Raw genomic sequence first — 72,089 nt, 5'->3', positions numbered from 1 at the left:
ATGCACACTTCCGCCGTCCAAGTGTTCACATAGGGAGGGGGAAGTAAAAGGGAGCCTGACTTCTTTCGCCGCCCACTATGAACACTGGTGGGGGGCGGCGGAAGAAAGAGTAAACACCATACCAAAAACCATAGAACAAAGCTATATTATGTCCACAAAGCATAGTGTAACTACATAAAATAAAGAAGCCACACTACAAACCACAATAAGCCAGACAAAAGACTTGTATTACAAAGGCTTAATCGGAGTTGGTAGGTGAGTCCAGCTCCTCTAAAGCTGCCCTTCCAAAAACTTGTAGGACATTCATCCTTGCTTGCTCTCTATACATTGTTCGGGCAAGACTATCTCGCCGCTCCGAGCCAACTCCAAGGTCACTCGCACACCCTTCATTGCCTCCTTGAGCGCGCTCCATTGCATCCTCTATGTCAACTTCACGTATTGCTTGAAGCTCCCTCATGGAGGTAGCTATTGCTCTTCGATCCTCTTCTACACATCCAGAGCATGCTGACAATTCTGCTTCCGCCTCACGTACCCACTCCATATCAAAAGACTCTCCATGTTGGATACAAATGTTGTGTAGCACAAGACAAGCCGCAACAAGATCTGGGACATGACGTAGATTCATGTCACATCTTTTTAGCAAGATGCGAAACCTTGCCTTGAGCATACCAAACGCTCTCTCAACTGGCATCCTTGTGCTCGATTGAATGAAATTCCAATGGTACTTTAGACGTGTCAAACCTTCCTTGCATCCTTTGAAAGGCACTAACATGTATGGCCGTGCGGGGTAAGCACAGTCGCCAACCAAACAATAGTTACCCAGCTCGCCCCTTGCACATGCTTGCCCTATATCACTTCTGGAGAAGTTCAAGGAGTCATGCGCTGATCCGGCCCAACCGACATCATAATTCCATACTGAGCAATTGGCGGCTACTGTTAGTTGTAGCAAAATAGAGTGGAACCCTTTCCGATTGAAGTAGTCAACATGGTTGTCTCGGGGTGCAATGATGGGGATGTGAGAACCATCTATCGCACCAACGACCTAGGGAATTCCCCTAAGTGCCTCAAACTCTCGTGCTAAAGTTGCAAGCCGAGATCTTGAAGGCCATCTTATGTACATATTCCGGAGACCCGATTTCACAATTGCCTTGGAAAATTCAAGGATTATTTCACAACATGTGCTCTTAGCGCAACCATAGGTGTCACCAAGGCCCAGTAGTCCATCTCCTGTAGCAAGTCTGCTTAGAGCAATGGCTACCCTATCTTGAATAGACACAGGCACACGGAAGTTTGTGGTTTTCTTTTGCATGAATGGTGCTAGACTCCCACAAAGGTAATGAAAGGTTTCTTTGCTAACCCTAAGACGCCGCATGAACATGGTAGCACTATAAGCACTTAGGAGATAGCATTTTACAAAGCCTTGAGGCCGTGGATATGCCCACGCTTGTCTGTGTTCATGACCCCTCCTACGGTTCGCAATCTTCCTCAACCTCACAGATCGTGCCATGCATTCGGTAACATGCAACCAAGTCTGCACTATGCACTCATCATTGTGCATGCTTGGTTCTTTAAGCAATTCATAGATCGCTATAGAACACAACCACGCACAATAGAGTGCAATGTCTTTGGACATGCCCATTGTCACCTGCAAATCCAAAACAAGTTGATACATATTAAATTCTCAACTTATATGGCTTCTTAGGAGCTTAGAAACATTCATAAATCCATACAACGCATAGGAACAAAGCAACGTTGAGATCCCAAACTTTATAAACTCATACAAGAATAATAACAAGAATTTCCTCCGCCAAGGCCACTTGTTGCCCCCCCTTCCTTCCTTAAGGAATTCACTCATTGTGGCATGCAATCCTGCCAATATCTTCAGTCGCTCCCTCTCCAAGGCAACATTTTGGCTAGAGGTCTCCTTGAGATGGTCCAATAGATGTTTCCCAGTATCGGCCATTGTGGCCAAAGATTCCTCATACTTGGGAGTCACTTGACGACTTGAGGACATGGGTGCATGTGGCTTCTCGTCATCTAGTGCTATAGTTACTTCATCCTTGTCACCGCTGGGGAAAGTAGCATCATCCATTGTTGATGAAGAAGCGTGGCTAAGAGGAGTGACCATGGCTCTATCGTGGTAATACTCATCCACCACATCGAACCATTTACATGTGTGCCTCCTGTCATTGCCAGATACCGAGTTGTGAGCTTTGTCCACTCTATATTTTGCTAGCACCGCTTGCCACTTCTTGCGACAACTTTCACTATCCTTATCGAAATCAGGGTAAATGCCGGCTAGCTTTGTGGCCACCTTTGCCCACAAGTTGACCCCTTGTTTCCCAGGATTGTTGAACTCCTCACTCATGCCCCCCCTGACATGAATGAGTTGGTCAACCCAAAAGTCTTGCCACTTGCTTTTCTTATTGTCGTTGTCGTCATCTTCCCCCAAGTCCACCACCACCTTCTTTTTGGAGTTCTTGGGTTTCTTTGGCGCAGGTTGGGTCTCTGACACAATCTCCTCATCGCTAGGCTCCTTCCTCATGCCACGAACTCGCTTTGGTTGAGAAGATAAAGGGGGGTTATTGAGCGAGTTGGGTGATGGTTGGCTTCCTGGGGAATTGGGAATGGAACCCATGTTTGGGATACCTAGGGGGGATGATCGATTAGGAGGTTGCGCTACCATAGGTGAATGGGGGGGGCGAAACATGAAGGGAGAGTTTGGAGAAAAGGAAGGAGAATTGAGCATGGCTTGGAAGCCATGAGGTGGCACATGAAAAGGAGGATGGGGAAATGAATAGAAATTAGAGTGCGGGAGAGAAGTTTGGGAGAAAATAGGATCATCGTCGCCTCGTTGTTGCGATGAATCAAATTCATGGCTCGTGTTGGAATCCATAGTACCTACATCAAACACGAAGAGAATATTAGCACCACATAAATTAAAAACACATAGATAAGTCATGATAATGGAAATGCGGTTTGTGAGGGGTCACCTTATGCGCTCGCTTCACGTTGCCTCCCGCGCTTTTTGCACACCCCTAAAAGAAAACCATAAGCACACAATGTCAAAGGCATGGCAAGTGTACCACAAAAACATTAAAAGAAAGGTAAATGCGTGGATAAAAAGAAAGCATGATTGAAGTGCATGTAAAAGCACCTTGGAGAATGGAACTTGTGAAGCTTATTATGTTCTCTAGAAATTCTAGAGGGTACAAAATCTCACCCTAAACCCTTTAATTTATAGGAAATTGAAGGGTGTGAGGGGGGGAGGGGGGGTTTGTACGTTGGAAAATGAACGTTGAGAAAATGGAACGTTGGGAAAAATGGAACGTTGAGAATTTCAGGTGGGCTCCTCCTGCAAAAAAATCGACGTGGAGGGTGGAATACGTTTTGGGCGAGGGGGGGGTCGGCACAACATCAACGCCCTTCTTCCATCACGTGGCAAGGGGGGGTGGATTTCCACCGCCCAGTGTGAATGAAAGGTGCCATGGGGCACTCTGCGATTGCAGCGCAGGCTGGCGGCAGCTTGGCTGTCGCCTTATCTGAACCCGCCCTTATATATGCTCCAATTTCTTTATAGCTATAATTGGATGCACAGTCCTAAAAAAACCTCAATGAAACAACTTAGACAAGGGGGCATTAAGCAACCACAGTCAAAACAACATTTTCTTTTGCCAGTTTTAAGAAAAAATAAGTTTAGTTTTTTTCTCTTTTAATTTATAATTAGCACTTAAATTATACATCACAATTGGCTCTATTTGTCAAATCTAGTTAGAAGACATTTACTAGCCCCAATTCTTCAATTACCTCTTCTAATGTTTGCAATGTACTACTTACTCTTGATTGAGCTACTATACTATGGCCTTTAAAAACATTTCTCCACCATGAGGTGCGACAAGCATAACATTGATTGATACACACACACACACACACACACACACACACACACACACAAAAAATATAATTTAATAGTTAAGCATCTATCACATAGTTTATTAGCTAAATTAATAGTGGAAATTTTGTACATAAATTTGACAAATAATGCTTTCTAACTTGGTTCAATTAAAATTTCATAGAAGTTAAATAGATCAATAAAACTTGAAATATACATTTTAATAAATATTATTTTTTGAGTTTATAGTATATTGAACTTCTCATTTTTTGAAAAATTCAATATAAATGTTGTTTTTTGAGTTTACAATATATTGAATTTCTCTTTTTTTCATGCCTTTTTTTGAAGAGTGAATAGCAATCACTCATCACAAGCATATAGCGGCGCACGAAGGCAAAATAGGGTTCCAACAAAAACGTCTCTCCCGCAAGGGGAGCATTCATGACTCTCGAAGCTTGACCGCCCGGAAGTCGATCTGCAGGACCTCCAACAGCCTCTGTCGCGAGATGAGGCCCTCCTTGTAGTTTTCGCAGGCCTTTCTGACGGAGAAGCCCGCCAGAAAGTCGCGCAGGAAGAGCTTGCAAGCTTCGCAGCCCCGCAGACCCTCCGCCGGCTCTCTGTCGTTGGCGTACGAGAGCCGTGTGGTGGCGTCCAGCTTCACCACGTACGCCTTGTGGCACGAGGCGGACAGCCGGGATCCCAGTGTGTCCAGGACGTACAAGGGCCCGCCGCCCTTCGCAGCAACGGATCGGGCGATGTGCAGAACAAAATAGTGGGAATTCCACCCCACGACGTAAGTGCTACTGCCCTTCTTCTGTGATGCGGCCGCCACTAGCGACGCCCAGATGCTGTCGAAGCCTACGCTTCCGTCCACCTCTACAGCCGCAAGATCGCGATCCGGGGGCTGAAAGAAGGCCGTGAAGCTGCTGCCTTCATCAGGGGCTACGCTCATGTTGTCGAAAGAGCTGCCGTACTGGAACGCTGTGTCCATCTCCTGAAGCCCGTCGGCTTGGCACCGGGCCTGCACCTCCGGCAGCTCCAGCATCTGCTGCCACCGACGGGATCCCTTAAGTAGAAGGCTGTCCAGCGTGGGAGGGGAAGGCATGAGGACGGAGGTACCGGCCTTACCACTATTCTGCTGCGATGTGGAAGGATTCCGATGCTGCCCAACAAGCCAGTCGGCAAGGGTGAGGGCCAGCATGGAGCACGCCGTGTCGGCCCTCAAGGTAGGCCACCGCTGGTCCATGGTGGCGGCCAGGTAGCCCGGCGTGCTGATGAAGACCTCTTTGTCTCGCCTCCACGCTTCCAAGCGCTGCCAGCCCCAGCTTCCGACCATCGTCGTGCTCGTCGTCGTCTTCTTCTTCTTATCCCGGAGATTGAACTGCTCTTCGATTGATGATGCAGAGAGTTCTGCCTTACCGCAAAGCTGTTGCAGGGCCGCATCACTATTGCGCTTGCGGGGCGGCTTCTTACATACGAGCTTGTTCTTGGAGAGGAGACAGGTGGGCGCAAGGGCCATGACTGCTTGCTACGATAGGGAGGAATACGATTACGCTCAAATTTATACAGGCCCTTTGCTTTTCCCATCGCTTTTCCATATGTAACTTCCTAGAAGTTGAATAGCCATTTCCTCCCAAAACGTAAATTATATAAACATATAGCCCTCCAAAATAATAAGTAAATAGTCTATTACAACCAATAAATGCAAAAAAAACTTAAGCACATGAACACATCCATTCAAAACACAAAGTTTTATTAAACTTCAAAAAGACAGAAATTGCACCATATAAGAGTCCTTTTTACATCATCACAAAAAGAGGGAATAAGGGCCCAGATCATACATGTTGCAAATCAATAATTTGCACAGCAACTCCCATCTTTCATCCTCCCAAACAAATGAGAATTGGCTCCACGATACATGGTACCCAAGTTGCATACAAGCTATCATCATGGGTTCAGTAGTGAATCCCTTGGGGGGGAGTCTCTCTAACACATATTTACATATCCACACTTTTACCAATGGTCTAGTCCCTATTGGGTTCTCCACAAAAGCCATAAAAGTGTCTATAGGATGCTTATCCTTGAGGTACCATCTCTTGGTTTTAGGTCCAAATTTAGGAAGTTTAATCTTCATATTATCTACTGGAGCCACGCACCTGCAATCATCCAAGTGTTAGAGGAGCCTAGTAGGCACCACTATTATCAGCCCTGCACATTAGATGATCCCATTCTGAATGGATTGAATGGCTTGAAGAATATTAATGTCATTCATTTGGTTAACAAAATATACAGATCTACACACATACACACATTTATGCATTATCTCAATAGCATCCAAACCAGATTCCCCCCCTCTTTGAAATACTAAAGTGTTCCTAGAAGTCCAAATTTCCCATAAGCATACATATCTAATGATGTTAAATAACCAATTAGATTCTTCCTCTTAGTCAACCCCCCTTTCCAACACCCAGTTCCCCCAAAATCCCACAATTTCCAATGACCTAGCCACCCATCTCCCCAACCTAAACCAAAAACTTTTAATAGCAGGGCAAGCCCAGAAAATATGTTTCCCATCCTCCACAGCAAATCTACACCTTGGGCAACATCCTTAGGTAAAGTTTCTTTGCAGTAGTTTGGAGCCAATTGGAAGGGCAGTTAGCAAACTCTCCATGATAAAAAAACCTAAAACTTCAAAGGCAGGTTAGATTCCCAAGTAAGGTTCCATCTCTTCCTCCAAGTGCCACCCTTCCGACTTACCTTCTAGGCTTTGTTGCAGTAATCAATGTTTATATCTGATTTCCTTACCTCTGTGTATAGGATTTTAGCTGAGCCCTTATTCAGTTTAACTCCATTAAACCATTTCCAATCTTTAGCCCAACAAGAATCATCAAATGTTGTTGATACTCCGACTAGTCAAGGTGATATGGATAATAAATAGGCTCTTTCCTCTATCTTATTGGTGTTGTGCTCCATGAGGCCACACAATATTTATAAACGAGAACATTGCTTAGGGAAAAAAATAACTTATTCACTTTGCTAGCTTAGAGGAATGCTAAAGCAACTTCTAAAGGTGTGCATGTTTACCCTACCTCACTTCAATTAGGGCATGATTGATGCTTAACTTGGATTGTTTCATTCATGTGGAGGTAGTTAATATTGTTTAAGAAAGATTCCCTAGTCTAAGAGTGTAAATCTCATGAAGTGCATGGAAAATCATGTCTCACTACAAGAAAAAGTTGCCAAAAGAGTAGCCATCTTGCTGGTCACCCTACAACTAGGGAACCACGTTTTAAGGGTAACTAAACATGAAGTTGGGTGGCCACAAAGAATGTTGTAAGTTCAACTGTCCTTTTTCAACTAAAATAGTGCAAAAAAGAGTGCACATGCCATCATTTATTTTTTGCAACCAAATCCGATTGTTGCTTTAGACTTTGCAATTGGACATGAGCCTAGCATAATTAGGGAAGAATAATATGGAACCTATGAATTTTTCTTTTGCTAGTAGCTAACACTTGAATGATGTTGAATCCAACTATACAACCACGGAGAGAGAAGGGTTGGCCATGGTTTATGTAGTCCATAAATATCAACAGTACCCCCTGCCCAAACAAGTTCTTTTTCTTTATCAATAAAGAGGCATTGCTATACTTGATGAGAACAAGCCTTGCTCCACAACATGTCCCACAAGAGTGCCACAAGATGGATTATTGTTTATCCTCATGGAAATTGATTTCGTTATCACTCTAAGGATAGTTTTCATTCATGTTCATATAGAGCACCTTTTGAAAATATCCAAACCTCCTCTAAGGGGGGAGAAAGATGACATAGACACTCCATTGTTCAACCTTGACCATGTATTGGAATGAAGTAAAAACATGGTCTTCCTATTGAAAAAGCATTTTCTCAATGCTCTACCCTCCTATTATTACTATGGGTGACAGATGTGCTCTATTTTATAAGGCCCCTTATGATAAGTAGTCATTGTGGTAAGCACTCGAGCACCTTGCATTTCCAAGTTTACACACTAAGATGGCCACATGGTCTTCTTGTTAAAAAATCATACTCAAAGCTCCACCCTCGTGTTGTTACTATGTGTGACAGATGTGCTCTATTTTATAAAGCCCTTTATAAGGAGTACTCGTTGTGTGGTGAGCACCCAAGAGGACCCGACATTTCCAAGTTTTGACCCTAGATCCTGGCCAAATGTGGCCATATGATGATGGTTAGGAGACTAATTATCTAGAATTGGCACTCTACAAGTAGGTGTGTGGGCTATGTGACTACATTAGTCTCGGGTTGTGGGACCCGTTCGAGAGTCTAGATGGACTCAAACGATTGTGGGAGCTACATGAAATTCCTATGAGGCTCTGTTGTAGTCTAATATGGTCCCAATCAGATGATATAGTCAGTTGGTCATTTAGGACCAAGTCTTGGGTTAGTTGACATGGTCGATGTACACCCATATTGACCCTAGGTACTATATATAGAATAGTTTGGCAACCTAATTAGCTCATTGTGTTCAAGAACTCTTGTAAGCAAGACATTCTCTACCTTGAATCTATCTAGATTGTCATCAAAGCTCCTTACCTGGAGCACACAGGTGCCACCCTCAGTTTGTAATTAAATTTTACAAACAGTTTGCTCTCCAGTTCTTTCTGTAATTCAATGTTGTATATTATGTTAATCCTAATCCCATCCTACTTTTGCTATGTTTTGTTACATGGTATCAGAGCATAGGCTCTAGGCGTTTTGGCAGCTTGCTATTCAAAGGCATAAGGGCCAAAAAACCTAGAAGATAATGTGTATTTCTCGTAGTTATATAGGCCTTGGGACTAGGTAAACTGACATGCCCTCTTGTAGGACCCTTGGAATAGTTAGTATAAGATTGAGCTCTATCCTCTATCACTCTTCACACTCTCCTTGGCAATCTTCAATATATCTTGCAACAACAATGAGTCTATATCTAATTACAATTTAGCTCTACTTAGTTCCACTATTGTGGGTCATCTTTGGTGATACTCATACATAATTATATCTTCAATATAATTCCACTTTTGATCTTAATCCTAAGCAATCTTCATGATCTTGCAATCTTCGATGTATCTTGTAGCAAGTCCACATCTAATTACACTTTAACTCCCCTTAGCTCCATTATTGTGGGTGATCTAGGATGATACTTGTACATAGTTATATCTTCAATATAATTCCACTTTTGAGCTCAATCCTAAGCACTCTTCACACTATCCTTGGCAATCTTCAATATATCTTGCAACAAGTCCACATCTAATTACACTTTAACTCCCCTTAGTTCCACGATTGTGGGTGATCTAGGGTGATAGTCGTACATAAATAAATGGGCTATAACTTATAGCTAAAAATGCTTTAAAAAATTTTCTACCAAAGAATTCTTTCCCCATTAAGACCACCACTTACAGACATTCTCTATTCGTATCCTCCATTATCTAGTTAGTTTGTATACTCTATATACCTTACTCAAGATGATCAGATGTTGAAATCCTTGAATTGATTTCTAATTTAGAAAACAATGCTTGCTAAAACTGTGTAGTAAACTAAGAATCTTACCACTAACAATTTCCTTTAGCACAGTGTAGAGCTTGAATAATTATTCTATAAAGAGAGTTGAGCTAGCTTGTGATAATCGTATAATCTAGCTACCTTAGTCACTCTATCTAGCTATCTTAATAGTTTGTAAATCTAGCTAGTAGAGACCTAAGTATAGGTCAATTTTGTTCAAGACGACTAGGCTTTCTAGACCAGCTGGAGCCTAGCCCTACTTGTTGGTCATCCCTCTATCCTAAGTAAATTGTAATTATAACTAGAAGTCTAGCATCTATCATCATAACTGGCATTATAAACCTCTATAAGTAAGACCTACAGGCACTTTGATGGTCATCATAACCATCATTGTAACTAGAGCTAGCATTCACATCCTAGTAGCCATGGATATTTTGTTGAGGGAGGGTGTTGAAATACACATAAAAATATCTTGTATGTGACCTCGGGGATATTGGTCATATGGTCCTATGGTTGAAAGCCTTCTCTAGCACAAGGCTTTGGGCATGTCCACAGTTTTAGGACAACCATAGATGTGAAAAGAACTTTTTTATTGCACTCCATTCTAGGCAATGGGTGACCCTTTTAGCTACTTTTGGATTAGGTGGATGTGATTAACTCTTAATCACTTTTGTACCAAGCCTATTTATATGCTATAATCTAATAATTATTTACAAGTCTCCTCCCGCTTTCTACTTTCGCTGTTATGCTAACCTCTTGCTTCATCTTGTGTGCTTAACCCTAATCACTTCACTTCTTCATTCGCCATGATTAATCCTTGTGATTAGCAACTTGCTTAAGCAACCATAGATTCCAACAATATCAACCCTTGGTATTTCAAAGGGGATGGACTAAACCTTTGTCGATTAATTCTAAGTCATTGGCTGAGAATAGATGAGATATAAACTTTCTAGTGGAGTGAAAGTGTATTTGTTATTGAGGAAGTAATGTTTGTTCCTAGGGAGCCATAGGATTTCTATACACACCAGTTTGGGTGAAAAATTGATCACTTTGTATCAAAAATATATTGATAGCTAAGCTAAACATTCATTTAGGAAAGGTGGTAGCAGTTAGCTCGTTTCAAGGAGTTGGCAAGAAATCCTTTGTGGATGAGAAGGGTAACATGTGGTTCTAAGAATGGATGGTAGAATTTTAATTTGTAGGTTGTGGATCAATGGTTTTGGACTCATTGATAAGATATCATAAGGCTTCAATTATAAGAACCTAATTATCCTAGGAAATCTATGTATACCTTTGATGTGTCTATAATAAGCAACGATATAGAGAAGGTAATTTTAGCATATATCAATTAATAGGAAGCTTATATCAAGAAAATCCTTATTTGGATGTGTATGAAAGGTTTTAATTGGCAAATTTTGCTTTGTCATGCACCAGTTAGGTTTTTTAATTGGTAAACTTAACATCTAATTATAAGGTTTGAGTCTCAGTAAAGCCTAAGAGTTTTGGGAAGTATTCACCTTTCTATATAGGAGTTTTTGTAAGTAAAATGGTTTTAAATTTAGAAGATATCCCTATATTAGATTCGATTATTTCTAAAGCTAAAGGATTGGGTCATTTAAATTCTCCATATAGAGAACCAATTTACTAAACCGATCAGTGCCTTGATATTGGGACATCACATATTTATGATAAGGGATCTAGTGGCCAATGCTTGGTAGCCAAGTTAGCATGTGTTTCCACGTAACAGATATGTGAGCAGAAATGCACTAGATGTTGTGCATTCAGATGTATGGGGTCCTACGAAGACCATATCTATGGGAGGCTGCAGGTACTATGTGACTTTCATTGATGACCACACAAGGAAAGTGTGGGTATATTTCATGAAGGAGAAGAGTGAGGTGTTCATTTACTTTCAAAGTTTCAGAGTTTTGGTTGAAAAGCAAACAGGGAAATATGTAAAGTGCCTAAGGTCAGATGGAGGGGGAGAGTACTTCTCCAATGAGTTCTCTGAATTTTTAAAGAAGAATGGTATTCGGAGACAGTTTACATGCAGATACACTCCGCAGCAAAATGGAGTTGCTGAGCGAAAAAACAGGCACATTGCTGAGATTGCGCGAGCATTGATGGAAGACAAGAATATGCCGCATTGTTATTGGGCTGAGACTGTTTCTACAGCAGTATACATCATGAACAGGACTCCAACTGCAGCCATACATGATGTAACTCCAGAGGAGAGGTTTACTGGCAGAAAACCAGATTTGTCTCATCTGAAAGTCTTTAGATGCATTGCATATGTGCATGTGCCAGATGAGCTGAGAACTAAGCTGGATCCAAAAGCTGAAAAATGTGTGTTTATTGGATACTCCCTTGAGCAAAAGGGATACAGGTGTTATAACCCTGCTACACGTGAGTTGAGGGTAAGCAGGGATGTTCTTTGATGAGATAAGCAGCTGGTATGCTGCTGAAAAAGAAGCTGTCGGGGCTGATGTGAGTGGAAGTGTGGTTGCACAGAATGCAGGTCAGCAATCACAGTCTTTGAGTGGACCAGGAGAGTCCTCATCTAGTGGGTCTGTTGATAGACCATGGAGTGGCAGGCTGCGTCATAATACCAGCCCTGCAAATGTGATTAGTACATCACGTAAAGGGAAAGAGAAAGTGGTTGAGCCCCTTGGTATGCCTGACATTTCTGCAGGGCATTCTCATGTTGATGGAGAGTCTAGTGGCTCAGATATGAGCCTTGATGAGGAGCTTGGGATCCCAGCTATGAGAACACCTGGTGTAAAGAAGGCTATGGAAGCCATGAATGAAAAGCTGCGAAGATCTGGTAGAGTGAAGAACCCTGTGCAGAGGTTTACTTATGATGGTTATGTGGCACATCACTATGCATATATGGCAAAGGTTGTGCAGGTTGTTGAGCCCACATGCATTGATGAGGCTGTTGGAAATGTGTGTTGGGAGAAAGCTATGGACGAGGAGATGGATGCACTATATGGAAATGAGACTTGGGATTTAGTGCAATTGCCTGAAGGCAAGAAAGCCATTGGATGCAAGTGGGTGTACAAAGTTAAACATAACAGTGATGGAAGCATAAACAGGTACAAGGCTAGATTGGTAGCCAAAGGATATGCGCAGACATATGGGATTGATTATGAGGAAACTTTCAGCCCAGTTGCCAAGATGGCAACGATGAGAGTTGTGATAGCAGTGGCTGCGTCAAAGCAATGGTCTTTATATCAGATGGATGTAAAGAATGCATTCTTGCATGGGGATTTGCAAGAAGAGGTGTATATGTTGCAGCCACCTGGTTATGAGGATGTGAGTCACCCCGAGCATGTTTGCAGGTTGAAGAAAGCCTTGTATGGCTTAAAGCAAGCACCAAGAGCATGGTCTGACAAGATTTCTGAATATCTTGTCACCATTGGCTTTCATGTAGCCAATGCAGATTTCTCGTTGTATGTGAGACATGGTGATAGAGGAGTTGTGCTTGTTGTCATCTAGATGACTTGATCATTACGGGGGACCATGATGCAGAGATCTTTGATGTAAAGATCTTGCTAAGACAAAAGTTTGAGATGAAGGATCTGGGGGAGCTCAGATATTTCTTGGGCATTGAGGTGATTAGGTCACCACAGGGTATTGGATTACTGCAGAGACAGTATGGCTTGGACATGTTGTCCAAGTATGGTATGACAGGCTGTAAGCCTATTTCTGTGCCATTGGATCAGAATGGCAAGTTGAGTGCAGATTCAGGAGAGATCTTGGAGGATCCTACTATGTACAGGAGCATAGTAGGAAGTTTGATCTACATGACGATCACCAGACCAGATTTGAGCTATGCTGTTGGGTTGGTGAGTCAGTTTATGCAGGTTCCACGAAAATCGCATTTGGATGCAGTGAGACGCATACTGAGGTATGTGAAGTCTACTTTGCATTGTGGACTATTCTATGAGACTGGGACAGAGATATGTGTACATGGGTACACAGATGCTGATTGGGCTGGTAGTATCTCAGATAGAAGATCTACCAGTGGATTCATGTTTTCTTTGGGGAGTGCTGCTGTGACTTGGAGCAGCAAGAAGCAGCCTACGGTTGCTCTATCCAGTACAGAGGCCGAGTACAGAGGAGCTGCTATGGCAGCATGTGAGGTAGCTTGGTTGAGAAAGCTACTTGCAGATTTGGATCTATCAGTGGATAGACAAGTTGTCATTTTCTGTGACAACATTAGCAGTATACAGTTGGCCAGGAACCCAGTCTTTCATGCTCGTACGAAGCACATAGAGGTCCACTACCACTTCGTCAGAGAGAAGGTCTTGGCAGGAGACCTTGACCTTGTTTATGTCAGCACAGAGGATCAGGTAGCTGACATCTTCACCAAAGCATTGGGTACAGAGAAGCTCCGCAGATTCAGGGCTTCGCTTGGTGTACATGAGATGGAGTTGAGCTCGAGGGGGAGTGTTGAGATATCGAGCTCGTCTAGTGAGGCGGTGGCCACTGATGACCCGCCTGGGGGATAGACCCCACACTCACACCACTGGCATGGTTGGTGAGATCTTGGGTGATATGCGGCCAGTGGGATGACAGGCTATGTGACAGCCATTCTAGAGACTGGCATAGTTATAGCGCCAGCTCATTTAGTCGGGTTCACACTATAGAGAACCCGTGTATGTATTGGTTGAGTACCTTTCATATTGTGTGTACTCTTATTCTTGTATATGGTGTGTTGAGTGTTGAGTAGAGAAGAAGAAGATTTTCAGCCTCTCACCTTGTGTGTTCTCTATTAGGGTTTTGTGAGTGTGTGTGTGTGCTTGCAAGAGCTCAAGCTCTCTTCCCCCCTGCATCTTTTCAGACCATGCCCAAGAATTCCACTAGCTAAAGCAAATGAAACAAAATAAAATTAAATACTCATTTATCTCCTACAAAATAAAAATGAATACTCATTTCTCTCCTACAAAATGAAAATGAACTCTAATTTATGTTGCAAAGACAACCATTACTTTCACATATAACTCAAACAATCCTCTTCAATATTACACACAAACACAAGGATAAGAAAGCATTACTTTCAAACATTAATCAAGCTCTGATACCAAATGAAATACACCAACATAAGATTCCACTTACTTATGTGCTTAAGATCGACTCTCACTATTTATCATCCTAGAAGCTCGTCCATTACTCTACACCATTGCATGACATCATAAGATCACAAAACTACAAAGGAAAAAATACGAGGGTTTGGCTATAGTACTCGCCACCCAACCTTAGGCTCCAAACCACGCGAGCTAGTAAGCCACCTATCAAACTAGACACTAGCACAACCCTAACAAGCACATGCCTAGAAATCATGTGCATCCCATACACGCACCCCTAACCATCTCGATTGTCACTAACATTACCCACCGATGGGATAGCCATTAGCTAGGATCCTTGGGATGCACCAATCCTGAGGTAGAGCTCCACAACTCAAACTACTTAGAAATGAGCCATAATCCTAACTATATAGCCACTTGATCAATTCACATTGTTAACCACATATTGGTTAACACATTCCTACAACTATGTCTGCACACTTATGTAATAGGCATCGGCACTATATATTGTAAATCCCATCATTTCATGAGGGAAACACCCTAAAGACTCTCCCAAGTATTGACCTTTGAAGGACAGACAAAAGGATCTTGGTCAGTTGGCCAAACCATAGAGAAAAGCCTTGTAACTATGTTTTGGGCGCCCCGGGTCACTTACTCCCGGGTGACCTAGTGGGAAAAGGCTTGGAACTATAAAAGCCAATTTCTCTTATTTGTAAGGGATTCTCCCATTTGTGCAACAGAAGTGGAGTGTTCTCTCTCTCTCTCTTGCAACTCTAATCTAGCATATGTCGTATGCTTAGGGTTAGGATTTAGAAGTGATTAGTGCTAATCACTTGCTTCCCTCTTGCTTCCTTTCTCTCTCTTTTTCTTGAGTGATTAGGCTAATCAACGTGATCCTCTTTCGTGGAGATCCTACACAATCTTTGCAAAGAGAGCTTGCATCACTCGTTGGATCTATCAGAGCAACTACCTCAGTGTGACAATGAGTGCAGGAGGATGATGATGACAAGCACCAACGCTCCAAACAGATACTTTATACTACGACCTGGATGTATACAAGTTTTGCAATCAACGAATAGCCAACTTCCCATGACATGTTAGGGTAGGGTTTCCTTAACATATTTGGCGTAGCTGTTGGGAAGCGTCAATCTGCTACTTGTCTACGCCATCTTTGATTCGAATCCAACGGTGGAGCCTCCATAGCCCGGTGCTAGGTAAGCTCTTTGGCATGCGATTTTTTTATTTATTGATATATTTTGATGTTTTTCTTGGTTGTTTTTAATGTTATTGTTGTGATTCATGTAGAGCTTTGACTACTTGTTTGAGTGAAAAACCTTGAGATTTGGATGATTAGAGAACTTAATCAAGAGGATTTTTACTTAAACCTAGACCATATTTTTTTAATTTTTAGCTTAATCTTGTTTCTTTTGCTTAATTCCTTTGCATAGGTAAGTTAGCATTGTTAAATAGAACCCTAATCCACCAAAAAACTTAAAAAACCCATAAACTATCTCTTAATTTTTACTAATTTTTACTAATCTATTGGTTAGTTGATTAGTGAACTTAAAGAGAGCAAAAAAATAAAAAATTAAGCTTACTTGCTTGTAATTAGACTAATTGGAGTGGCATTAGTGTTCTAAACACTTGCCTTAACCCAAATCTATGTTTAGTCTACTCCAATTAGACCTTAATTAGTAAGAATTAGAATTAATTTGGTCTCTTTTGAGTAGGTTAATTAGATCTAATTAGTGAGATTATTTAAGAGTAATCACATCTTAGATTAGCCTAAACATTACTAATCCACCTATCAAATCTCCATGCTTAAACTCCTCACCAATTAGGAGTAATTAGAGAGCAAAGAAGAGGATTAAGGAGTGATTAATAGTGAGATTAAGAAAATTAATCATTAGTTAAGTTAGAGTACCTCTAAATTAGTATAAATTCAACTTTAGTCCTTTCCCACCTACTTAGCATTAATGAGGGGATCTTAGTTATCTTCCACTTACTTCCCTTCAAATTTGAAATTCAAATTCAAAATTTCAAATCCAAATTCAAATTTGAACTTGCTACGACCATTCACACCTAAGGCCATGGACGTAAACTTCTAAGCGTACGGCCATACAAAACCCCAAAAAATTAAAGAATTTTATCTAGGCATACCATCATAAGCGTACGCTTGTACCAACCTTAGCCACAGGCATACCATCATAAGCATACGCCCGACCTTAGCCACAGGTGTATCATCCTAAGCATACCACCGTAACATTCTCGAAAAAAAATTAGAAAAAAAATTTACCATAGACGTACATACCATCATAAGCGTATGCCCGTACTACCAACCTTAGCCATGGGCATACCATCCTAAGCATACGGCCATACCAGTTTCGAAAAAAAATTTACCGCATGTGTACCATCATAAACGTACACCCATACCAACCTTAGCCACGGTCATACCATCCTAAGCGTACGGTCGTACCATTCTCGAAAAAAATATTTAAAAAAAATCATGAACGTACCATCATAAGCATACACCCATACCAACCTTAACCATGGGTAGCGTACGGCCACACCATTCTCAAAAAAAAACATTTTATAAATTTTTAAAAAAAAATTACCACGTATACCATCATAATACCAACCTTTGCCACACGAGCGTACCATCCTAAGCGTACAACCATACCAACCTAAGCATACGACCGTACCATTCTCAAAAAAAAATTTACCAACGGACATACCATCATAAGCGTATGCCCATACCAACCTTAGCCACAAGCATACCATCCTAAGCGTACGACCATACCATTCCCAAAAGAAAATTAAAAAATATTTAAAATTTTCAAATTTTCAAATCTTTAGAGATGCTTTTGGTTTACCTCCCTGACTCACTAGGGTCGTTTTTACACGCATAAAACGCCTCAAAAGACCACTTTTAACCTTAAGGGTGCGTTCACGCGCAAGACAAAAGTGAGCTAAAACTCTTACTTGGGACCGCGCGCACTGTTGAAGATTTTCTAAGCTTCCCTGCACACCATGGACACCTTTCGGTCATGGTTACGTGTCCCCTAATGCCTCCATTTCATTCAGCGGCACCCGAGCCTCCATTGCACATTCCCATGTGGTCGCCATGCCACACATGTTTGGCGAGGGCAAAATGATTTTCGAAGAGCCCTCATCTAGTGGGATCCCTCCATAGATGCACCCTGGCATGAATAGACGCCTCGCGCACATTCACATACCTTCTTCGCTATCCACCCACGGATCTATTCTCACCTCCCACCCTTGCACCACCTCCCCTTACCCCACAACTTGACATTTTGAGCTTAGCACAAGCTCTAGGAAGGGGAGTGTCACAACACTTACACCCACAAACATCACATACAAAACCTATGTGGGTGAAAATTTTCAAACTTCTACCGAAATTCCACGGAGTTGGAGACCCCGTATACCACATCAAGGTCTTTAACCAAATCTGTCAAGCATTTGAAATTTTTGATGATGCAACCAAAGTTTATCTCCTTGGACTCGGCCTTGAAGGCAAGGCCATGCAATGGTTCCAATCCTTGGACCCTCGACACAAAGGCACTTTCAAAGTAGTGAGAGAGGCCCTCATGCTTGGCTTTGCACCCTACGGGCCCAAATGGAGCCCCATCATCCAACTGTTCCAATTGGAACAAAAACCCAAGGAAACATTACGCGACTATATTGCACACATTAAGCATCTTGATTTGTGTTGCGAAGAGAGGGAAAAATTGAGTGACAAGCACTTAATGGGGTTGCACAATCCAAGACTACACGACCACATGTTGGTCAAGGACCCCTCCATCTTTGATCAAGCCTACAAATGGGCGATCTTTCTCAATGACAACATGCGAGAAAGTTATTCTACACAATTGGCCACCGCGCCAATGACAACCCAAAGCTCATTTGTAACATTACCTTCCTCTCCTCCCAGGCCCCAAGCCTTACTGGTGGCACCACTCACACATAACGCCACCACGACCTGCTCCGATACCAATCTTTCCATTCCAACCGTTGCCTCTCCAGGCAAATCCTATTGGTCATGGAAAGATTCAAACCAAGTCCATTGCTAAACCTGCGGAGCCCATGCGCTCCGCCATCCCCGAGGCACCCCCTCATCTCCCTTTGCCAGTGCCTCACATGGACCCTAAACCACTTGTGCACACTACAGGTGCACCTGCAAGAAAACCACCTCTTTTGTGTTTCCTCTGCTATGGATCCCATAAAGTGGCTGAATGCCCTCAAAAGAAACATCTGCCAATGCAACCACAATGTCATGACTATGGAATAGACCATTACTTTAAAGATTGCCCTTTTCAATCAATTGCTCACTCCACAGTCAAAGACATGCCATCCCTTAATGTGTTGAGTGTTCAACATGGGAAGATTTCAACTATCCCATTGAATGTGGTCACACAGTTGCACGCTAAGCTAACGAAGGCCACATCCCAATAGAAACAACGCTCTAAGCACATTGGCCACCATAGAGAAGATCGGATCAGCATCATACTGGCTCAACAAAGACCACATCATTCTCCTCCAGGCGCAATGATCGTGCCGAACTGCCACTCCCCCATGCAACCTCACCAAAAACTTACCAAACAGGAAAATTAACTGTCCAGATATGCCAATGCCATCCTTGAGAAGCAACATCTTCAAGAGGCCCAAGCACTGGTAGACCACTACCAGGCTCAACTAGAACCACTACCCGTTTTTGTAACCTTTGACCCAGTGCTTCAGTGCGCGCTATCCCCCATTGCACCTAAACTTCTGCACCAGGTAAGGTAAGAGCCCCCACAATCACTCCAGGATGAGGAAGATCCATTCGCCAACATGATGTTGACAAACAACGATTTTGCCCTTGTGCGCCTCTTCATCCTCTAATGCCTGTTCCACAAACAACCAAGCCCAAATCCCACGTTCACATCGAACAACTTGATGCTAACAGTGACACAGAGTCCAACAGCGACTCACGAGGTTCACACACCAAATTTGTTGAAGTGTGTTATCCTCCTATAGCAACCAAATCTCGACCTCCACACTTGTCAAATAAGGACCAAATTGAACTTCCATATACTATTGTTAGTCCACCCTATGATTAGATCCTTGCCCCTCAAGAAGCTCCTACTCATCAAACGCGACTTGGCCATCTTCTCCGCCTTTCTTTCCTCCCAAATCCAAATGCCCATTAGAACCTTGTTAAAAGGTAGTCCAAATTTATGAAATGGCCTTCGGGATTGGATGGAACGCAAACCACAGGCTTCTATAAAGGAGAACACTACCTCAAATTCCTGGGATAAATCTGATCCCCAACATCCAGACTTACTACACCATAATCTAGAACCCAAAGGCGCACCCACAATTCATGTAAATGTGTTGGGCCACTACTTTGAGGGTGATGACACCCACAGAGCTTTGCCGATTTCCTATAATGGATCTGGTCAAAGGCATCCTAGATGGAGGTGCTGGAGTAAGTATCCTCACACAAACATGATAAAAAACTGGGGCCAACCACGCCTTGATCCCACCACATTGGTGATCAAGCTTGCGGACACAAAATCTACCAAACCCTTGGGCATAGTGCATAATCTCAAGGTAAAAGTCTGTGACATGACATTCCACCTCACATTTGTGGTCATGGACTTTCGTAATGCCGTCTATGACAGCATCTAAGATCGACCCTTTATGCACCAAACACAACTGATTCATGATTGGGATACGCATCATGTCTACCTCCACAAAGGGTCTCAAACACTGAAGGCTAATCTTTATACCTGGCACTCACATCCCATGGCTAAATCTCCCCTTGTTGAAGACTCTGTAACCACCGCGAGAGGAGCAATGATCTCTTGGTTTGCGATGCTTGTCATCAAGCCATTGGATTGATGCCACTCACTGCCAAATCAATTGGCGCGAAAAAAAGACCGCCATAGAAATCAACGGCAAAAAGGCCACTGTCCTCTTGTGTCCCCAAGACAAATCATACACACACCCTCACCCCAATTGCCCTTCCCCCTCACGCCCCATCCTCATCACCGACAGTCTTCCCTATTCCCACACCCCATGCCTCACCAAAGCCGGTCGATCGAGCATCGTCAACACACTCTAAGAAGGATAATCAAACCTTGTCATCAACAATCCCCCTAAACTCTACATCCTCGATGACCCACACAACAAGCACCCCGACCTCGTATCTTTATCATGACAATCAATGGTGAGTGCCCAAAAATCTTCTTACCGCTTAGGAATTCTACGATGGCTACAAAACGCCAACTAAGCCAACAAAAACCAACCCTAAGCCAAAGCTTCAACGTTGGCTCGTCCTCTCGACCGCCTACTACGACCACAAGGCTACTATGAAGGCAACACTCGCCTCTGGCTACCCAAAGCATACTACATGTACTCATTCCCCAACAGTAACTTCCTAGGAAGCCGCGACAAAAGGTCCCACAGCCAAGGGTTAGGCAACCCCAAGCACAACGCAGCTAACAACGTTGGGTGCCTACCAACATGCTCAAAGCTCAAGGCTTCCATGAAGGCAACACACACTTGTGGCTCCTAAAGCCACCGTCAAAAGCCTCTCCTCCATGTCGACAACCACATCATAGCTCAAAGCCTCGTCGACAAAAGGCCTGAAAGCCTTGCCAACCGCGGACCTTCATCACTCGGCAGCGTTGGATGCCCAAATGTCTCTTAGAAGCCCAAGGCTTTGATGGCAACTCTATCAGTTAGCTTCCATAGCGGTTCGCCCAAACCACACTAACCAAGCTAGTGTCCATCCAATCGACGAAGATGGTTTGGTGACCAACGGACAAGCAAGTCCCCTCCTCCTCGACAAAATCCTACGGACTTGCCCACACCCAACCCATGGACACTCAAAAGCTCAATTTGTCCACCCTTTTTCCCCAACGGAGCCTTCTTCACGAAGCTCCACCTCTCACCAAACCAAGAGGCAGTACTACAAATGGATGAGCTTCTCCACTCAAAGATAAACTTAAAGGTAAGCTCACAACTCTCGCCACATAGGCCACTCAGTACAAAACCCTCTTTAGGGGTGTTGAACAATAAACCCAAAAAAAAAAACAAACAAAGAGTCCCTAGGTGATTAGGTGATTAGGACCATGAGCACACCTTTTACCCTCGCCCATGCACAACACCTGCAAATCTCACTGGGCTCTATCCTATGTGTACACACTGCACAAAGCTTCATCATCCATAGCCATCCAAGTACATCTCTGGATGGGGGGAACCATGGTGGGCGCAAGCTTGGTCAATGGTAGGACCCATCGCCTGGCTCTTCTAAATCACCCTCACTTCACCCCAATAAATGTGCTTCATGCCTAATCCATCCTACCCTTAACTTCTTCTTCGGCTCCACACGTATGGATCCTTGCCATCAACTACCACTCCTATCAACACAGGATCCTAGAGCTCCAATGACAGAAAAAGACAACGCACCAAAAGAAAAAGAAAGAACACCACAAACCGATACCTCCACAAGAGCCAAGATACCCATCACGGTATCTTTACAAAGATGTTAGAGCTTCATGTACATCGCCATCAACATACAACATCTCGGAGTGCAAGCAGTCTCCATGCGTATTCTCCTTGTCCCTCCGAAATCCCCCCTTGCCGCTTTCTTACTAACCCCATTGTTTTACTAACCCCTCCTTAATAATACCACCTCCCACTTGGATATTGGTCATTAAGTATTTCGTGCTAGTCTACTCATTCAAGTACTTTGACTCCTCTAATGAGGATGTCCCGCCGCAAAAAGGAGGAAAAAAAACACCAAAAACAAAATAAAGAGTACAAATGGACACATATGAAAAAGAAAACTCATCAAAGTCCATCAGAACAGTGTGTTCTTCAACGTTTCTACTCTAGGAGGGCTGGGAACAGCAGTGCATCCACGCATCACAGCATTCCAGCATTCAGGCCCCTTTCTCAGCATATCGCTCTCCATCGTTTCTCTTCCCAGAAGCCTTGGGGTCTACAGTTCAGCATCTACATCAGTAATCAGCATATTCAGCCATCTTCCCAACTCCTACATAGAGGGATACCAGCATACAAGATGTGGAACTTAGCATTGGAGTCAGGACAGCCGTCCTTCATCATCCTTCAACATGTTTCCCTCTCTTCTAGGGGTAGACATCATCTAGGACAGCATAGATCCATTTCGATCTCATTGTAACCGCATTCATCATCTAATATAGCTGCATTGCATTGCATTGACACATATTTGTCTATCTCTTAAATATCATTAACTGCAGTTTAGTTAGACTAAGGTTGTGATTACTACGATCGAAGACCTCACATGTCACATTGGTATCAAAGCGTTACAGGGTAACCAACCTTAGATCATGTTCATTCCATCAGTCATACAGTCAGACATCATGTTAATCGCTTCCGCACAGTTAAACCCAGTTCTCAAAATTTTGCAGGCCACCCTTAGGGATTTTCCCTTAGGTATGCATTAGTAACCCATCCATCTGCATTCTTGCACAGCATATAGGGTTGCACATGGCTTGCATAGTAGTCATCTTAGCAGTCATCTTAGCAATCAGTCTTGCATCTGCAAGGCATACATGTTTGCCCATGAACTCTCTAGGGAAGAATGACATCCATCATCAAAGGACATAAGTTTTGGGCTTCAACTGGCAGCAGCAGGGGGTTTCTCTTCCACAGAAGATGGAAGTTTGCTCCAACATCACCTCAGGAGGTTCAGAGCTTCAGGAACGACGGAGATGGTAGGAGAAAGGTTTCCACAGGCAAGTCAGGGGTGACTCAGGTATTTCCAAGCAGTTTAGCAGCATTTGCCATTCAATTCCCGCAATACATAGAGTCTTGGCTCAAAGGATTTCACTCCTGCAGACGACCTCAGTCCCGGCAGCAGAAGACAGAAGGGGCTGGGATGTATGCTATGCTGGACTGAATGCGTTTATGGGCTAAACGCTGCAGTCAGATGCCATGGTGGACTAAAACGCTGAGGTCTCTATTTATATGGGGGACTATGCTGGTCGGCCAGCTTGGCTGCAGTCGGCCAGTACTGAAATGCTCACGACACCCATAAAATACCATAAATGGTATAAAATGCTAGTCAGCTGATGTAAACATGATGTCGGCTGCCTCCACCATGTCCCAATGCTTGTCTAGATGGCTAATGTGATGCTACAATGCTGAATCCAACCCATACCATGTGGTACATGCTGAAAACATTCATTTAAATGTCCATAAAATGCCTGATAAATCTTGATGATGTTTATGATGCTAAAATGATGCCATGTCACTGTACACCTGAAGGGTGTGCACGTGACATTTTTATTCAAGGATAGTTCAATGTTAGTATGGTTTTAACAGTGGTATAACCTAAATTCACAGTTTATAAGAGCAGAGCAGAAGGATTGGTGTGCCAGTTGTAGCAGTGGAAGCCAAGGACATGTATATAGTGTAGGAGGGCCTCAGCTCTCGTGAACATTGAAATAAGGCCATTCAGGAGGTCGAGGAGCCACAAAGGAATATCACAGAAAGATGAGGCTGAAAACTGCCATCCACGAAGCTGGGCTCAATAAAAAGGTTTTTTTTGTGTTGCAAGAGGTTCATTTTATTTTACGCATACACAAAGGCAATTCAAACCCATGCCCGCACAGTCAGCTCAAACACTTTAACATGAGGCTACTCCCCCATCTCTCCAATCAATCAGAGTTGCCAGCTTCATAGGAATCATTGATCAACTATTGAAAATAGCCCCAAAACCTTCAAGCACTCCATAAGCACATTAAGCAACAAAGTAACTCAAGAAGACACAAGATGTAGTCCACAAAGAACTAGGCACATAGCCCTTTTATTCAAGTGCTAATACAAGAGTTAAAAAATTCAGCCCGTCATGATGGAGGAGCTGAACACCATCAAGGCCCAAGTGAGAACACTTCAAGAGGGAGAAGAAAAGGAAGGCCGGGAGACCTCCTCGTGGGTGGAGGTGCTCACGAAGATGCAAAAGCAAGTAGATAAAGCGGAAAAATGGATAGAAGTGGTCAAGAAAGGTAAGAACAAGGAGGCCGAAAGCACATCTACCTCGAAGATTATCAACCTAACCATTGAGGAGGAACAAAGAAGAAAGACAAGGGAACTTCATGTGCGGATCACGGGGCTTAAGGACGGTGACAATGTAGAGGAGGAAGCCAAAGATTTATACACACGCATGGGCATTTCGAGGCCTACACACACGGGGGCTTGGAGAGTGGGCAAGAAAGACAAGAATGGAGGAGAGAGCTCTCATTTTACGCTTTCCCACATTGGAGGCCAAGAAGGATTTCTTGGCCAAGCGCTCCGCCCTTAAGAAAACGGGCATCTTTTTAGGAGATGACCTCACCTTGGCACAGCTAGCACATATGAGGGAGTGCATGCCGGAGATTAGGGCTGCCAGAGAAAAAGGGAAGCTAGCATTTTACAAAGGAGGCAGAGTGGTGATACTAGAGAGACGCACCACCTGACGGTGCGAGACCTATGGGACCAGTCTGAGACTTGCAATATGGAACTGCAACGGAGCATTGAGATTGGATGACCTCCTTCTTTGACACTTCGGAGGAGATGTTGAGAGAGAGAGATGTGGAGGAGATGTGTTTGACCCGGAGATTACAGGATGAGGTGGAGTGTACTCAGTATGGGAGATACCTCTTGGAGATGGGGACTGCACATGGGCTGGCCATTTTAAATGGCCTAGAGAGGTATCCACTTGCCAGTGGCTTTACTTGCTTTCCACACAGACATGGGGCCAGCACAGTGGATTATGTTTTAGCCTTGCCAACCTTCATCCCGAGTATCTAGGATTTTGCGATTGGCCCCAGGCCCATCGGAGTTACGGTGTAACTCATACACATATTTTGGAGTGGTGTTCACTGGGCCCACATTTTCCATGAGGGGGGCAGCAGAGGCCAGATTGACTAGAGGATATGCAGCACTAGGAGGTCTAGAGAGGATGTGCTCACAGGTACAGTTTCAGGAGCCACGCACTAAGCTGTGGCTTTTTGATACGCTGGTCACATTGGCTATGCTATATGGAGTACAGATCTGGGGGCCTAGCCTAGATCGTCACAATCGATCAGGACGCACATACGATGGATGGAGATCGATGGAGAGACCACTTGTGTCCATGATCTCTAGCATGATTCGGGCTAAGGCCTCGTACCCCATGAGATTATCCGAGCCGAGATGGGAGCACCACCGATCGTAGAAGAGGCTCTTGCCAGATCAGTGTCCTTCATTCAAAGCACCTGAGCTTCCCCGGCACCAGTATGCACGACTTGCTTTAGAGTCCTCTCATCAGCTAGCCATGGAGGGAGACACTTCATGTTGGTATGCGCAGATAGCATCCTGGTTTGAGCTCCACGGGTTCAGCTTAGACAGACTTCCACCCTTCCAGTACTCTCTAGAGGCACCCTCTCTCACCTTGACACATTCTGAGATTAGTAGAGTCATCAGACAGGACCTCATTCAGTTGGACACTAGGAGGACATGGCTAGAGCCCTCACAGGAGTTAGGGACGAAGATGGCTTTCTATAGAGACCATCTTCTCCGCACCACTGAGGATAGCTTTATACTTAGACCGAGCTACATGGATACCCATCTGTCTCATGGATTGAGGTGCGCCATTGGGCAGATCCGCACCTCTTCACATCAGTTAGAGATAGAGACAGGAAGATTTAGAGGCATACCTCCAGGGGACAGGATATGTCAGATTTGTTGGATAGAGCCAGAGACGGAGGAGCACTACATCTATCGCTGCACAGCATATTATGAGATTCGAGGGCGCTACCATTACCTTTTCAGAGAGGGATTTGGACCACTGGCTAGAGTCATGGACTATTGTGATCAACGATGCCTGGGTTTTTATCTCCTGGAGATCCGCAGGCTCAGAGAGTCCATTATGAGGAGCAGACGCCCGACTGGCAGGGAGTCCACACAGAGACAGATTACTGACTTCTTTAGAGGGACTACCCGGGAGGGGACACAGCCGAGAGCCCAAGAGTGGGCACCCCATGGGACTCTAGTTGAGAGAGCTATCCAGTTGGGCAGTTCCAAACGCCCGAGGGTTCGCGGATCCTTACATCAGAGACGGTGCCTACACCGGAGGATTCAGAGCATCATTGCGAGGCATCGGGCTCGTCCGACCAGGCATCTCACTATGGCAGATATCCAGGCCATCTGGCAGAGACCCATGCTAGAGCTCCTAGGATGATTACCACTCCAGCCATATATTGTTGTACTCACTGTCACTTTTGTACTCCCCCATATTCATGTATTCATGTATCCATGTACTCATGTACCCCATTTTGACTAGTAGCATTAGCTTCCCACTCTCCCTAGTTGCTGCTTCCGGATGCTCCCTACTGATGTATTGTAGGGCTAGATACTTACCTTCCGTCCTTTCTTTTCTTTTCCAGATAGTGTATCAGATGTCATATGGTTGTAACTTTGGTCTCATAGGTCACTTTGGCCTTTTGAAGACGTTAATATAACATTTCATTTCTCTCTCTCTCAGAACAGTAGAATCAAGAATAGAATCTCTTTCTTTTTCTCTGAAAACGTGATTAGAGAATTTCTCTCTTTCCCTCTTGAATGCCTCACACAAAAACACTCAAAAACAGGATGTCTAACTCTCTCTCTCTCTCTCTCTCTCTCTCTCTCTCTCTCTCTAGAAGTTAGAGAATCTCTAATGCTTCACATAGAAACCTTATCCAACATGATGTTGACTCTTACAAAAGAGATTATAGGTAATATAATATTAGCACTATTCCCTCTTTCTCTCAACAAGATTTAGAGAATGCTTCTGATTATACAAACCTCATAGGATTTAGAAAAGCATGATTAGAGAGACAAGAATCTTGATGAGGACTTGATCATTTTAATAGATCCACATAGAATACTATTCTCACTAAGATAAATCCCACTTAATTTATAAATTAGGAACTTAACACCGAGTTAACTCCTACCCAAACATGCATCACAAAGAGCTCAACCACAAGCTAGATATGCTCCACAAAGTACTTGACCAAGAGCTAGAACAAATCCTCACATAGAGAGAGTTCCCATGAAAGATGGCTCTGATACCATATTGGAAATAGCTAAGGCCACCTCCAAGACCTCTTCAAATAGGGTGCCCACTTGACCCATGCCACCTAGACTCCAATTTCTGACTAGCTTATCTAGTCCCTTTTACTCCTTGTAAAAGCACCCACCACAAAGGTTAAAGATAATCCTAAAGCTAAACCATTTATTCCAATATCAACTGCCATGCAGTGTGTCACCTAGATGTTGCTGCTCTGCTAGAAGTCATGAATAGAAAAGCTAGGAGCCAAAGGGCTGAGTGGGACCAGCATGGCAGGCCTTGCGAGTCACATAGAAGCATGGGTGGCAAGAGGGCACACACACACCACACTGTTCTAAACCAAGGGCTGCCAGAGACTCTCATGTTAAAAGAGTTCTGTAAGAGAGGTCATTTGAGCCTTTGACTAGGCTCGCAGAAAACTAGTTACAAATAAGTGGTGTTCACAGTACATGTTTGTAGCCAAAAAGAAGATCAGACCCACACTAAGAACCCTCTGAAGCATGAATAGGACAACATATTAGAACCCTCTAAGAGACCTTACAACACTGCAAAAGTGGGCAAGTGGGCAGCTAACACTTGATTTTCGTTGATAAACATAGAGCATGCCATGTGTTACTGTCGTCGCATTTGTCGTGTGAAAAAGTTTACCAGATAAGGTGAATAGGAAACACAAGCCAGTTTGTTATAAGAATAGCACTGAAGAGTCCATATGATCGCCAATAGAAAAGGACCTTACACTCATGAATATTTCGGACAGCCTCGGTTTTCTCGTTCACATGCCACTAGTTGAGTTCTCCACTTGAATGATACGAACTCAATTGGCAGAAACAAAACCGGTGAAATAATCCAATAAACGAATTTTAAATGTAGAGTCACAATACATGGAAGTTTGGAACCCTGACCTAATGTATAATTTGGCCCTCCTTGAAGGCCAGTAGACATAAAACCCCTGTAGAACTGGTCTTCAGAATTAAATTACACCCTGCACACAGAAGCACAGGACCACTCCATTCAGAGGTTTGTGGTGTCACGTGGGTAGCCCAGATCACCCCTTTCATGCAATTTCACACTAAATCTCATGGAGCCTAACCTGATTAATTATTTGAATGCAACACCACCCTACATGATTCCAAAAATAAACTGTGCCTACATGACAACATGAAAAAACACAGCTGTCGCAACAAGAACCCTTACCTTGCATTGGCTGGTTTGACTTTTCTCAAGTCAGCCAACTGATCTATGAGCTTCCTCTCCTCACCACTTAGATATTTAGGGATTTCTACCTCAACACGAACCAGCTGGTCACCCCGAGCAGTTGGCTTTCCAAGCATAGGTGCACCTTTCTTTGACATCACGAGCGTAGTTCCTGGCTGTGTTCCGGCTGGGATTTTCAGATCCGTCTCGCCATCCACTGTGGGCACCTTCTTAGAAGTCCCCAAGATAGCATCGATGTAGGAAACTCTACAAGTTGTCAGAACGTTGTTCCCATCCCGGCTCAAATATGGATCCGGTAAGACAGATATAAAGACATACAGGTCACCAGGTGGTCCACCGCATTTACCAGCATTCCCTTCTGAGCGCACTCTTAGCCGACTGCCTGAATCAACGCCTGCAGGTACCTTCAGACTTATGCTCTTCTTTTTCCTTTCACGCCCATCACCTCTACATGTGTTGCAAGGGGTTGACGTCTCTCCTGCACCACTGCAAGCAGGACAAGTACTGATCTGCCGGAATTCCCCAAGTGGAGTGCGTGCAGTGGACACAACTTGACCCTGGCCCCCACACCTGCTGCATTGCTTGGGTGATGTGCCTGGCTTAGCCCCAGATCCATCACAAGTATTGCATGTTTCTAACCGGGAAACATCTATGTCTTTTGTAATTCCAAAAACTGCCTCCAAAAAATTCAATCGTAAATCAAATTGTTCATCTGCACCTTGAATGGGCCGGCTTCTGCCTGATCTACCACCCGTGCCACCCATACCCCCCATACCCATGCCCCCAAAGAATGTTTCAAAGAGATCAAATGGATTGGAAAAGCCCTGTCACAATAGAAGAACATACAAAAAAGGATGAGAAAACAAACAAAAATTAAGCTTACCTGCAAAGCTTTGACTTAATTATACAAACATGAAGCAACAAAAATACTGTAGTCTTACCGACGCTCCTCCGGAGCCAGCTCTTTTCAAACCCGCCTCACCATATTGGTCATATATTGAGCGTTTCTCATCGTCAGATAACACCTGTCATTGTAATTCTAATAGGGTGATCAGGATTATCAAAGATTGACAGTTTAGAAGAGCAAAGTTGGGAGCACACCAGGTGCATAGGATGCTTTAAAAAGTATGCTCATGTTCGATGAAACCCTCAAGTTCAATCCCTTTATCTCAAAAAAATAGGCAGAATCTTAAGCTACAATTTAGACATTGCAACACATGAAAATATTCCAAAACCGTTGACAAAGAAATTGATGGACACACATATACCCATATTGTTCTTCAATGAAACTCTATCAGAGCAGCTGGCTTACTACAAATCATAGTAGGTGCACGTTTAAAAAAACCCTTCGGACGTTTGGGATGGCTTAAATTTTAAGAGAAAGGGACCACATTATATACCCTGCTCATATATTTAAATAGCAGATCCATTGAGTTTAATTTTGATTATTTTTATTTCATTTAAATATTCTCTACTTCATTCTAAAAAGGGATCCACACCTCATAGGCATTGCTAATTTCCTTGAACTTGGCCTCTGCATCTGATTCTCTGCAAGACGATATATTATAACCACAACAACATCAGCAAAGCTTCATGAATTTAAGACTCCAAAAAATCTTCAAGGCCATTGTTAAGCTGCTATACAGATTTCAGTAATCAAAGTATACATTTGTGTGCGTGCGTGCGTGTGTGGGGAAACCGAGGCTTACTTGTTAACATCTGGATGATACTGTCTTGCTAATTTTCTGTAAGCTGCATGGTTACACAAAAGAGAGATGCAAAAAAGTACAGATATTGATTACATCTGACCGCCATAAAGACACGCATGCATTCTAACACACATACTGCAAAGGTTTGCAATCCTAAAAACTGCGAAAACTAAACCAATAAGAATCCAGCAATTAAAAAATACCAGTTTTGATCTCTGATTTACTTGAATTCTTCGATACTCCCAACAAATCGTAATAGTCCTACAAAACACAAATTTGTCAAAAGCTCTCTCTTTTCATGCTCACAAGCACACCAGATCATGCATGCACACACGTGGGCAGACACATATCATGTGCACGGGCACACACACACACACACACACACACAAGCATACAGCTCAACCATAGCTTATGGCTATAGTACTAATTGATGCACACAGATTCATACAGCTGATCCATCATCGGGTGCATGGCCCAGAAAACAATGACAAAATTGAACATCCTGACTAGAAAACATACTAAATGTGAGGACTTCCTGTTCTATTAAGACATGATTAAAATTGAATACAAGAACTAAAGATAATTAGAGAGCGGAAAGCTGAGTTGTTTGCATTGAGAGAGAGAGGCCTTTCTTAAATAGAGGCCGAAAGGTTACAAGTGAAGAGACACATCCCTGGGAAGGGGTGTGGCTCTTGAATCGATGGTTATGTCCTTTGGACTTAGGTCCTTTGATAGTGACCCATGTGTAAGGGTGTGACCCTTCACATGATGATACTTATTCTGCTCCAAGGAGATAACATAAGGGTGTGACCCTTCACATGATGATACTTATTCATAACTGGTTGCGTGAAGATATATTTCAAAGAATGATGATCTGTTTTCACCACTGAATCTGCTCCAAGGAGATAATGTTTCCATGCACGATAGGCATGAACAATAGCTAAAAATTCCTTTTCATATACTTACTGGGTATCTTACTTGAATTGCAGAGCGCTTATGACTGTCAAACGCAATAGCAGGTCCTTGTTGCATCAAGACGGCACCAGTGGCAATATCAGAAGAATCCGTGTAAACATCAAAGGGAAGAGTAGGGTCAGGAATAGCCATGACAGGAGTTGTTGTCAAAGCTGTCTTTAAATTTTCAAAAGCTTGTGTTGCGGCTTCAGTCCATTTGAATGCAGGAGCGGACTTTAGAAGTTCTGTGAGAGGGGCAGCTGTTTCGGAAAATCGATAAACCTTTGTGTGATAGAAGTTGGCGAGTCCCAAAAAAGAACGAACATCATGGATGTTTGTGGGAGTTGGCCAATTGACAATAACTTGTATTTTCTTTGGATCCACATAAATATCGTCTGCTGAAACAACATGTCCAAGATACTCCAAGGATGTCTTGAAGAATTCACTTTTGCCTGGATTAAAATAAAGAGCATTGTCACGAAGCACCTGGAAAACGATCTGAAGATGTGCCTTGTGTTCTTCCATATTACGACTGAACACCACGATGTCGTCAAGATAGATAATGACGAATTTGTCCAGAAAAGGACGAAAAAGATCATTCATCAGACTCATTGGTTAACCCGAATGGCATGACCAGGTACTCGTAATGACCATATTTTGTGCGAAAAGCTGTCTTATATTCATCACCTTCACGAATGCGAATCTGATGATATCCAGACTTAAGATCAATTTTGGAGAAGACCTTTGCATGAAGCAATTGATCAAACAATTCATCAATGTGCGGAAGAGGATACGTATTCTTGATAGTCAACTTATTGAGGGCACAATAGTCGATACAAAGGCGCATAGACTTATCCTTCTTTTTCACCAATAGTACCGGAGTTCCAAAAGGGCTTTTGCTTGGTCGAATATGTCCTTTCTCCAAAAGTTTAGTAAGTTGTCGCTGTATCTCCTGAGATTCCGTAAAAGAAACTCAATATGGAGCACGAGCAGGTGGAGTACTGCCAGGAAGGATATCAATAGCATGGTCGACTGGTCGCCGAGGTGGGAGAACCGCAGGAAGCTCATGAGGAAAAAGATCCAAGTATGGAGCAAAGAAAGGTTGCCTGAGGTACATCACCTTTGTATCTATGTCCTCGGGAGGATCGTTGGTTGAATAGACCATTAAAAGTGCTGAGGAACAACCACTCTTGCAGACCCACCGTTTCACTTGAAGAGCTGAAAGGGTTGGTGGAGAAGGTTGGTCTCTAATTCCTTCGAGTGCTACATGCATATCATTTTGAGCAAATTGTATGGAATGGTTCCGGAAACTGATCAGGGGCTCATATTGATACAACCATTCTTGACCAAGGATCATATCATAATGTGCCAAATTCATGACTTGGAAATCCAATTTGTCACAATAGTGCTGAATTCGAAAGGAGAGGTGTTTGGCAACGGTGTTACACAAGGATGTGGAACCATTGGCAAGCTCTACCACATAAACAACAGCACGTGGAGAAATCCGAATCTTCAATCTCTAAGTCAAGGTGGTTCCCACAAAGTTATGAGAACAACCACTGTCAATGAGCACCTGAATAGGGTGACTGGAGATAGAGCCTTGGAGAACCAAAACCTGAGTAGACCGCTGGGGCACGGTGAAGAGACAGCTTGTGCTGTGGCAGCGGTAATCACTGAAGCATGTGCAATAGCATGGTGATTAACTGCTCGCTTTCCTTTGTCAACAACTAGGGGTTTCTCCTCGGAAGTGGATGGTTCAGCATTAGAATTCTGTCGATGGGTTGGTCTTTTGGGGCACTCAAACCAACGATGAGGTCCATTACAAATTGTGCACAATCTTGTCTTTTGTTGATCTCGTCCGAAAGGAACAGTGGAAGGACGAGGATTGCGAGATTGGTCACGTCCTTGGTCCCGTCCACAATTCGAACTGCGTGGTTGGAAGGATTGAGAACGTCGGGACCGAAAAGAGGACGATCCTTCTGATCGGCGAGGGTGTTGAAAATTATTCCATTGGGGATTAGGATGGGAGGTAAAGTGCCAGAAGATTCTCTGCGACTATCTCGGTTCATACGAGATCCATTGGCTTTCTGAAAGGCATTAGCTCGACCGGAAGAGGCCGAATTTCAAGAATTAATGTCTGCAACGCGCTCGGCGTATCGTATGGCATCGGCAAGATCGACAGGGTTATATTTCTGAACATCGGCACACAGTGTGGGGTTAAGATCTTCAACGAAGGTATGAAGTTCGTCCGCTGGGGACAAAGAGTCAATCTCCAGTATCAAGTTGGTGAACTGGGAGATATAAGAGGCCAAGGAACCAGTTTGGTCCAAATGGCGTAAGCGAGTACGGGCTTGAAAATCTGCATTGGCAGGTATGAACCGCCTACGGAGGACCCACTCAAATTTTTCCCACATTGTAACCGATTTTCTGGCGTGCTGTCGTCATTGCCACCACAATAAAGCAGTATCTTTGAGGAGGGATACCGCAAAAATCACCTTTTTGGAATCAGAAAGGGTCATGGTTTCAAAGTATAACCGCAGTTTGTAGAGCCATTGGTCTAAGATGCGCTTATTGCGCTGACCACCATAAGAGTCAGGGGGTTTAATTTCCAATTTCTTTGTTTTACTGGCTTGTAAAAGACGATAAAGAGTTTTAAGGTCGTTGCCTTGTACCTCTCGGAAGGAATGACGTCTGCATCCGCTGGTACTGTTGCTGAAACATCTGCTGCTGGTACGGAACTCGTGTAGGAGTGGCGATCCGTGTGGAGCTGCTGGATCTGCGAAGCCAAGGATGCCATAGACTCTTGGAGTTGCTATTGGAACTGCTGCTGAAGTTGCTGCAAAGCTGGCTGCCATTCCGGAGGGACTGGTATGTCAACAAGTTCTGCCATGAGAGAAGATGTTGATGTAGAGGCTTCAGGGTGATGAGGCTCTGGGGGGTTTTTGCTATTGACGACGCCGCTGGGCTCTAGTAAGAACCATCGGCTGAAGGGTGCGGCATCTGGAAATCCCGAGAGGAGAGGCTACGTACTGGTGAAGCGGCTATAGACCATCCAGTATAGTAAGGGCAATCCTCTGGGACTGGGCTCGCACGAGAGTCTGCTACTAGAGAAGAAGGTACAGGGGTAGGGGTAGGGGCAGCTACTGGTGTCAAGGGTGTATACTCTGGTGTAAAGGGGCGCACCGTGAATGAAGATGGATAAACGTCCTCAGAATAGGTGCAATATTCATGAAAAATGATGCTACACTCGGGGAGGATAGCGCCCTAATAAGGATGACGCATGAGTATAAAATAGTAATGATCCAGATCCTGTGCAGAAGTACGAACACGGATCACCCACACGTCGAATTCTCGAAGGTGAGAAGTCGGTGTGGCTATCTGCATGCAGTAATGAGTGGGCTGGAAAAAGGGGGGCACACTCACTGAAACAGGGACCGAGACTGGTGGAGAAACACGGGTAGGAAAGGGCACTATGGGCTGAGAGTGTGTATCCTATAAATAACTAAAATCATAGGTTTCCTCTGCCATATGCCGTCGAAGAAGAGAGTTATGTGTGTCCACGTGATCTGAGAGGTGCTCTTGAACCCGTAAAAAGTGATATTGGCCCCGGATGAGTGGAGAGCCCGCAAAAGAATGAAATGGCGGGTTTTTGATATTCTAATACTCCACATTATGTGATATTTTTATGCCCAAGAAAATGGAAAAATCACACCCGAAGGAGGTTGCCATAATGAATGTTGTTGCGCAAACGATGAAGACCGATTTCAGAGGGCTGAATATCATGAAGAGAGGCGGCAGCAAGCCGGTACGCTCACCGTGTGTGCTGGGTGGTGGCGGGCGCTAGCTGAAAACGGCCGTGGGTTCTCCTCCTCCTTTTTTTTTCTCGTGCGTGGCGCTGGTCTGCTGGCCGTCGGTTCTCTCTTCTGTTTTTTTTTTGTGAGTTAGCGCTGGTCGCTGCCATGGGCGTCTTTACGCAGATCGGGCTGCCATTGATGTGCTGGCTGCCGGCTGCTTGGGTCGTTGGGTAAAGCCACGTGGGTTAAGCCTTAACTTATAAGGCTAGGTAAACCTTTGTGTATTATGTGAAACGTCACATTAAAAAAAAACGTGAAAGGTTGTGGCTTTCAGAAAACGAATGGGTGGCGCCCCTTGCGTGGAGACGATTCAGCCCCAAGGGAGTGCTATCAAGACCTCCAATAGGGTACAGGGTAGCCTTCAAGCATTTGGATGGAACCCTGATGTGAGTCTCTGCTTCCCACCATTTTTTTTTTGTTTGAGAAAATTGGGAGAAAAATGCTTAATCAAGCAAAATTGGCAAAATTGGCAAAATTGGCAAAATTGGGTAAAGTTAAATGGGGCATTCTCTCCTGTTCTTCCATACAACCCTTGCTATCCCTAATTCTAAGGTTAATTTGCTGATTTAGGGTTTTTGATTTTCAGGGTTAGGGTTAGGGTTTTTTGGATGTGGGCATCCTACAGGTTGGAGCTTGTTTGCTCTGATACCACTGTGAGGACTTCCTAGTCTATTAAGACATGATTAAAATTGAATACAAGAACTAAAGATAATTAGAGAGCGTTGCATTGAGACAAAGGCCTTTCTTAAATAGAGGTCGAAAGGTTACAAGTGAAGAGACACATCCCTGGGAAGGGGTGTGGCTCTTGAATCAATGGTTATGTCCTTTGGACTTAGGGGTGTGTCTTTTAATAAATAGACATGTCCTTTGATAGTGACCCATGTGTAAGGGTGTGACCCTTCACAGGTGTCCTTTCAGTTAATAAGGGATTAAGGAGTAATTAAGGAGAGATTTGTTGGCATTATCATCTCCAGATTGGGCATATATGTGCTTATTTTATGCTGTATCTGGCCAGATTTATGAGGCCATGCTTTCATCTTATTTTAGATATTTTTTGCTATTTTTGTCGATTTTTTAGACATTATTCTAGTATTTTTTGCATAGTCGGCCAGCCCACTGTTTTTATACTGGCCGACCAGCTCTTGTCCAACCTCTAAATAGGTGGCTTGGGTTAGCATCATTAGCACTTCATTATTCAGCCATTGCTGTTGGTTGTATGCACCTACGGGCAGCCCTCGTGCTCTACTTCAGCAGATAACAAGTTTTCTACTTCAGTTCTTTTGCACATGTGCTTCTTTGCAAGATCTATTTGCTGTTTTTCTGATTTACAGCCATTCTTTCATGGAATCAGAGCCCAGTGTTGCAAAGGGACCTGAGTTTTCTACATCTACTGCTGTAGGCAAAGATCCACTGCATCTACATCTGCTGTGGACCTGCGTTTTCTGCTGTGTACCTGCGTTTTCCATTGAGGAGCTGCGTTTTCCACTGAGGAGCTGCGTTTTTTTCTGCTGTGGACCTGCGTTTTCCATTGAGGAGTTGCGTTTTCCACTGAGGAGCTACGTTTTCCACTGAGGAACTGCGTTTTCAAATCTCAGCCCCGTATTTTGGTGCTACAACAGGGTTTTAACCCAAGGGAGTCATTTCTTACCTCTCTTTTTGGTTTCCCACTCTCCCATCCTGTCTTCTCCTTCCTTTCTCTTGGCTGCACTCAGCTTTCGAGGAGGAGTTTACTGATTTTCTGATCAGCTTTGTTGAAGAGGAGGATTTTGCTGCGTTATCGGAGGATATGGCTTCTGGTCATAGTCATTCTTCTCTCTCGGGGATTCTCTTTTCTTCTTCCCGATCCCAAGCCCCAACTTCACAGGCTTCTTCTTCCTAGCTTCCTGTCTCTCTACCTTATTCCCAAATTCCTGTTTCCTTTCCTTCCATATTCCCCGCCACCACCACTTCTCTTGTTTCTCCCCTCCCACGAACCCTCATCCCAACCCCTTCCCATGTGCCATCCTATTCACCCCCTCAAGTGAGTGATTCCATGAAGCTGACTGCTACCAACTACCATGCTTGGTCGTTTTATACGCAATTGCTTCTTGAAGGAGCAAGTGTGTGGCCCTCTATCACCACTCCTCACTTGGTGGATCCCGCGTTTCGTGGAGTTCTGGATGCACGGGCCCGTCTCATCATCATCCATTGTATGACACCATCTATCCTGGCACAATTCATATCTTCCCGGAGTGATGCCAGTCAAATGTGGAATGAGATTGAGAGGAAGTTCGGGAGAGTATCTTCCATGAAGATTGCTATGTTGGAGGCGGATCTTGAGAAGATTACCATCAGTGACTCAGATAATATCATTGATAAGATTGGGGAATTCACAAGGATCAAGAGGCAGCTTGAGAAGTATGGGAGCTCAATCAACAACCCGATCCATGAACTGCTTGGTAAGCTACCATCATCCTTTGACTCTTTCAAAGATCACATCTACTTCCGTGAGCCTCTACCCTCTTTTGAGGAAGTTGTGACTTACTTACATGACAAATGTTTATTGAGAGGCAAAGGGAAGACAAATTCTGCCTTTGTTGCCCAAAGTAAGGGCAAGTCCAAAGGAGGCAAAGGAGGCAGCAACAACAAAAGCGAGAAGGGCAAAAGCAAGGATTCTAAGGAATCCAAAGGTTCCAAAGAGGAGGAGTGTGCCTATTGTGGCAGGCCTGGCCATACGGAGACTTGGTGTTTTGCAAAGTGTAATGATTCCAAGGCCGCCAAAGCCAAGTACAAAGCCAAGGACACCTCCAAAGTTGCTGACAAAGATTCCAAGGACAAAGGCAAGGACAAGGTTCCAGAGGAGGGTACGAAGTCTCATGCTAAGATGGCTTTTCTTGCTGTCTATCATCTCCAGATTGGGCATATATGTGCTTATTTCATGCTGTATCTGGCCAGATTTATGCGGCCATGCATTCATCTTATTTTAGATATTTTTTGCTATTTTTGTCTATTTTTTAGACATTATTCTAGTATTTTTTGCATAGTCGGCTATCATCTCCAAATTGGGCATATATGTGCTTATTTCATGCTGTATCTGGCCAGATTTATGAGGCCATGCATTCATCTTATTTTAGATATTTTTTGCTATTTTTGTCTATTTTTTAGACATTATTCTAGTATTTTTTGCATAGTCGACTAGCCCACTGTTTTTATACTGGCCGACCAACTCTTGTCCAACCTATAAATAGGTGGCTTGGGTTAGCATCATTAGCACTTCATTATTCAGCCATTGCTATTGGTTGTATGCACCTACGAGTAGCCCTCGTGCTCTACTTCAGCAGATAACAAGCTTTCTACTTGCACATGTGCTTCTTTGCAAGATCTATTTGCTGTTTTTCTGATTTACCGCCATTCTTTCAAGATTAAGAGAGTTCAGTCACAATCGTGACACTAAACATCATCATTTGGTCTTTCCCTGTCAAACTTTCCAAAGGCACCTCTCAAGTATGCCCCCCCCCCCCCCCCCGCCTGATGAATAGGTGGTGGATTCTTTATGATGCACGAATAAACTTGGACTATGGAATGGCTCACACCAATAGACTCATCAATGATCATTGTGGCCGCTGTAGGGTCCTCTAATTTCAAGTGTGAAAAGTCTGGTTGTACTCGTAACATTGCAGTGCTTGACATGGCTTGGTCATAACAATTGCAATGCTTCACGTAGAGCAACTCTTGATGTGGAGGCTGCCCATAAAAGCTGGCCACACTGCACATGGTGTGAGGGCAAAAGGACGAAAGGACCAGATGTACGAGAGATCAGAGCAAAACAACACAGCATGAAATGGGTGAGTGAGCGTATATATGATGGTGAGTGAAAAACATGTACGAGAGGCCCTCTGATGTAAGGAGACTCTGAGTAGAGGACCAATGCTGAAGTAGAGATAATGTCGGAGCTGAAGCACGGTCGATGACGAAGGCTCGTGTCGATGTGAGGCAAAGGCACTCCAAAGTGGTAGTGTCCAAGGCCTGCGTCGGTGGATGCAGAGGCACTCCAAGGTGGTAGTGGGCCCGCGGAAGGTGAGGTGATGATGATGTCAATGATGATGCAGACTCTGGTGACAAGGATGCTGCGGTGCTTGAATGGTGCTGAAGCTGACAGACGAGGTTGATGAGGCAGATGCAGTGCAGGCGCCGGCAGCAGCAGCAGCAACAGCAGATCAAGTGGTAACCTGATGTGATCAATGAAGTGGTACAAAATGCTGAATGAAGAGGCTATGCTATATATATGGTGGTGTGCTGCTGGTCGGCCAGGCCAGGGGCTGTCGGCCGGCAGCAAGACACAAAAAACATGAAATAAAGCTAATAAAATCCAGAAAATTCCCCTTTTTACCATTTTCACACACATGGCTGCAAACTTGCACTACCACAGTAGGGATGCACACACGTGGTACGCCAGAGCTCAGCAAGTTTGAAAGGCATCTTGCCTGTCTCATATATATACAGAAAGACAGGATGTCAGCTTCCACCATTTGGGGTTCATTGCAGGGGTCATGGAGTTGCAACCTCCCATAAACACATGGCTCACCGAGCAGGTACTCGGAAACTAAAACTTGAGACTTGTGGTCTTTTAAACCCAGAAAGAGAGATGACCAGGATACTTACAGGATGGCAGATCTGGCGTGCTAGACGTGCACACAAACCATAGAGGATGTGTATATCCAACCAATGGACCCAACGAGCACCATGTGGACCTACCTCATTCACCTTCTTCAAGGGCGTTGGGAGCTGATACATGGTAACTCTAAAGAGCATTGGAAAGCATTCCTCAACAAGACCAAGGTGACTGCAAGATGCAGTACCTCTTCAAGTAGATCCTATAAATGTTTCTAAACGTTTCTCAACATTTCAATAAACTTTTATTTCCAAAACATGCACTAATTTCATTTTTTGGCGGAGGTGGGCTGCCATCCAGCAGCTCAATTTCCACGAAAAGATTATAAAACCTAACCTTGATACATCAATTAACCATAGCATGCTATATATGGAGGAAACTATTAAGCAGCCAAATGAGGATTCATGCATGCCTCACACTCACGCACGAAGAATGCCCGTCATACCAACTTCGCAGCCAATACGCAACTCCTAGCAGCAGGTAAAGGATGCACAAATGCAGGTGATTGCAACCCAATGGACCAAAATATGTTCATATTAAAATCCAATCTGATATTTTACCATGCCTACATAACTGTGAAAGTTCCCCTTGAATTCCTCTAAAAGTAGCCTCTTCACAATGATTCAGGCCAAAAAATAAGATGATAAAAACATTGTCACCTATGAAGACAAAAACGAAAAAGCAATGACACTTACCGCATCAGCCATCACATTTAACCTTGAAACCCGGAGCTGCTCTCTCTTTCGAGTTGTGAGTAGAACGGTTCTCAGAGACTTCAAAGACACAAATTCACTGGCTGATGAACAGACCATTTTCTCTTTCGATCTGCTTCTGAGAAGTATAAAACATAATATCACATTAACAACAAAGCTTAGTCGACGAACTACCACCATATAGCTCAAAGTGATACAGAAATATCAAGATATGATGGAACCAGTACATACTGCAAAGTAGCTACACAAGAATACGTAAATGGTATATACCAATGGAAAGTTTGTGGGCTTAGGGTTGGCATACCAGAAGCTATGGAGGCTCAAACTAATACATGGTGATGTGTGTAGTAAAGAGAGAGTGAGAAATGAGAAATATAACAAACTAAAAGAAGAGGGGGCCAGTGATTGCACCACTCAAAGATACTTTTATTTTATGATCTTTAAAGCTTCAAGAGTACAATGTTTGTATAGGGTTTAGAGCCTTATCTTTCTCAACACTCTACTCACGAGGCGGTGACTATAGTTGTCAAGTATGATACTATACAATACGATACCATACAGGAAAATACGGTATGATATTTAAAAAATTCTTATTGTACGATAAAATCTGGTGTTATAAAAAATTACTTATAAACTTAGGTATTTCCAATTTCGAGATATGGAGTATTTTAAAAAGGAGGGAAGCATCATAGTACAGAGGAAGCTCAAACAACCATAAACAAGCAAAAACAAGACCATTAATTTTTGAACAAAAAAAAAATCCGGAAAAAAAAATACTTAATTTTTTGAAAAATCCACACAAGTCCGTATGATGCAATACAGTATTCTGTACGATATGGTGTCATACGATGTGCGCAAACAACTATGGCAGTGACACTTGGCTAAACTAAGGACATCACTACTTACACACACAAACACTCTAGTGGTTGTAAGAGGCTATTCACACACATGTATTCACTTACTCATATAAGTGAGTGTTCACACACACATATAAGGGTTGTCACACACAAGCATAAACAAAGGTACAAGTATATGATGGGTACACACACAGAGACACTACTTATTGGAAGCTGAATTTATAGACAAGACTGATCATCAAAGTTTGAGGTACTTTCTAATGCAAACCAAGCTCTCAAAGAAACATCTAAGGATGGCCAATTTCCTCTCCATGTCTCATTTTCAGATTTTGCACACCCCTAGCAAGACGAATGTGGTTGCGGATGCTTTATCAAGAAATCCCTGTGGCTGCAATTTCAGTTGCCTCCCATCAGAACTTGTCTTGGATGCAAGACATGTATCATGTGGATGCTAAATTTGCAGATATATGGACTGATTTGATGACTGGTCATCCACATGCCCCTTATGTAATAAACGATGGCTGTCTCATGAAAGACAATTGCCTATGTGTGTTATCAAACATGAGGCAAAAGGTTTTGAATGAATGCCATGCTCCTTCCCATGCAAGACATAAAGGAATATTGCCTATCACTTAAGTAATTGGGAGGAATTTCTTTTGGCTAGGTATGTGAGAAAGAACATAGAAACTTATGTATATGCACGTATCACCTGTCAAAAGGTGAAATTTGATAGGCAAAAGGCTCCCGATTTGTTTCGGTCTTTGCAGTTCTAAACCAGCCATAGGAAAGCATTGCTAAGGGTTTTATCGTGGATTTACCTCGTACATTGAATGGCAATGATGCAATATGTACTATTGTGGATAGGTTTGGCAAGCAAGCTCGCTTTTTACATGTCAGAAAGACCATAAAAGCTGAGCATATGGTCAAAAAGACCACAAAAGCTGGGCATCATGGTATGCCTAAGTCAATTGTGGGATACAAAGATCCCAAGACAACGAGACTCTTTTGGAGAGCTCTTTTTGATAATGTGGCACTAAGCTGAATTTGTCATCAGCTTATCATCCTCAAAAGGATGGACAAAGTGAAGCTGCAAATTCAGCCGTATTGGATTTTCTTAAATACTGTGTGGCTAATCAGAATGCACAGGTGCGCACAGCCATTGAGTGTTCCCAAGAGAAGCTTAAAAAGGCTGCAAATAAGCATAGAAGGCAATTATGTATCAAAGAAAATGATTGGGTATTGCTGAACTTCGAGAAAGCCAAACTTAGAAAGAGACTTGAAAAAGAGGGGATGTGTCCTAAGCTCTCTACCAAGTACTATGGACCATTCAAAGTCATTGAGCAAATCAATGAAGTGGCTTTTTGACTAGCTTTGCCGAATCATTGGAGAATTCACAATGCATTCCATATAATGCCTCTTGCGCAAGTGCGTGGGACCCAAGCCTACAGAGCCTATTATGGAAGATCCATCAGAAGTGGATGAGCTAGAAGAGGTGTTACAACCTAATCAAATTGGCTTTCACAAGGAGCGTAAGCTTGCAGGTGGCAAACTACGCTCAGATGGCAAACTACGCTGGCAAACTTCACATATGCTACCTTGTGAAGTTCAAGAACTATTCACCTATGGATGCAAAGTGGATAGATGAAGTATACGTTCAAGAGTATCCGTAGCTCCTACCAACATACTTGATAGATTTTCAGTTATGGTCAACTATTTAGAAGCCCAACAGGTTGTCACCATTTGGACATTCTTTACACTTTCGACCTCTAGACGAGTTTTGGACCTATGGATAAGCTCCATAGTGGATATGATGGCTTATGGTAGGGGACTTATGTCTATGCCAAGGATCGTGTGGACTGGCACCTCATGGCAAGAGACTTATGTCTACACCGAGGACCAGTAGCCTAGATATGTGAGGCCGGGAATTTCAGTCCACGTCCATATTCAGAGTACAGCATTCCAATTGGCCATGTCTATGCCCGAAATGACCGCCCGTTACAAGCTAAATGGAAGGAAGATTGTCCAACACATTCTTATGCATGGCATACTTGCATGCTTGGAACTACTTCCGCATGAACTGTTTTACTGTGTCTAATTTAAGAACAAGGAATACCCTCTCATGACCGTGCACATGAATCTATATTCTAACCTTGCTTGTGGGCTGTAGACAAGTCGTGTCATGTGCACAGTGTGTATCTACCGTGTGCTACACGCACACGAGACTAGCTTCGAGGTTAGGGGAAGCTTGGAGCTAGGCAAGCTGATTGACGAGCTGAGTTAGGGATAGACTAACGGGCGGGCACCCAAGTATGGACGGACGAGCGCCCAAATGTGGATGCCCGATGACCAGCCAAGAGCCTATAAAAGGATGGCCAAGGTTAGTCATTAGTGATATAGAGTCTCGCGTGTCTTTGTGAGAGCTCTATGGTCAGGAGCCTGGATCTACTGCAAACGTGCACCTGCTTTATGCAGCCGAGGCCGGCAACAGTCTCGAGGCCCGCAAGGGTAGCTTCGTGGCGGTATGGGACGTCACGAGGTAGAGATTGGTCGGTACGTCCATCTAGTTAGCTCAGCTCGTGGCTCGGATCGGTGGGGACAACCAAGACTTGTGGGCTTGCCCACGGCGGTCAAGGTTGGGAGGTGAGTCAGGCTTGCACCCCCATCATGTTTGTTTGGTTTGTTTGCACGGTTTGAGTCATGTACCAAGAGCGTTCTACGAGGAGATCCTATGGGGATTTGACAATGGTATCAGAGCAAGCCTCGTGAACGAGCAAGTCGGTAGGTAGAGAAGATGAGGTCAAAGAAAAGGTATGAGTTCGAGAAGCTTGCTGTTTTTCTGTGCATACTGCTGTTTTTTCAATTTTAGTATGTTGCTTTTGCATCGTGGGAACCCGTGATGTGGTCTTGTATGGGTTGCTTGCTTTGCAAAGAAGAAGGCTAGATGTGTTTTCAACTGTGTAAACAGTTTGAAGAGAGAGAAAAGTAGAAAAACCAGTTTGCTAGAGAAAGAGAGAGAGAGAGAGAGAAGTAGCTCATGTGAGGTTGTAGCGCAGCCTTATGTGCAAAGAAGCCAGCCTGTACACACAGCCAGGCGAGTAAAACATGTGCATGTGGGCTGCTATGCACAGCTAGGCACAGGCGGTCACCAATATGCGTAGGCAGGTGCAGTCAGCCAGGTGTATGCGCAGGCGAGTGCAGGCGTGTGTGCACGCAGATGAGTACACGTAGGCAGATGGGTACCCGTTGTGCGCAGACATGTGAAGCATCCCTGCAGGCGACTCTTGCACTCGGGCCAGTACGTGCAGGCCAGCGCAGGTGCGCAAGTACAGGCGACAATGGGTCACAGGCGCACGTCAGCACGCGGCCAGGTACGTGTACAGGCGGCGCACGTAGGCAGGCGAACAGGTGGCGCAGAAAATAGCGAAAAGCATAGTCGGGTGTTTTTTTTTCTTTCATTTTTTTTTTAACATGTGCCTAAAGGTTTTTTTTAACCCACACTTAAAAGAGGGGTTTTAAAAACCCATACTTTGCTTTATAAGTTTTTTTTAAAGAAAATAGAATATATATATATATATACATACATACATACATACATACATGTATGTATGTGTGTGTGTGTGTGTGTGTGTGTGTGTGTATGTACATACATACATACATATATATATATATATGTATGTATATACATATATATTAAATTTTTTTAAAAAAACACAAAAGCAAAAGCTAAGTAAGCTTTTGGGGAACCCTATAAATTCCCCTTAAGCGGGCTTCTTGCCACACATCTCTCAAGCTCTCAAGCTCTCAAGTTGTCTAGCTTTATTTGTGCAAGATCAACTTTTTCTCTCACCTTGCCCTCTTCAAGATGTCAACCCAAGAATCCGAGTTGGAGCCCTTTCTCGAACGTGAAGACCTGCCGGCTAGAAAAGCCACCGATGCCGATCTTTTCGACGATTATGTTTCAAAATCAGATTTCCAAGAGTTTAAAGTTGCTCTCGAAGCTTCTTCCTCGGAACGTCAAGCACAAATCGCTGCACGGATGCAGGCTTTAGAGAACTCCATCTCTTTGTTGACCACTACCCTATCTACTCTTTCGGATATGGATACCTTGGCATCTGCTTTAGGCCCCAATATTACTCCGGAATAGTTTAGGGGCGAGCAAAAGCAGCGTACCAAGGAGATAGTGGACACTTGGCTACATAAGTGGCAAGTCCATTTTCAGTAACTCAACCCTAAACCAACGACTTGGGCACAGTTCAAAGACGTCTTCAAGAAAGAATTCCTCAAGAAAGAGGATGACTATGATGTTGTTGCCCGGTTTACTACTTTGACCATGACCTCGCAGAACCTCACTTATGAGGTCTATCTCCAGAAATTTAAGGACTTACAGATGAAAGCTACGAAGATGGATTCCATAACTCTTTTGGGTTTCTTCGTAGCCGGTTTACCCGACTCATGCCGTTTACAGGTAAAAAACAACAAATGCAAAACTTTGGACGAGGCCATTCATTCCGCTCGTATCTATGATGATACAATGGTCTGTTCCAAGTCTAAACCCGTTACCGAACAGGGGAACAAGCACAAAAGGAAGTTCTCCACACCAATGGCTAGCACGACTGAAGGAAAGTCTTCGGACCAACCTTCGAAGAATTCAACTTCGACACCAGCGAAGAAGAAACGTCTCCTTAAGGCTTTGAAGCTCAAGAAGGAGGGACGTTGCTTCATTTGCGAAGAAAAAGGACATATGCGTAACGAGTGCCCGAAGCAAAAGGGTGCAAAGACCAACGCAAGACCCAAGCCAAAGGCAACTAACCAATTGTCTTTGACAGGTACGTCAGTTACTGTACTTTCTCGCCCTAGTACATGTTCTGATTGTCTGTTCAACTCTAAAGTTTTTGGCTTGCATGATCTTCTCCAAGTTTATGGAGAAGTGAATGGCCATAGAATCTACATTCTTCTAGACCCTGGCAGCTCACACAACTTTGTCAATTACAAACTTGTGCAGAAATTGGGTCTCGACACAACACCCAGCGATCATACCTATGAGGTACGCCTACCTGCGGCGGGTAAGAATTACAAAAGATACTTGATTCGTTTCAAGATGTATTTTCTAAGGAACTGCCATCGAGCTTACCACCCGAAAGGGTGGTAGATCATCGTATTGACCTAGTCCCTGTTGCTCACCCTGTTAGTATTCCACCTTACAGGATGAGCCAAGCTGAGGAAGATGAGTTGGCCAAACAACTCACAGATTATTTGAGGATGGGCCAGATCCGTCCAAGTAAATCACCTTGGGGTGCACCTGTGTTGCTTAGGAGAAAGAAGGACAACACCTAGAGAATGTGTATAGATTATAAGAGATTGAACAAGCTGACAATTAAGAACCGTTATCCTCTACCTAGATCAAATGACCTGATTGACCGGTTACCCGGAGCCAAATATTTCACGAAGATAGATTTACGTACTAGTATTGACTGATCATTAGTCAATCAAGTATGTGTGTGATGCGGATGATTTGAGAGGAAGGAAAGCTCGATGGGCTGAATTAATGCAAGATTTTGATTTTGAGATTCGTTATAGAAAAGGGTCTCGCAAATGCGCTTAGTTGAATTAGCGAGGTGAATACTTTGTCGTTCACCGAGATTTCTACCGACTTATTTCAGTCATTGAGAGGGCTTTGCAGGACTCATAGTTATTTTGGTCCATTTTGGCAGAAGATCCAAGACGGGAGCTCATTGATTGACCAAGACTCAATGACTGAGCAGCCTACCATTCAGGCTGCAGGAGGTCAATGGATGATTCGGAATGGTTTACTAGCAAGAAGCTTGATGATACGCACGTCAGATGGCACGCTCAAGAGAAAGAGCTATATGCGGTTATACATGCTCTGAAAACTTGGCGATATTATCTTTATGGAACCAAGTTTGTTGTACTAACCGACCATGTACGGATACCTCAGTTGTGGGGGAGGAAGGCATGGTGGGCTAAGTTGATGCAAGACTTTAATATGGAAAAAATATCGGAAGGATGGCCTCGATCGAGTAGCAGATGTCCTGAGTAGAATTAGGAAGGTGAACTCTTTGAGCTTCACCGAGATTAGGATTGACCATTATAACTCTCTAAGAAGGATAAGTGAGGGGTCTAACCAGCCTCACTTTTTTGCAGGTTGTCTGAGTCCCCATAGTTGCCAGGCATTTTACAGAACGTGTTTTATAAAAGTTTCAAAAGCGTTTTTGCAGGCTGTCAGAGCCCCCTTGTACCTAAGGGAGGGTGTAAAGGTTCACTAAGTGCCTTTGAGGTGGGTTGTACAAGTAGGACAAGACTTACAGCACAGGGTGGCAAGACGAAAAACAAGAAGTGTGCATGCTATCTGATAAAACCCCATATAATTTGCAGCTGAAAAAAGGGGGGAAAGAAAAGTCAAAACATCTCGTTAGATTCAAAAGGTGTGAAGCACCTTCCATTGCAAATGGTGTCTTACATCAATAGACCTGACAAGAGGAAGGGATTGATATTTATGTGGAGCCATTGGCTGATGCAACTTGTGCAGCAGCAAATGCAGACAAGTTTGGGTCACTCATGTTAGAAGTCATCTCCTGTCATGTGCACAGTGTGTATCTACTATGTGCTACACGCACACAAGACTAGCTTCGAGGTTTGGGGAAGCTTGGAGCTAGGCAGGCTGATTGGCAAGCTGAGTTAGGGATAGACTAACAGGCGGGCACCCAAGTATGGACGAGCGGGCACCCAAGTGTGAACGCCCGATGACCGGCCAAGAGCCTATAAAAGGGTGGCCAAGGTTAGTCATTGGTCATATAGAGTCTCGCGTGATTTGTGAGAGCTCTATGGTCTGGAGCCTAGATCTAGTGCAGACGTGCACCTGCTTTACGCACCGAGGCCGGCAACAGTCTCGAGGCCCGCGAGGGTAGCTTCGTGGCGGTATGAGACGTCGCGAGGTAGAGATTGGTCGGTACGTCAACCTAGTTAGCTCAGCTCGTGGCTCGGTGGGGACAGCCAAGATTGTGGGCTTGCCCACGGTTGTCATGGTTGGGTGGTGAGTCAGGCCTGCACCCCCTTCTTGTTTATTTGTTTGTTTGTAGGTTTCCAGTCTCAAACCGGGAGCGTTCTACGAGGAGATCCTTTGGGGATTTGACAGTGGTATCAGAGCATGCCTCATGAACGAGCAAGTTGGTAGGTAGAGAAGATGAGGTCGAAGTAAGGTATGTGTTCAAGAAGCTTGCTGTTTTGTTTATGCATGCTGCTGATTTTTCAGATAGTATGTGCTTTTTCATCAAAGAACTCGTGATGAGGGTGTAGGTGGTTTGGTAGGGTTGTTTTGCTTTGCAAGAAGAAAGCTGAAGATGTTTGTGCAGTCGCATGAACAAGTCGTGAGAGAAAACAAAAAAGAAAAGAAAAAAAAAGCATGTTCGCTTTTGGTTGAACGCGAGAGAGAGAGTGAGCGAGAGATGCGATCGATGGGCTAAGCGTGGTCGCGTGCTGGTCGTGGGCTACCAGAAGTAGTAGGCGTAGGCGTGTAGGCAACCAAGCCTACGTAGGCGGCCAGGCGTGTAGCCGGCCAGGCCTACGTAGACGGCCATGCTGGCAGGCGCCTAGGCCTACGTAGGCAAGCGCCCAGGCCTACGTAGACGGCCAGGCTGGCGGGCGCCTAGGCCTACGCAGGCAGCCAGGCTGGCGGGCGCCTAGGCCTACGCAACCAGGCGGCCAAGCCCAGGCATAGGCTGGCGCGGAATGGCGCAGGCCACCTGAGTGAAGGGGCGCCGACAGAAACGCAGGCGACAGCAACAGCAGGTGGGTGACGGCAACCACGCAGGTGCCGGCAACACTAATTCCAAAAAAAAAAAACCAGTAAATGCATCCCGTCGAATAGGCTGCTTTCGTTTTTTTAGATTCAACTTTTTTTTTTAAAGAGTTTAAAGCCCCTATTGTTTAAAGGTGTTTTTTTTTTTAAGAAAACAGAATATATATATATATATATATATATATATAAACACAAAAGCAAAAGCTCAAGTTGCTTTTGGGGAAGGTTATATAAACCCCTTAAGTGGGCTTCTTGCCACACATCTCTCAAGTTATCAAGCTCTCAAGCTCAAGTTCTCAAGCTCTCAAGCTCAAGTTCTCTCGCACTTTTCTTGTGCAAAGATCGAAATTTCTCTCCATTTGCCCTCTTCAAGATGTCGACCCAAGAATCCGAGTTGGAGGCCCTTGTCGAACGCGAAGGCTTGCCGGCTACGGAAGATACCGATGCCAATCTTTTTGACGATTATGTGTCAAAATCTGATTTGCAAGAGTTCAAAGTAGCTCTCGAAGCTTCTTCTTCGGAACGTCAAGCACAAATCGCCGCCCAGATGCAAGCCTTGCAGAACTCCATCTCTCTCTTAACCACTACCCTATCTACTCTTTCGGATATGCATACCTTGGCCTCTGCTCTAGGCCCCAACATTACTCTGGGGACCGGAACAGCTTGAGGGCAAGCAAAAGCAACGTACCAAGGAGATCGTGGACACTTGACTACATAAGTGACAAGTCCATTTTCAGTTTCATCCATATGATGATGGAAAAAGAGGCAAAACTTTGCTTTGGTGGAAGGAACTCAACCCTAAGCCAAGGACTTGGGCACAATTCGAAGACGTCTTCAAGAAAGAATTCCTCAAGAAAGAGGATGATTATGATGTTGCCCGGTTTACAGCTTTGACCATGACCTCGCAGCACCTCACTTATGAGGTTTACCTCCAGAAGTTTAGGGACTTGCAGATGAAAGCTACAAAGATGGATCCCATAACTCTTTTGGGGTTCTTCGTACCCGGTTTACCAGACTCATACCGTTTACATGTTAAAAATAACAAATGCAAAACTTTGGACGAGGCCATTTATTCAGCTCGTATCTATGATGATACAATGGTCTCTTCCAAGTCTAAACCCGTTAGCAGGGGAACAAGCACAAAAGGAAGTTCTCCGCACCTATGGCTAACACGACTGAAAGAAAGTCTTCAGACCAATCTTCGAAGAATCCAAGTTGGACACCAGCGAAGAAGAAACGACTCCTTAAGGCTTTGAAGCTCAAGAAGAAGGGACGTTGTTTCATCTGCGAAGAAAAAAGACACATGCGTAACGAGTGCCCGAAGCAAAAGGGTGCAAAGACCAACGCAGGACCCAAGCCAAAGGCAGCTAACCAGTTGTCTTTGAGAGGTACTGTCAAATCCCCACGGATCCCCTCGTGATCGATCTTGGTTCGAACTCGAATCCTGCAAACAAACGAACAACAAACAAGCAAGGGGGTGCAGGCCTGACTCACCTCCCAACCATGACAGCCGTGGGCGAGCCCACAGTCTTGGCTGTCCCCACCGAGCCACGAGCTGAGCTAACTAGGTTGACGTACCGACCAATCTCCCCCTCGTGACGTTCCATACCGCCACGAAGCTGCCCTCACGAGCCTCGAGATTGCTGCCGGCCTCGGCTGCACAAAGCAGGTGCACGTCTGCACTAGATCCAGGCTCCAAGACCATAGAGCTCTCACAAACTCGCGAGACTCTCTATATACAATAACTTGATGGGGAGAAACCTGAATTAGGGTTAGGTTAGAGTTCATTCATGGGAGACATACACAGAGAAGCAAGGGAGAGAGAGAGAGAGAGAGTTGTGGGGATAAGTCAACTCATGAAAAGCATGAGTGTGTGACTCCCCTATCACACATGTATATTGCACTAGTACACATAGTGCACTTAGTACATTAAAAGTACTAAGTGTACTATGTACTATAACTTATGGGCTTGTACACACTATAAGGGTGGGCATAACGCCTTTACCCCAACAACCTCCCACTTAAAGGCAAAGTGCCCTTAAGTAAAGGAAAAGAAAAAATCAGCATGTACATGATAATATACAAGGCCATATCAAGGCTGAAAATGGCCTCATCCAATGCCCATCAAGTGTCTGCAATGAGCAAACCGCTCCGGAGGCAAACTCTTCGTCAACAGATCAGCCGGGTTGTCATCCGTATGAATCTTAACAAGCTGAATTTGCTTGTTCTCTATCACCTCTCTGATGAAGTGATACTTCACATCCACATGCTTCGTCTTTGCATGAAAGACAGGGTTCTTTGCCAACTGGATGGCACTCTGACTGTCACAATGCAACAATGGAATATCCCCTGTATAACCCAAATCAACCACTAACCGAGATAGCCATAATGCCTCCTTGCAAGCCTCTGTGGCTGCAATATACTCGGCCTCTGTAGTAGATAAGGCTGTGCACTTCTGCATCCTGGATATCCATGACACAGCACCTCCTGTGAATGTAAACACATAACCGGTAGTAGACTTCCGGTTATCTGGATGACCGGCATAATCCGAATCCGTGTAACCATGCACTAATGCATCCTGTTTGCCAAAGATCTACTATCATGTTGTCTGTGTCAGACTCATTACTTTTCAGCATTCGTGAAGAGAAGACAGCTTGGGGAATGTGGCAGAGATTGCAGGACTTGTATGCCCAACAAAGTGCCTCAAGCAAAGTGTATTGGTTGAAGAAACTCATAGGTCTTCAGATGAAGGAAGGGGCGTCTATGACAGCCCATTTAAATGAGTTTAATGGTATTGTCAGCCAGGTTATTAATCAAAAGTTGGCAATGGACGATGAGTTCAAAGCCACTTTTTTGTTATGCACTTTGCCAGAGAGTTGGGACACATTCAGGACAGCCACTAGCAATTCGAATGCTATGCTGTCATATGCAGATGTTGAGGGTGCTCTTCTTCAAGAAGAGATGAACAGGAAAAACAACTCTGTTGGAAAGTCCAATGCAATGAATGCACGTGGGAGATCCCAGCAAAGGGGGAAAAGCCAAGAAAGGGGAAGGAGCAAGTCTCGCTCGAAAAAGGATTTGGAATGCCATTATTGTGGCAAGAAGGGACACATTAAAAAGCAAATGCACAAATCCTGTGTGCCCTTCAGGTATCTCATGACACCTTTCACTGCTTCCCAATGCTTCTTGCCAGGGTTGGCCATGTATCTAGAAACCACTCCCACTGCAAATGCAATGTCCGGCCTAGTAGCAACCATGGCATACATGAGACTGCCACAAGCTGAAGCATACGGAATCTTGGCCATATCAGCCCTGTCTCTATCTGACTGTGGGGAGCCCTCATGTTATAAAGAGGCTTTACAGAGGGCAAACAAGGCTCTTTGGGAGCGTGCCATGAAGTCAGAGATGGATTCTCTGCATAAAAATGGAACTTGGATGTTGGTGCCTTTGCCTACAGGCAAGAAGGTTTTGCCATGCAAGTGGGTATACAGGCTCAAAGTTGCATCAGATGCAAAGCCAAGATACGAAGCCAGGTTAGTGGCTAAGGGCTTTAAGCAGGAATATGGTGTGGACTTTGATGAGATCTTCTCTCCAGTGGTCAAAATGACCACACTTAGAGCTGTGTTGGCTTTGGTTGCACATGATGATCTGGACTTGATTCAGATGGATGTGAAGACTGCTTTTCTTCACGGTGATCTCCATGAGGAGATATATATGCAGCAGCCAGAGGGTTATACAGTAAGTGGAAAGGAGAAGCTTGTATGCAAGCTGAAAAAGAGTCTTTATGGGCTCAAACAGGCACCAAGGGAATGGTATCATAAATTTGATACATTCATGAAATCTCAGAAATTCAGGAGAAGTGACATAGATCACTGCTTGTACACCAAGAAAGCTTTGGATGGCAGTCTCTTGATTCTCATTTTGTATGTTGATGATATGTTGATTGCCGGGAAATCTCGTAAAGAGATGGATGCTTTGAAGAAGAGGCTGCATGAAACCTTTGATATGAAGGATTTGGGTGATGCAAATCACATCTTGGGTATGCGGATACTTCGGGACAGAAATCAGCATGTGTTGTATTTGTCTCAGAAGGAATACATTGGCAAAGTCTTGCAGAGGTTCAATATGGACGGGGGGAAGAAAGCTAGTACTCCTTTGCCTCCATATGTGAAACTCAGTGCTATGGACAGCCCACAGTCAGATAGAGACAGGGCTGATATGGCCAAGATTCCGTATGCTTCAGCTTGTGGCAGTCTCATGTATGCCATGGTTGCTACTAGGCCGGACATTGCATTTGCAGTGGGAGTGGTTTCTAGATACATGGCCAACCCTGGCAAGAAGCATTGGGAAGCAGTGAAAGGTGTCATGAGATACCTGAAGGGCACACAGGATTTGTGCATTTGCGTTTTAATGTGTCCCTTCTTGCCACAATAATGGCATTCCAAATCCTTTTTCGAGCGAGACTTGCTCCTTCCCCTTTCTTGGCTTTTCCCCCTTTGCTGGGATCTCCCACGTGCATTCATTGCATTGGACTTTCCAACAGAGTTGTTTTTCCTGTTCATCTCTTCTTGAAGAAGAGCACCCTCAACATCTGCATATGACAGCATAGCATTCGAATTGCTAGTGGCTGTCCTGAATGTGTCCCAACTCTCTGGCAAAGTGCATAACAAAAAAGTGGCTTTGAACTCATCGTCCATTGCCAACTTTTGATTAATAACCTGGCTGACAATACCATTAAACTCATTTAAATGGGCTGTCATAGACGCCCCTTCCTTCATCTGAAGACCTATGAGTTTCTTCAACCAATACACTTTGCTTGAGGCACTTTGTTGGGCATACAAGTCCTGCAATCTCTGCCACATTCCCCAAGCTGTCTTCTCTTCACGAATGCTGAAAAGTAATGAGTCTGACACAGACAACATGATAGTAGATCTTGCCAGCTCATCCATATCTTCCCACTCTTCAGCTGTAAGAGAAGCGGGCATCACACCCCTTTCTTTGATAGGCTTGTGCTGCTTTTTCTGGAGCAACACATTGTAGCACTGGGTTTGCCAAATATCATAATTATGCGAGCCTTCAAGCTTCTTGATGTGAAGCAATGAAGAGCTCTCACCTGTGGTTGCCATAGCAAAATGCAACCTGTAATGCCTGACTCCCTGCAAATGTGCAAACACTGCACCCAAAATGTGCAAACACTGCACCCAAAGCACACAAAGTGCTCACAAATGTTCTCCCAAGCTTTATCTCCCACTGCGGAAGCAAGAATGCAACTTTTCTCCCACTTTATGTGATGAAAACACCAAAATCTGGTTGCTGCAGATTTTGGACAGCACCTTAAATGTGCTCTTTTGCCCTTCCAAAGTACTGTACAGCAGTACCAAGTGCTCACCAATGATGTACCAAACCTGTCCCGGCAAGTTCAGCAGCTGAATTTGAACCTTTTGATCACTCAAAACAGTGTACAGCCATGCCAAAACATGCACAAAGCTGTGCCAAATCTGTACCAGCAGGTACAATAGCAATAAATGCTCTCCTGGCTGTCCAAATGAGTGAAAATCAGACTTTTACAGTCCCGTACACTGCATACAACAGTCCCGAACAGAAATTGGGCAAAAGCCCCTTGACTGCAAGCTGATTTCTGAGGATTCAAGGCATAAATGTCTTGCCTGCTGCTTTGCCAAGCTCAACAAGCATACAAACTTGAAAAGCCCCTTGATTTAAGATCAATTTCTGATCATACATGGTACATTGACGCAAATGAAGGCATCCAGAGTGTTCACGATGCTTCCCCCTGGCCACATATACATCCAATACATGAAAGCCCCTTGATTTACAGGCACATTGAGTGCTTGTAAGGCATCAGCACAATATCCACATCATCAAATGCGATTGCCTGCATGCAAATCAACCAAATCGGCACAAAAGCCCCTTGATTTGCACTGCAATTTGCTGCAATTTGCTGCAATTTTGCCCAAATGTGCGATTTTTCACATCATACAGCATGTATGAGTGCTTAATTGCACAATTACATCAAAAGCCCCAAATTTCGACATCCAATTTCCTGCAAATTGATCCTGATTTGACCAATTTCTTGCAAATTTATCCTGATTGTGACCAATGTCACCCAATTTTGCCAATTTTGCTCAAAATTGAGCAATTCAGCACCTGAACCTGCTCAATTGATTGAATTGATAAGAAATTCCCAAAATATTGAAGGCAAATACCTCTGAAATTTCTGATTTTTCTCTGATTTGCAGGTTGATTTCTGTTGCAGGAGGGGGGAGGCGTGATGAATTGCTAGTGGCTGTACGGATTCTGCTGCTGCTGCTGTGCTGTACGGCGGCGCTGCTGCTCTGGCTGTGCTGGCTGCATGGCAGCCCAGTTGGGCAGCAGCCAGGGTAACGCTGGCTGCCTGGGTTGACGCCTTGTAGCGCTACAAGTCTATCCGCCTTCGCTTAGCGCTACAAGTCTATCCGCTTGTTTCTTCGCTTAGCGCTGGCGCCTTCGCCTGCGTGTGATGCAACGCCCGCCACCTAATGGATAGCACTACACGTATTCGCCAAGCCTGTCGTTGACGCCTCGTGATTGCCTGCGCCGTGTAGAGCTGGCCCGCTTCGCTCGCCTAGCGCACTTACGCTTTCATTTTTTGCCACGTATTCGCCTGGCTGCTGTGCGCTTCGTGATTGCCTGCACCGTGTAGAACTGGCCCGCTTCGATGGACGCCCTCGACCAAGGTACTACCAGCACCAGCTTATGCTGCCTTGGCTAATGCTAGCCAGCCCACGACTGATTCGCTTACGCTTAGCAGCCAGCTACTCCTGCTGGATTCCTCTCCTGTTGGGCGCAGCCTGTGTGGTGCTCTTGTCGTGTCCTTGCGACCAGTTGATGTAGGCGCCTCACCACATTCACACGAGCAAGCCTGCTTGCACAGAGATTCGAAGGGCACCGGCTCTGATACCAGTTGATGGGGAGAAACCTGAATTAGGGTTAGGTTAGAGTTCATTCATGGGAGACATACACAGAGAAGCAAGGGAGAGAGAGAGAGAGAGTTGTGGGGATAAGTCAACTCATGAAAAGCATGAGTGTGTGACTCCCCTATCACACATGTATATTGCACTAGTACACAGTGTGCACTTAGTACATTAAAAGTACTAAGTGTACTATGTACTATAACTTATGGGCTTGTACACACTATAAGGGTGGGCATAACGCCTTTACCCCAACATAACTAACCTTGGCCTCCCTTTTATAGGCTCTTGGCCGGTCATCGGGCATCCACACTTGGCCGCCCGCCCGTCCATACTTGGGTGCCCGCCCGTTAGTATATCCCTAACTCAGCTCGTCAATCAGCCTGCCTAGTTCCAAGCTTCACCAAGCCTCGAAACTAGTCTTGCATGCGTATAGCACACGGTAGATACCCACTGTGCACATGACATACTCCCCTTCCTCTAAGAGCTCACTCCTGAGCTCACTAAAAAGCCAAGGTAATCTCTCTGAAGAGAAGTCAATGTCTCCCATGTAGCGTCCTCCTCAACACGATCCTTCCACTTGATCTTGTATTCCGTGATAAGCGTATGACGCAATCTTCGTTCACGAAATCCAAGAATCTTTTCAGGTTCGTGCGGAACAAATGTCATGTCCTGGACATCTATAATTTCTTGAGGAGTAACTAACTGATCTGCTCCACCCAGTACTTCCTTAAGTCTACTGACATGAAATACAGGATGAACTTTCACATGAGAAGGCAAATCCAATTCATATGCAACTGAACCAATCCGTCGCGTAACACGAAATGGTCCACAGTATCTAGGGAATAATTTCGGAGATCTACCTGTCCGTAAAGTCTCGGAATCTTTCGGAACTCGCAAATACACTATCGTTCCTTCAGAGAACTCTCTAGGTGAACGATGTCTATTAGAATAAAACCTGTCTCGGTCTTGAGCACTTCTAATAGATTCCTTCGCAACTTGTAACATTTCCTGCATATCTTGCAAAAAATTACGTGCTGCATCATGCTGAAGTCCTGAGAATCCTACTGTAACAGGTGATCTTGGTTGAAAACCATACATAAGCATGAAAGGACTAAACCCTATACTCGTATGCTTAGTACTGTTATATGCAAATTCTAACATAGGAAGATAATCCTCCCATGAACTCTGTCTTTTGGATACATATGCCCGAAGCATATCCTCCAAAATCTGATTCACTCTTTCAGTCTGACCATCAGATTGAGGATGATCTGAGGAACTCAAATTCAAAGTTGTTTCCAACTTCTCAAAAACAAGTTTCCAAAATTCACTCGTAAACTTAGAGTCCCTATCACTGACTATGTCCTGCGGTAACCCATACAGTCTAAACAATTGCTCGATAAACTACCGAGCTAATTGCGTAGCTGTAATAGTCTTCTGGGTCGGTAAAAATCTAGCCATTTTTGTCAAGCGATCTACCACAACCCAAATAGGATCGTGGCCTTGATGTGTTCTTGGCAATCCGGTAATAAAATCCATGGAAATACTTTCCCATTTATTACCTGGGATTTGCAAAGGATGCAACAACCCAGCCTGTCTAAAGCGTTCAGCTTTATTTGCGTGACAAATCTGACACTTGAGAACATAATCTTCTACATACCCTTTCATCTTCGGCCAATAAAAAGTGTGTTTCACTAATGATAGTGTCCTGTGTACCCCACGATGTCCAGCAGAAGGGGCGTTGTGACACTCCTTCAGAATCTTGGACCTAATGTCCGGGATCTGTGGCACACAAATTTTGTCATTACAGAATAGTAAACCATTCCGAATCATCCACTGACCTCTTGCAGCCTGAATGGTAGACTGCGCAGTCACCGAGTCTTGGTCAATCAATGAGCTCCCGTCCTGGATCTTCTGCCAAAATGGACCAAAATAACTATCAGTCTTGCAAAGCCCTCTCAATGACTGAAATAAGTCAGTAGAAATCTCGGTGAACGACAAAGAATTCACCTCTCTAATCCGACTAAGCGCATCTGCAATACTATTCATGGACCCTTTCCGATAACGGATCTCAAAATCAAAATCTTGCATTAACTCTGCCCAACGAGCTTTCCTTCCTCTCAAATCATCCGCATCACACACATACTTGATTGACTAATGATCAGTCAATACCACAAACTTGGAGCCATATAAATAATGTCTCCAAACCTTGAGAGCATGAATCACAGCATAAAGCTCCTTCTCAAGGGTTGGCCAACGAGATTGAGTGTTGTCTAGCTTTTTACTTTCAAAAGCAACCGGTCTACCATCTTGAAATAAAGCAGCCCCGATAGCATAGTCACTAGCATCAGTTTCAAGAACATAAGGCCGACTAGGATCAGGTAATGCTAAGATAGGTGCTTCCTTGACTTTATCTTTCAAAAGTCTGAAGGCCATATCCAAATCGTTATTCCAAGTGATAGGTTGATTGGACTTACGTCCACGACCTTTCAATAAGTCGGTCATCGGCAGTGTGAGCTGAGAGTACTCCCGTACAGATTTCCGAAGAAAAACTACAAAACCGAGAAAAGAACGAAGTTGTTTCAATGTTCGTGGTATAGGCCAGTCTAAAACCTTCTGAACGCGGTCATAGTCAATGCTCAATCCATCTCTAGTGATCCTGTGTCCCAAGTAAATGATGTCGGTCGTAAAGAACTCACATTTACTTAACTTAGCATATAGTCGATTCTGTCTTAAAATAGATAAGACAATCGTGAGGTGTCTGACATGATCCTCAAGAGTACGACTATAAATCAAAATATCATCCAGGAACACCACCACAAATTTTCCCAAATGTTCACGAAAAAGATCGTTCATCATTTGCTGGAAAGTGGCTGGAGCATTAGAATTGAACAGACAATCAGAACAAGTACTAGGACGAGAAAGTACAGTAATTGACTTACCTGTCAAAGACAACTGGTTAGCTGCCTTTGGCCTGGGTCCTACGTTTGACTTGGTACCCTTTTGCTTTGGGCACTCATTACGCAAGTGTCCTTTTTCTTCGCAGATAAAACAACGTCCTTCCTTCTTGAGCTTCAAAGCCCGAAGGAGTCGTTTCTTCTTCGCTGGTGTCGAACTTGAATTCTTCGAAGGTTGGTCCGAAGACTTGCCTTCAATCGCGTTAGCCATAGGTGCGGAGAACTTTCTTTTATGCTTGTTCCCCTGCTTGGTAACGGGTTTCGACTTGGAAGAGACCATCGTATCATCATAGATACGAGTTGAATGAATGGCCTCGTCCAAAGTTTTACATTTGTTATTTTTAACCTGTAATCGGTACGAGTCGGGTAAACCAGCTACGAAAAACCCCAAAAGAGTAGTGGGATCCATCTTTGTAGCTTTCATCCGCAAGTCACGAAACTTCTGGAGGTAGACCTCATAAGTGAGGTGCTGCGAGGTCATGGTCAAAGCTGAAAACCGGGCTACAACATCATAATCATCCTCTTTCTTGAGGAATTCTTTCTTGAAAATGTCTTCAAATTGAGCCCAAGTCGTTGGCTTAGGGTTCAGTTCCTTCCACCAAAGCAAAGCTTTGCCGGACAGGAAACCTGCTGCTAACTGTATCTTCTTTCCATCATCATATGGATGAAACTGAAAGTGAACTTGCCACTTGTGTAGCCACGTGTCCACGATCTCCTTGGTTCGCTGCTTTTGCTCGCCCCTGAACGGTTCCGGAGTAATATTGGGGCCTAAAGCTGAAGCCAAGGTATCCATACCCGAGAAAGTAGAGAGGGTAGTGGTCAATAGAGCGATGGAGTTCTGCAAAGCTTGCATCTGAGCTGCGATTTGTGCCTAACGTTCCGTCGAAGAAGCTTCGAGAGCTACTTTGAACTCTTGGAAATCTGATTTTGACACAAACTCGTCAAAAAGATCGGCATCGTTACCTTCCGTTAGCCGGCAAGCCTTCGCGTTCCACGAGGGGCTCCAACTCCGATTCTTGGGTCGACATCGTGAAGAGGGCACGTGGAGAGAAAATTCGATCTTTGCACAACAAAAGTGTGAGCGAACGTGAGAGCTTGACAGCTCGAAAACTTGAGAACTTGAGAACTCGAGAGATGTGTGGCAAGAAGCCCACTAGAGGGGTTTATAAAGGTTTCCCAAAAGCCAAAAAAAAATCTCAAAAAGCTATGCTTAGCTTTTGCTTTAGTTTTTGTGTTTTCTTTTTTTTTTTGAATAAATATATATATATATATATATATTTTTTTTTAATATATATATATATATATATGGATATATATATTCTCTTTTCTAAAAAAAATAAACATCTTGAAACCTTTGAAACCCTTGAAACCTTGGAGGATTCTTTTAAAACTTTGAAAGTTTTAAATTCTTAAAAAAAACGAAAGCTAAGAAAAAAAACGTGCTTTCCTTATGTTTTTTTTTTCCCTCCAGGATTCACCCGTCGGTGAGCTGCCGGCGCCTAGATTAGCTACCGGGTGTAGTTTCCGTCGCCAGCTGCTGCTGACGTTGCCTGCGTGTCCTGCGTGCGGCTGTACCCGTGCCAACTCGCCAGCCTGCTCGTGCGCCTGCACCAGCCGGATGCGTTACCTGCGCTGGCCGCCTACAAGGCGTGGCTGGCATAAGCGCTGGCCTGCCTGGCCTGGGCCGCCTGCGCTAGGCTACGTAGGCCTCGCTGGGGCGCCTGCGTAGGCCTGGGCGCTACCCGCTTGGCCTAGGCGCCGCCTGGGCTGGCTGCCTTAGCCTGGCCACAAGGCCACGTGGCCTGGGTACCCGCCATGCTTGGCCTAGACGCCTTCAGCCCGCCTATAACCACTGCCTGCAGTACTCGCCAGCGCCAGCGCCAGCGCACAAACTTGCCAGCATGAACAGCACATCTCTCTCTCTCTCTCTCTCTCTCTCTCTCTCTCGATCAACGAAAAAAAGCAAACGTGCTTCTTCCTTTTTTTTCTGTTTTCTCTCCCTGCAGGTTATGCGACTGCACAACAAAACAGGCCTCTTCCTTGCAAAAGCAATCGACCCTTATTACACTACCATCTCCCATCAACATGGGGTTCTTTGATGAAGAAAAAACACATACCAAATCTGAAAACTGCAGTATGCACAGAAAAAACAGCAAGTTTTTTAACACATACCGTTCTTCGACCTCTTCTTCTCTACCTACCGACTTGTTCGTTCACGAGGTATGCTCTGATACCACTGTCAAATCCCCACGGATCCCCTCGTGATCGATCTTGGTTCGAACTCGAATCCTGCAAACAAACGAACAACAAACAAGCAAGGGGGTGCAGGCCTGACTCACCTCCCAACCATGACAGCCGTGGGCGAGCCCACAGTCTTGGCTGTCCCCACCGAGTCACGAGCTGAGCTAACTAGGTTGACGTACCGACCAATCTCCTCCTCGTGACGTCCCATACCGCCACGAAGCTGCCCTCGCGAGCCTCGAGATTGCTGCCGACCTCGGCTGCACAAAGCAGGTGCACGTCTGCACTAGATCCAGGCTCCAAGACCATAGAGCTCTCACAAACTCGCGAGACTCTCTATATACAATAACTAACCTTGGCCACCCTTTTATAGGCTCTTGGCCGGTCATCGGGCGTCCACACTTGGCCGCCCGCCCGTCCATACTTGGGTGCCCGTCCGTTAGTGTATCCCTAACTCAGCTCGTCAATCAGCCTGCCTAGTTCCAAGCTTCCCCAAGCCTCGAAACTAGTCTTGCATGCGTATAGCACACGGTAGATACCCACTGTGCACATAACAGGTACGTCAGTTAACTGTACTTTCTCGCCCTAGTACATGTTCTGATTGTCTGTTTAACTCTAAAGTTTTTGGCTTGCATGATCTTCTCCGAGTGTATGGAGAAGTGAATGGCCATAGAATCCACATTCTTCTAGACCTTGGCAGCTCACACAACTTTGTTAACTACAAACTTGTGCAGAAATTGAGTCTTGATACGACACCCAGCGATCATACCTATGAGGTACGCCTACCTGCGGGAAGGCAAATATGGGATCGAAAGGTGGAGATGCTACCAATCCGGATTCAGGACTACAAAGATACTCTGGAATGCTATGTTATGCACCTAGAACATGTAGACTTCTTATTAGGGATTGAGTGGTTTAAGACTCTTCAAGCCAGAGCGATTGGTCTAGTCATATTTTTTCTTTTCAACATAGGAACACCCAGTATAGTATTTTAGGTGATTGTATACATCCCTCTCAGGGACCTCTTGTAAATGCAGTTGATTTTGGAAATATAATGGATTCTTCTTTGTATATTGCTTTCCATTGTGTATTGATTCCACTTTCTTCATTTCTCATACCTTCTATGGATGTCAATGAATTAAGTGTATTTGAAAGCAAAGAATTACAGAAGATACTTGATTCGTTTCAAGATGTATTTCCTAAAGAACTGCCATCGGGTTTACCACCTGAAAGGACAGTAGATCATCGTATTGACTTGATCCCTAGTGCTCATCCTATCAGTATTCCACCTTACAGGATGAGCCAAGCTGAGGAAGATGAGTTGACTAAACAACTCGAAGACTATTTGAGGATGGGCCACATCCATCCAAGTAAATCACCTTGGGGTGCACCTGTGTTGCTTAGGAGAAAGAAGGACAACACCTAGAGAATGTGTATAGATTACAAGAGATTAAACAAGCTGACAATTAAGAACCGTTATCCTCTCCCTAGATAAGATGACCTGATTGATCGGTTAGCAGGAGCGAAATATTTCACGAAGATAGATTTACGTACTAGCTATCACCAGATACGTATTCATGAAAGGCATGTCGAAAGAACCGCCTTTCGGACTAGGTATGGCCATTACGAGTTTCTCATATTACCATTTGGGTTAACCAATGCTCCAGCCACTTTCCAACAAATGATGAACGATCTTTTTCGTGAACATTTGGGAAAATTTGTGGTAGTGTTTCTAGATGATATTTTGATATATAGTCGTACTCTTGAGGATCATGTTAGACACCTCACGATTGTCTTATCTATTTTAAGACAGAATCGACTATATGCTAAATTAAGTAAATGTGAGTTTTTTATGACAGACATCATTTACTTGGGACACAAGATCACTAGAGATGGATTGAGCATTGACTATGACCGAGTTCAGAAGGTTCTGGACTGGCCTATACCGCGAACAGTGAAACAACTTCGTTCTTTTCTCGGTTTCGTTGTTTTTCTTCGAAAATCTGTGCGGGAGTACTCTCAGCTCACACTACCGATGACCGACTTGTTGAAAGGTCGTGGACGTAAGTCAAATCAGCCTATCACTTGGAATAACGATTTGGATATGGCCTTCAGACTTTTGAAAGATAAAGTCAAGGAAGCACCTATCTTAGCATTACCCGATCCTAGTCGGCCTTATGTTCTTGAAGCTGATGCCAGTGACTATGCCATCGGGGCTGCTCTATTTCAAGATGGTAGATCGGTTGCTTTTGAAAGTAAAAAGCTAGACGACACTCAATCTCGTTGGCCAACCCTTGAGAAGGAGCTTTATGCTGTGATTCACGCTCTCAAGGTTTGGAGACATTATTTATATGGCTCCAAATTTGTGGTATTGACTGATCATCAAGTATGTGTGTGATGCGGATGATTTGAGAGGAAGGAAAGCTCGTTGGGCTGAGTTAATGCAAGATTTTGATCTTGAGATTCGTTATCGAAAAGGGTCCATGAATAGTGTTGCAGATGCGCTTAGTCGAATTAGAGAGGTGAATACTTTGTCGTTCACCGAGATTTCTACTGACTTATTCCAGTCATTGAGAGGGCTTTGCAAGACTAATAGTTATTTTGGTCCATTTTGGCAGAAGATCCAGGACGGGAGCTCATTGATTGACCAAGACTCGATGACTGAACAGCCTACCATTCAGGCTGCAGGAGGCCAGTGGATGATTCGGAATGGTTTACTATTCCGTAATGACAATTTGTGTACCACAGATCCCGGACATTAGGTCCAAGATGCTTAAGGAGTGTCACGACGCCCCTTCTGCTGGTGCTTTGGGCAGTGTGGAGCAAGGCTTGGGCAAAACAAGAAGAGGATGCTGTCGGTTGCCTGGAAAGGGGGTACTGTTGGCTAGACACGCTCTGTCAGCTGTACCAGAGAGTATGGCGACTGAAACGCATCAGGATATGGCAAAGGGACTACAAGCGCATCAAAACATGATTTATTTGTCCAATCAACTGGCTGACCAGCAGTCAGCCAATTCTCCATAAAGTCAAAAGAACTATAAATAGCACAAGAGGCTCCTTGAAAGATTCATTCAATCCTCTAGGGATTGGGTCAATAGGAGTCCCATAGGGGGACAGAATTTTGGGTGTTATCACCTTTTCTTCAAGACAGCCTAGGGCTGCAGACAAGTACCTTTTTGTACTATAGTAATATACTGAATTTTCCAACATCTCTCTCTCTCTACTCTCTCTCTATATCTGCGTTTTGCATCAGATGCTTTCCAAGAGTGTTTAGGGCTGAAAGAAGACTCCCAGAGCTTCCGCGTGTTACAGGTTGATGGACACCCTTCGGGCGTCAGGTGTCACCGAGCTACCTTCCGAGTGGACCACAGAGGACAGCCCTCGAAGATCGCACAGAGTCCGCAACAAAAGCAATACAACGGAGCTTCTTTAGGTAAACTATGCTTTGATGTCTCATATTATGCGGGACAAGGAGCCCACTTCCGTTAAGGAAGCCCTTTCACAGGATACTTGGAGGAAAGCCATGCAGGTGGAACTTGATGCCATCGAGAAGAACAACACATGGGAGTTGGTATCGAGGCCATCAAAACGGTCAGACATTGGTGTCAAATGGGTCTTTAAGACCAAATATGCGTCAGATGGGTCGGTGGCCAAACACAAAGCCAGACTCGTGGCTAAAGGTTATGCTCAACGGCCAAGCATCAACTACAAGGATACCTTTGCACCAACAACAAGGATGACCACGATTCAGACCGTTCTTGCCCTTGCTTCTTCTCAGAGGTGGCTTGTATATCAAATGGATGTAAAATCTGCGTTCCTTAATGGTGACTTGCAGGAGGAGGTGTATGCTGAGTAGCCTCCAGGCTTTGTTGTTCCAAGATCAGAAGGGATGGTTTACAAGTTACATAAGGCCTTGTATGGTCTTAAGCAGGCTCCCAGGGCTTGGAATTAGAAGATTGATTCCTTCCTTGTTCGGACTAGTTTTCAGAGATCGTTTGCAGATCCCAACCTCTATCTCTTTCGAGAACGCGGCATGGTTACGATTATCATCCTTTATGTGGATGAGCTCATTCTCACCGGCGGTCATGTGGAGCACATTGGCATGACGAAGGCTGCCTTGTCAAAGGAGTTTGAGATGGCCGACCTAGGCTTACTCCACTTCTTTTTGGGATTGGAGATCTGGCAGACCCTGAGGGGGTTTTTTGTCTCTCAGCAACGGTATGTTCATGAGTTGCTTGAGGCCTTTGGGATGGAGAACTGCAAGCCTATTACTTCCCCGATGGACCCAAATACAAAGTTAACTATTAATGATCCTTGTGAGCCAATTGATGCCTCGCAGTATCGAAAGTTGGTTGGTTCATTGATCTGGTTGCTGAACACCAGATTGGACTTGAGCTTCTCCGTGGGACTGTTGAGCTCTTTTATGCAAACGCCATTGAAGTCTCATTGGGACGTAGGATTGCGGATGTTGCGGTATCTGCAAAGTATGAGGGATCTAGGACTCTTCTACACAGGAGGGGATGGAGTCAGACTCCAGGGTTGGAGTGACTCAGATTGGGGAGGAGATCCAAACACGAGGAGATCTACTTTAGGTTACAATTTTACCCTCGGCTCAGGAGCAGTTTCTTGGAGCAATAAGAGGCAGCCAACTATTGCCCTATCTTCGACAGAGGCAGAGTACCCGGCTGCTTGTGGTACTGCTTGCGAGGTTGTGTGGCTGCGGAGGCTGCTAGGCGAGATCGGGTTTCCACAGAAGGAGCCCACAGTCATCCACTGTGATAACCAGAGTTGTATAGCTATTACTCGGAACCCAGTCTTCCATGCCTAGACCAAGCACATAGAGATACAGTATCACTTTGTACGTTAAAAGATCTTGGTTGGTGACATCTTGCTACTTTATTGTTCAACGAAGGACAATGCGGCGGACCTCTTCACGAAGTCTCTACCTCATGCTACGCTCAGGCAGCTCCCTAGGGTTGATTTCACAGCTAGGAGCTGAGAGGGGGTGTTAGAAGTCATCTCCTTTCTTTATCAGACACCAGGGCCTCTGTTGTGGGTGTGCCCACCCTTTGTAGGTGTTTTCTCATTTTTCCTCACTCCCCATATTTTTTCCCCATTTTTCCTAGTTTTCCATGGCTTGGGTGGCTGCCCTGTGATGGCAGCATGTCCCAGTAGCTGGCCGACTGCATGGGTTCATCACCATGAGCTGGCCGACTGTTCATTCAGGTCCACGACCTTTCACTGATGCTGGCCAACTTGATACAGCCGGCCGACTGGTGCAGGTTGCTGATCGTGGAGAATGTCTCTGTCGGCTGCCCCTTCTACTGGCCAACTTCTCACTTGGGGGCATATAAAATGGCCCCATAGCCCCCTTGCCATTGTATCTTGTTTACACTTCGGGATCTTGTGTATATAGAGCAGAGTTACACACCTATCTCTCTCCTTCTCTTGTGCTGTCGATTTTCTGCACTCTACTTGCTCGTGGTCTCAGATTTGGTTATCATCTCCGCTGCATATTTTGACAACTCACACTCAAATTTCCAAGATGACAACAGCTAACTCTATGTCATCCTATTAGAAAGCAATTCCCTTGCAAAGACTAGGAATGCCGAAAACTCACATAACATGAGCCATGCTGTGGGCAGGGCTCCTGCATAACCCTACTTGTTGAGATTGAATATTCAAACAGTATGTCTGTCTGTAGACAACTCTTGAAGTAGAAAGCCTTGTTTTTTTTTTGGGGGGAGGGGGCGGGGGGGAGGAGGAGGGAGGGGGGGGTTGGGGGTTTTGTATTGTGAGACAGGGTACTGAATTTTAAATGTCCCTAGTGTAGATTCGAACCCAATACCTCGTGACACATGCTAGAGAGGCACGGGTGCTACCGTCGGACAGTAGAAAGCGGTGTTGTGGTGACACAACACACAACAAAATGTGAGGAAGTGGGCACTCATTCGAAAGCATGCTAGCCGACTACATGTATATGCATAGACTCTCAACCATAAAACCATAGGCAAACATGTCTTTAAGAGCTTTTCTTGAGCAGAATATATCAAAGAGCCATGTATATAACAGACTAACCTGTGTAGGGTGCCATTTGATCTGGGAAAGGGGGAAGCTGAAGCGTGGGAGGTGTTCAAGAAGCAATCTGACGGCACAGAAGTTTGGTGCACTCCCCAAATCAAAGGCCGGGAATTCATTAGCGCCATAGCTTTTCCTGTGTACCCGCAAACTTCAGCACTATATAAGGAGGCTACACCATCGACAGAAACCCTAACACCATATCGGGCACGACCTGCACACTCCTCTCTCAAATATAAGTCTCAAATCAAAAAATGAAGATATTTTCCTTTTTCCGAAAATTAGGACTCTCTCGTGAAATATGAATTAGTGGGACCACAAAAAAGTTCACGAGAGGCCTGGCCTGCCTTATGTTGGAACGGGTTAGAAAAGTCTTTATTATGTAAATACCTTCTTTTAAATCAAAAGCCTTTATTACTGCTCTATAGTAAATATGAAAGCAACCTATCCTTTTGAAAGTGGAAAGAAGGGAGGCTCATAAGTTTGTGGTCGTGGCCTAATGTAAAGCATTATGGGGCGTGAGGGGTTTCTTGGTTCAGTCAAAGCTTCTTGGTCAATCAGCATTTAGGTATAACGGTGGAGCAAATTCTATGTTTTTTTTTGTTTTTTTAAGTAGCATTTTTAGCAAGGATCTACATTTTATCTGTGTGACATTCAGTGAGTCTAAAAGTCACTTCCTATAAGAAATTATAATGTGTGTGCACACAATCACAATAGCAAACGCACGATCTTTATCTTACATAAGTGAGCACATATTGCACAAACTAAATTACTGCTGAGACTTGGTTACAACAAATAGGTTATTAATTGTTAAAATGGAAGGTCAAGCTAACATGATCACATGGAAATCAAACACCATCTCACCTCCCAACCATAGACCTCAGCAATTAATAAAGCTCACCTTAAGCATTGAAAAGCATAAGAATGGCATCTAGATCCATAAACATCATCTCTTGCATCCATATCACTTGTGATACGGCCTATATTGGGTTAGGTCAAGCTTTAGTTCAATCTAAATAGCTCAAACCCTTAAAACTATATGCTTTTTTTATGTGCATCCCTATGTCCTTAGACTTGTTAATACAACTAATCCCAATCTCCTAACATTCATCCTCCCCTTAAGAGCTCATGGCCTTCATAAAAGGAAATCACCTCTTCATGTGCTCCACATTTACTCATTTATTTCCCCTTCCAACAAACTGAATACTTAAATTATGTTTAGTTACAAACTTGCCTTTGCCATTGGTCAAGTATCATGTCAAGTTTGTTAACCTCTCCTCTCGAGTCAAAGCCTCAAGTTAACCAAACTCCTCTCAAGACAAAGCTTCAAATTAAACAAACTTCTCTCTTGAGAAACTAGAGACTCATCATCATGCAAGTTAAATTATAGCCCACTCAAATGAAAGACCTCATGAACGGTGACCTCAGGTAATCTCAATTGATAGATCATATCTCACACTCCCCTCCCATACAGAAGACTCTCCACATAAAAACCTAAGATTTAGTAGGTATTTCCATTTCCCATATTGCCTTCCACTTCCTTTTCCAAACAGTTAGAGCTCCAATTCACGTTCCATAATTTGTTACAGTAAATGACATTGTCTTCACTTACTCTCAAAGCATTGTACAGAACTCTAGTTGTGCCTCTATCCAGCTTAGAACCATTAAACTAGGACCAATCCCTGATCTAGCAAGTATCATCCATAGCAGTGGATGTCCAGCCTTTCTGCACCTCCTCCAACACATGCCTGACCAGCTGTGCTTCTCTGTTGGACAAAGCAAGATCCATCTCCAATTGCTCGGGCTCTCTCCATCCCACTAATGCTTCATCCAGCAATCCTTAAATCTCCTCAGCCCCTTATTGTTCGGTCTTTTGGCTATTATGGAGTCTTGTAAGGCTAAAGGGGGGGGAGGGGGGGGGGGGTTGAACTTATGAGTCCACCACATCCCTAAACATAATAAAGAGTTCCTTAAGGCTCTGCCACATCCATCCCAGACCATGAGTTCCAACACCTCTTTCCATTTAGTGCACAACATCCTTGCACAGTGGGGAACCAATTATTTTGGGAGGGGCATGAGAAAACACTTTATCTTTCCAGCTTAGACCTTGCCACACTCCATCTAGATAAACAGCTAAGCATACCACCAGTTCCCTTAACATATTGAACCATATTTCCTTCTGGTTAAGACATTTAGGCAAAAGCACAACCAATCTTGCAATGGTATGAGAGGGGAGGTGAAGAATGCCAAGCCCACCTTTAGATTTAGGCATGCAAATTTTATCCCATGCTAGCCAGGCAAGAGTCTTCTTATTGGAGTCCTCCACACAAAATCTCTAATAGGCCTAATTATCTTCTGCCAGTGCCCTTTACCAAAATCCAGCGCAGGGCAGAGAAACATAATATAGGCATTCAATACTGTGTTGCATACAGCCACCCTATCATGAAATGGAACCTTGACACCCTCCCACTTCTTTAATTTCATAAAAAAACTATCTAATGTCCAATCAGTCAACTATTTATTTGTCACATCCACCCCAAATGGAACCCCTAGGTATTTAACAATTTGACCTCTCCTCACCACCTCACACCCCCATCTCTCCTGATCAAAGTCATTTTCCTCAGACAAACTAATTAGCTTAGACTTGTGAATATTGCATTTGGAGCCCGAAGCATCAGCAAACTCTTGTATAATATCAAGAGCCAATCTGACATTATCATTATCAGCTTCCAAGAAGAGTAGGGAGTCATCAGCAAAGCATTGTATAACCAATTGCTCCCCATGACTTAGCTTCAAGCATCAGCAAACTCTTGTATAATATCAAAGGCTAATCTAACATTATCATTATCAGCTTCCACAAGAAGAGTAGGGAGTCATCAGCAAAGCATTGTGTACCCAATTACTCCCCATTACTTAGCTTTAAGCCCTTCACCCTCCCACCAAAGGAGACCATCTTAAGGGCTCTAATCAGAGGGTAGGAGGCAATAGCAAAGAGAAGGGGGGAAAGGAGACAACCTTGTCTCACTGATATGTGTACCTCAAATCCTCCAACAACTCTTCCATTCAACAATAAGTTAGACTTGCTCCCTTGGGTGAGAGTAATATGCAAGCAGACATTTTGGAACCAAATCCCATTTTGTCCATTACTCTGGCCACAAAAGACCAGTGCACCCTATCATATGCCTTCTCCAAATCTAGCTGCAAAAGAATACATTTATGTTTAGTCCTCAAGGCCACATCCCTACCCAACATAGCAGCATAAATGTTGTCATAAATGGATCTCCCCTTGATAAAGCCATGCTATTTCTTAGAGAACATCTCCTAAAGAGCAGGGGTTATTCTAATGGTAATGACTTTGGCTAAGATTTTGTATATGACAATCAATAATGTGATAGGCCTCCAATGATTAAACTTGTCACAAGCCCTTCCTTTAAAATCTCTAACTAGGCTGCCTGATTTAAAGGCTTCACTCCATTTTCTCCACACAAACTCCTTAAGAGAGGACCAAAAGGCAATGAAAAACTCCACATATAACCCATCCTAGCCAGAAGATTTCTCTCTCCCCAGTCTTAGGAGAGTCTCCCAGCATTCCTCCATTTCAATATCGCTTTCAAGCCATTTGGCTCTATCAGAGTCCAAACTCCTATTAACCTATTCCAGAATCTTGGATTCAGCTTGGACCCTTCTATCTGACAAATCCTCCTTGAGACTGAGAGTGGCACCTAAGTACTCCACTCATTTCTTGGCTATTAGACTCATGCCTTTCAGCTCCTACCCATTATCATCCAATATCCTACCTATAACCTCTTTGCCTCTCAACTTTTCTACTAGCTTAAACAGATACCCATCAAGTCTCCTTTTATTGGTAAAGGTTTTCCATTTGTACCTAGCCTCTTCCTTCTTGGAGCATTTCTTATCCTCACTTTTAAGCCCAGCTTGGGACTTAAAATACCAGTTAGTCTCTTCAGCAATTAATTTCCCCACCTACCTCTTCTTCTAAAGAGATTCCAAGAGATCACCCCATCTCTTTCTTTCCTGTCTACCCTCCTTAGCCCTTAATTTCCCAACCCCCCCTAATTATACCCTGCATTTCATTATCGAACAATCTCCAAGACCCTTGCACATAGCCTCTTCCTTTGAGTCTCTCTATGGTTTCCTCAGTTTGATAGACAAACAACTCATCCTTTAAAAGCACATTATTAACCCTTAGTTTCCTAGTGGGAAACGTATTCAATTCAGCTTCTTCTCTTCCAAGCACATGCCATCCCTAGTTAAGGGCCATATGGCCAGAAAGAGAAGTGCTAGAGTCAATGGACATATTAAAAGTATGAGGTATCCAAGTGGCTTGCTGGTTGAAAAAAATCTGTCAATTCTAGAGGATGAACCAAAGCATTGCAAGCTAAAATAGGTATGTCCCGGTCAGAGCTCCAATC

The 72,089-nt window shown here is 44.1% G+C and overlaps 4 protein-coding genes across 5 annotated transcripts; all 4 read right to left on the bottom strand.

Annotated features, from left to right (window-relative positions):
- Window positions 1–238: 238 nt before the first annotated feature.
- On the bottom strand, window positions 239–1,042 carry LOC147637484 (uncharacterized). The gene has a single exon (XM_086798980.1). It carries the CDS (start codon window positions 770–772, stop codon window positions 239–241), a length of 534 nt encoding a protein of 177 aa, XP_086655106.1. The 5' UTR covers window positions 773–1,042.
- A 535-nt stretch (window positions 1,043–1,577) lies between these two features.
- LOC147637483 (uncharacterized) lies at window positions 1,578–3,027 on the bottom strand. Its single transcript, XM_086798979.1, has 3 exons — window positions 2,994–3,027; window positions 1,852–2,901; window positions 1,578–1,645 (listed from the first exon to the last, which is right to left on the bottom strand). Exons 2-3 carry the CDS (start codon window positions 2,894–2,896, stop codon window positions 1,578–1,580), a joined length of 1,113 nt encoding a protein of 370 aa, XP_086655105.1. The 5' UTR covers window positions 2,897–2,901; window positions 2,994–3,027.
- A 1,304-nt stretch (window positions 3,028–4,331) lies between these two features.
- LOC147637482 (uncharacterized) lies at window positions 4,332–5,411 on the bottom strand. The gene has a single exon (XM_086798977.1). The coding sequence runs from the start codon at window positions 5,409–5,411 to the stop codon at window positions 4,332–4,334; it is 1,080 nt and encodes a 359-aa protein (XP_086655103.1).
- A 22,891-nt stretch (window positions 5,412–28,302) lies between these two features.
- On the bottom strand, window positions 28,303–67,932 carry LOC147637481 (chaperone protein dnaJ A7A, chloroplastic-like). 2 transcript variants are annotated; one of them, XM_086799268.1, is made up of 8 exons: window positions 67,657–67,932; window positions 40,722–40,857; window positions 30,771–30,828; window positions 30,568–30,610; window positions 30,358–30,406; window positions 29,800–29,883; window positions 28,838–29,682; window positions 28,303–28,625 (listed from the first exon to the last, which is right to left on the bottom strand). In XM_086799268.1, the coding sequence occupies exons 1-8, from the start codon at window positions 67,782–67,784 to the stop codon at window positions 28,619–28,621; spliced, it is 1,350 nt and encodes a 449-aa protein (XP_086655394.1). In that variant the 5' UTR covers window positions 67,785–67,932; the 3' UTR covers window positions 28,303–28,618. The 2 variants fall into 2 exon arrangements, with proteins under 2 accessions (XP_086655394.1, XP_086655395.1); XM_086799269.1 differs by lacking the exon at window positions 28,303–28,625 and having other exon boundaries at window positions 28,834–29,682; window positions 67,657–67,926.
- Window positions 67,933–72,089: the final 4,157 nt, after the last annotated feature.

Source organism: Cibotium barometz, chromosome 6, assembly GCF_041138505.1.
Source record: "Cibotium barometz isolate CiBa-2024 chromosome 6, ASM4113850v1, whole genome shotgun sequence".
NCBI lineage: Eukaryota > Viridiplantae > Streptophyta > Polypodiopsida > Cyatheales > Cibotiaceae > Cibotium > Cibotium barometz.
This window is presented reverse-complemented; position numbering and strand designations above follow the sequence as displayed.

Coding starts and splice junctions, on each gene's coding strand:
- LOC147637484 (XM_086798980.1), bottom strand. CDS start 772: ATGTTAGTGCCTTTCAAAGGATGCAAGGAAGGTTTGACACGTCTAAAG.
- LOC147637483 (XM_086798979.1), bottom strand. CDS start 2,896: ATGGATTCCAACACGAGCCATGAATTTGATTCATCGCAACAACGAGGC. Junction 1,646..1,851: donor AGGATTGCATGCCACAATGA/GTGAATTCCTTA, acceptor TTGGATTTGCAG/GTGACAATGGGCATGTCCAA.
- LOC147637482 (XM_086798977.1), bottom strand. CDS start 5,411: ATGGCCCTTGCGCCCACCTGTCTCCTCTCCAAGAACAAGCTCGTATGT.
- LOC147637481 (XM_086799268.1), bottom strand. CDS start 67,784: ATGGCGCTAATGAATTCCCGGCCTTTGATTTGGGGAGTGCACCAAACT. Junction 30,611..30,770: donor TAAATCAGAGATCAAAACTG/GTATTTTTTAAT, acceptor GTAACCATGCAG/CTTACAGAAAATTAGCAAGA. Junction 29,884..30,357: donor AAATTAGCAATGCCTATGAG/GTGTGGATCCCT, acceptor TTACAATGACAG/GTGTTATCTGACGATGAGAA.